Source organism: Melozone crissalis, unplaced genomic scaffold, assembly GCF_028551555.1.
Source record: "Melozone crissalis strain CALT ecotype California unplaced genomic scaffold, PUWL_Pcris_2 ptg000036l_1, whole genome shotgun sequence".
NCBI classification, from domain to species: Eukaryota; Metazoa; Chordata; class Aves; order Passeriformes; family Passerellidae; genus Melozone; species Melozone crissalis.
Genome location: NW_026535814.1, coordinates 9,242,584 through 9,314,672, shown reverse-complemented (window position 1 = coordinate 9,314,672; position 72,089 = coordinate 9,242,584). Strand labels below are relative to the sequence as shown.

The 72,089-nt window shown below is 39.4% G+C and overlaps 3 protein-coding genes across 3 annotated transcripts; 1 reads left to right on the top strand and 2 right to left on the bottom strand.

Moving 5' to 3' along the window:
- Window positions 1-908: 908 nt before the first annotated feature.
- On the bottom strand, window positions 909-20,604 carry PRKAA1 (protein kinase AMP-activated catalytic subunit alpha 1). The gene is given in 11 exon segments (XM_054283343.1): window positions 909-1,775; window positions 3,850-3,976; window positions 4,353-4,839; window positions 7,800-8,024; window positions 8,899-8,986; window positions 10,640-10,784; window positions 12,544-12,637; window positions 14,471-14,612; window positions 20,210-20,425; window positions 20,428-20,571; window positions 20,574-20,604. Coding segments are annotated over 11 exon segments (1,944 nt in total). The 3' UTR covers window positions 909-1,530.
- Window positions 20,605-28,476: 7,872 nt separating this feature from the next.
- On the bottom strand, window positions 28,477-31,085 carry RPL37 (ribosomal protein L37). The gene is made up of 4 exons (XM_054283345.1): window positions 31,026-31,085; window positions 30,230-30,365; window positions 29,826-29,910; window positions 28,477-28,588 (listed from the first exon to the last, which is right to left on the bottom strand). Exons 1-4 carry the CDS (start codon window positions 31,026-31,028, stop codon window positions 28,519-28,521), a joined length of 294 nt encoding a protein of 97 aa, XP_054139320.1. The 5' UTR covers window positions 31,029-31,085; the 3' UTR covers window positions 28,477-28,518.
- Window positions 31,086-45,620: 14,535 nt separating this feature from the next.
- On the top strand, window positions 45,621-68,718 carry C7 (complement C7). The gene is made up of 18 exons (XM_054283251.1): window positions 45,621-45,626; window positions 45,826-45,983; window positions 46,686-46,758; window positions 47,685-47,826; window positions 48,620-48,761; window positions 49,552-49,690; window positions 50,351-50,473; window positions 51,621-51,864; window positions 52,604-52,717; window positions 53,125-53,291; window positions 54,310-54,538; window positions 55,115-55,286; window positions 55,651-55,738; window positions 56,964-57,096; window positions 57,664-57,855; window positions 60,099-60,195; window positions 65,125-65,309; window positions 67,254-68,718. The coding sequence occupies exons 1-18, from the start codon at window positions 45,621-45,623 to the stop codon at window positions 67,439-67,441; spliced, it is 2,592 nt and encodes an 863-aa protein (XP_054139226.1). The 3' UTR covers window positions 67,442-68,718.
- Window positions 68,719-72,089: the final 3,371 nt, after the last annotated feature.

Genomic DNA, 72,089 nt, shown 5'->3' with positions numbered 1-72,089 from the left:
AGCTGGCCAGAATTTAACTGTTCCTACATCTGTAGCTAGCAGTTTCCCATGGATAAAATCTCTGCCATTGGCAAGAATTTCCACCCATGTGAAGAGTCCAGGTTTCACTGCTCAGTAATGCCTGGAAGTTCCAGCCTCTTCCTGGGGGAGCAACCTTTGAAACTATGTAGGTCATGAATATTATTTTGAAGCAAGCATTAAGTCTTGAATGCAAACCTAAGTATTTTATGACTGCTTATGTCTAAGTGTCAGATGAAAATGGAACCATGGCTAATTATATCCAATTTAAAGAGACTAAAGATATTCATGCAAGTGATTTTACCTGTGATTTTAACATACAAAGTTCAGTTTTTTTCCTGAACTGCTGCAAAAACCATAAATGCAGAATGACTTTTATTATGGATAATTGCAATCTACAATTAAAAACTCTAGCACTCAAGTTGTCATGATAAGTTTTCAATGTTCAACTGAAAAGTTAGACTGTTTGATTCAGTTAAATAGCTAAGTTTCCTACAGAGGTTGCCTGGGAAATATTAAAACTGTGTATGTGGTTTTCACTTCATACTGAATACTATATAATATAATATAAGTTAAGGTGATAACCAGCTGTATCAAACTATAAACATATATGTTAAAACCCTGTAAATTTCAGATTCTGGAATAGCATGAAACAGCCCCCAGGCTCTGCTCTTAACTCCAGGGACATGTTTCTAAGGAAAAGGATTCTCGGTCTGCAGTTACAGTGGGGAGCTGCTGTGCTGCTACCACACTAAGATAACGTGTACAGACAAGGAGGAGCTCCCTGACCGGTTCTCCACAAAGCAACATTTTGGTTTAGCCCATGGGATGCCACATCTTCTCAGCATTAAGTTTCCTGCCGCTGTTATGGACTCAATCATTCTACTCACTGTCCACAGAGTTTTCACCCTCAATTACAGAGCACCTACACATTTCCAACTGGCCAGATTTGCATACATTTAATAACACTTTTTGTTAGAAGTAGTACATTGTAACACATCATCTCATTCTTTATTATTTTTTGTCAAATAAGGGGGAAGAAACAGCAGTTTTAACACATTAACATCTGTCAGGAGATGCTGATACTTCTGTATCAGTCACAACTGTAGAGGGTGACCAACAAATCATACTAAGATCACTGAACTAGGACGTGTATGTTAACTTACAGTGCATCAGATATATGTATAACTAGATAAAAAAACAAGGAGGTCCATCTAGCTTAAATGTTATAGGCAGCCTATTTTGCACTCCAGGTAAAATGTTACAAACACTACCCAAAGGGCATCTTATTTCCTGTACCTGTGTTATGCTATTGGACAGCAGGCAATCAGAATTCACTCCAGCTTCAAAATAATACATGTTAACTGCCCATAATTTTTATCCCCATGCAAGTTGCATTCTGTGGCTAGCTTTTTCAGCGCCTTAGTTAATTTCACTTGATTATAATTGGAAGCATCTGACTATGATTTAGGCATGCTTATTGCTCTAAAAGAAATAAGCCCATCTTCAAAATTACTGTGCAAGTATTTTAATAAGATTTGCACACATCTCAAAAAACTCAATTGTATGACTGCCTGGTCTTGGAGTTACGTCAGCTGTAGAAGAGTCAAGCGAAGAGTTGACTGATGAGGTAAGGGATGTATCCGCAGATTTTCCTTGAGCATCAGCATCTGAATCTTTTTGACAAGATTTATAGTTGCTCACAGAACCTGATCTCTGTGGAGTTGCAGTCCCAGACTTCGCTTCAGCAATTTCATCTGGAAACAAGGGAAGAGAAGAGGAAAATTTGGTTAAAAAAAAAAAATTCAGTTCTAGGAAGAGCAAATGTCATCCCTTCTCACACTTCAAAATCTTGTCTTTTAAAATCTTGATTAATAACTGAACAGCTTTTGCAAACAGCATTTGATACAAAATAAAAGCTCATATACATAGTAGCACAACAGCAAATGTTCTTATGCTAATTCTTTCTGTGCTCTGAACTGTACTTCAGAACTATTTACACCTAGTTTAGACTAGAACTAGATACTAATTGTATTTTTCATGAACTGCTTTCAGCAGCCAACTGTTCAATTTAGGTTACTCAAAACAAAACCAGGTCAGCATCATAAGATTAAGTTCAATAGCAGTTTGTAGATGTTTTTTCTACAATCTACTTTATTTTTATTCTATTTTTGTTCTCTTTTGGGTATTTATATATTGTTATTATTTGTATTTTATGATAATTCATTACAACATTATACTTGTTAGCATCTGCACCCATTTATTCTTCTCTTTTGAAAGTTTTTTACCATAGAATGTATATTTAGGCTGCAGCAACTGATCTCTACCTTCAGTATGAAGAGAAAAAAGTTTCATTTTAATAGTAGTGTTCTGATGAAGCATCTCTATTTTTATTTTAAATACTGAACATTAACCTGGCTCTAAGCTGGCTCCTGAAACTTATTTCAGGAGAAATTGGTGAATAGGCAATAGCTCTTGTTTACACAAAGGTACTTAAATTCACAAATTGTTAAAAGAACAAAGAACCATTAACTATGGCAGAGAGAAGGAATGTCAGATCAGTTTAACTACTGGAAGAGATACAACCCAAGGGCACAGATTTGTTCTATTTCCTCAAAAGTGGAAACCAGAATTGTAGCAGGCTGCCCTCCCAGAGCTGCATGGCTCTAAGCAGTCAAAAAAAAAAATTCCTTTTTTCCATGCAATGTTTTCCTAGGCATGTCATCTACACCAGTGGCAGCAGGTAACTTTCCTTTAGTCTACTATGCCCATAAACAAGTGTTCGGTCTCTTTTAGCTCCTATGCTCACTTCATCTAACCAGGCTTTGTATACTGTTTTACTGTCACTCCATAAAATGTATTTTTGTACAGGTTAAACTATATGCTTTCAAGATTTTAGTTCCTTCGAGCACAAAATTCCTACCTCAAATTTTACCTATTAGTAGAACTGGTGGGTTAACTTTGCCTTGCAGTTGATATCTCAGAGCAAAGGGGAAGAAAATTGGAAGGGCAAAAGTGAGAAAACTCACAGGTAGAAATAAAGAGTTTTAAGTAAGGTGTTGGGGGGGAAAGTGATGCAAAGGCAACCTCTCACTATCTCCAAGCAGGCTGATGCCCAGCCAGTCTCACGGTTACCTTCCCCCAAAGCCCTTTCTTTGCTAGGCATAACATAATATGGCATTGAACATCCATTCGTTCAATATGGCTCAGCTCTGCAGAGCTGTTGCTCCCCTCCCAACACAGTAGTGTGGAAAAAGAAAGGCTGGATACTATGCCAGTGCTGCTGAGCAACACTCAGCAGCGGTGTGTTTTCAGTACTGTTTTAGTCACAGATCCAAAACAGCACCATGTAGGCTGCTAGGAAGAAAATTAACTCCATCTCAGTCAGACCCAGTACAATGAGGTACAGTCCAAGTCAAATTTAAATGCCTAGATGTCATCCTTATCTTCACTAGAAAACACTGTTCACATGCTTACTTCAGATCTAAATTAATGTTTAAATTTGGGGTAAGGCTCCAAAGGCAGCCTAAGTTGCCTCTCCTCCAACAATCCTGTCCCCTTTTGCACTACTGGTTTTAGTTCTGATGCAGACAAAAAATAGAGCTCCTCAGGAGCTGACATAGCAAAAAAGCAAATGAGATGCAGCAGCTAAGCACATATCACAGGGACACTAGTCCAGGAAGGAATAAGGAAACACTAATACATGTTAGATTGATTTAAAATAAAAAAAGGGCAACACTTACTTCACTTCTAAATAAGTAAATGATGACATGTTTGCAAGTAGAATGATTTCACCTAGAACTCAATTAACTTAAGTAACTCTTCACATACCATCAATACTACGGAAGTCCAGTAAGTATGTTCTGCTGTCCACCTGGTACAACTGGAGACTCATTTTGGAATATGCACTTGTTACTGGATTCTTCCTCCGAACACGCAGATAGTATGGATTTACAACCTAGTATGGAAGAGATTTGAGTCAGTTAACCAGAACTGCTTGAAAATCACTGCATACTGTTTTTGTCCTTTCAACTCACTAGTATTTATCAAGTGATTTCAGACTTCATTACCTGTTGGAATTGGGGGTTATTGGGATTTTTTTTAGCCAAGAGAAATATATTCCTGCATCCCCAAGAGAAAATTTTAGCTTTTTTTTCCCTGTCAGCATGTACATTCTCCCCCCAACATCCTTCTGGCACAGCAAACACCGACAGCGCAGGCACATGAGATTAATGCCAGAATATGAAAACAGTTTCAGATGTCTGGGCTATGTAACTACACAGCTCAAATCAAAATGCATTGTTGTTTGCTGTAAAGGTCATTTATTTTGTTACCTTCCATTCATAATCCAGTTGTTTAATTGCTCTACAAACTTCAGCCATTATATCATTTGGTCGACTCTGACTCCGTATCCCCAAGTGCCATTTAGCCCGCCTTACACCCTGGTGCTTTGACTTCTGTGGATTCAGCTCATCAAGGGTGTGGCGAGGGCGTGGTGCTTCAGCTACTAAAAATGGCACTCGTTCAGGGTGAGGGCGAGACAGGTGGTGATCATCCAGAAAAGAATCTGGTGGACTTGTGGCCAAGTAGAAGTCTTTGGCCTCATTCATTATTCTTCTGTTATCTATAATGAGGTGATAAGCAACAGCCAGAGGATCCTGATGATTTCGGCTGTACAGACAACTTAGCACTTCCTCTTCCGTGCACTCAAACTTCTCACACACTTCTTTTAAGGCTTCATCATCAATCATGGTAGAGCTATATGATGGATCTTCAGGAAACAAGTACTTTGGAAGATCCTGCTTAAACCATTCATGTTCCCTAGATTTAAAAATAAAAAAATCTGAGTATACATAAGTAAAGAAAACATCTTTAACAGGAAATTCCTTTAAAATATAAAATTAATTTTAGTCTGTGCTGGAAGAAAGAATAACGGTTGCCAGTCCAAGACCCTTGTAGCACAGACAATAAAACAGTACACAAAATAAGCACTGCCTGCACAAGATTTTACTGGACATTTTGCAGGAAACTGAGAAAAATGTTTTCGTTATCTCACAAATTGCTTAGTGATAGAAATCAGGTGGTTACTTCCTCATTTATAATTTCAGTACCTTCCTCCTCCTGTTCTTGTGACTGTTTTGCTGCACAAAGAGCTGATCCTTCTGATTCCCTCTCCTGTTCCCTTCTAGAAGCTTCTTCATTCCTGACCAAACAAGATTACTTTTTCTTTGGGTGTTTACTTTTAGTTATAGGAGCAAGTGATATAGTTGAAAGCTGGGTTTCTGTCCTAGCCAAAGTGTCTGTTGATATGTTTTAAGACTCAAAAATCCCATCTTCTCCTTGAGGGTGCTGATTAGTATTGAGCAGTGTTCAACAGGAACAGGCCATGTCCCAGCACAGTGTTAATTAGCTGGGCCTGTTTGCAACAGCATCATTCTTTCAAACATTCTATCACTTCATGATAAAATGCCATTTCTATCATGTCGTACCTGCACATCTAAATTATGCTCCTAAGAAATACCAGTACAAATATTTTGACTGCCCAAGGTTTTCAAGATACTGAAATTATGGCAATGAGGGAGAAAACATCACAGAAGAATGTAGCGAAGGCGCCATTCTGTATTTACTGCACAAAAAAAAATCTTGGACAAAGATATGTAATTGTTAATTGTCTCCCTGAGATGGTACTCAAAGGATAGTCACAGCTTCAGTACAGAGCCCAAATACCACATGAAGCTCAAGGCCAATGTTCTAATTAAAAAAAAAAAACCACACACACAAAAAACAAAACAAAACCACCTCCCCAAAAAGTCACAAAGCACTACATAGCACAGCAAATTGCAAAAAGTCTCCTAAATCTTCAACATGTACAGCAAAAAATGGAACATGGAAGAGATCCTATAAATCAATATTAAGAACAGAAAAATCAATAGTCTTACAAAGAACCATTATGCAGACAGAATTTATAATTATTTTATCTAATATGCTCTGTTCAAATCTGTTTTTAACTCAATACCTTCAAGCCCCATACTAGGTATCAAACAGGATGGTTTCAACTGGTTTAACCCCAGCCAGCAACTAAGCACCACACAGCCACTTGCTTGGTCCTCTCCAGTGAGATGAGGGGCACAACCAGAAGAGTAGAAGTGCAAATAATTTGAGGGTTGAGATAAAAACCAGTTTCATCATTACAATTAAAATAAAAATTCTAAGCAGAAAAAAAATCCAAAAACACAAGAGAAGTGAAAAGGAAACCCAAGAAAGACAAGTAATGTAGATAAAAACAACTCCTCATCACAAAATGTCTGACGACCAGCAGACCAGCCCCATCAGCCTTCCTCTTATTTTCACTGCAGACTATGACCCTATATGGTTTGGAAAATGCCTGTGCTCAGCTGGGGTCAGCTGCTCCAGCAGTGTCCCCTCACAATTCCTTGTGCGCCCCCAGCCTGCTCTGTTAGGACCGTGTAAGAAGCAGAAAAGACTTTGTCTCTGTTCAAGCCCTGCTCTGCAGTAACTACAACATCCATCTGTTACCAAGACTAAATTCAAAACACAGTTACTGTGAAAAAATTCAACTCTATTCCAGCCCAAACCAGCACAGTGAACTAAACTCCACTCAGTGTGATCCTGAGAACACTGTGCCTCAGCACGAACGTGCTGAGCAAAATATAGTTTAATCAGAAAAACAGTTCATTCGGAAGCAGAATAATATTTTTCCCATATCACAACAGCCATAGACTCAGCCATAGCTGGGATGACTGAACCCAGAGGAATACTGTTACTGTTCATGGCACCAGGCCTTTCCCCTGCATGAACATACATACAACCCCTAGAAGAATTAAGGTATTCAAACAAACTCAGTTTGTCCTTTAAACTGTGAGGTGACATGTCATATGGGTAACAGGACAGAGCTGTTCCAGATTCAAATTCCAGCCATGCTCTGTAACAAACATTTTTCAACATCTGTTTCACACCACTCCTTTACTACAAACGATTTATTTAATGCAACTGAGGTTGCTCATTTCCTGACTTCCAACCCTAAAAGGAACAGCTTTTTCACTATGGTAGTATAGCAACACTCTTTCCTTAGAGCTTCTTGCGAAGAAAATTAAGCTGCTGCATAAAGTACATTTGTGCCAGCTACCTTTTTTTAATTTGATCCAGTGCACATTTGTCAACACAATCAACTGCTCCAGAATTATCTCTTGGAATCTGGAGCCCATGATGCCTCTCTCTGACTACAAACTTAAACTTATCAGTATTTGGTGAAGTATTTACCATTCATACACAAATTCATGCCAGTGCTTTGAAGCTAGAAATTGTTGCCTTACATGTGGCATATTCACAGTTTTAACAAATAACTTTTCAGACCCTGAAGAAATATGAATAAAACCAGTAGTTATCAGATTAAAGAGACATTTACAGTAGAGAGCACTAGTTCCTAACAGCAAAGACAATTTTCTTTCCCCAGAGAAGTCTATATACCATAATTTTTGCAAACCGTTATGCAAGTAAACAGCTTTGCTACGGCAGTCTTAAACCTAAAGTATCTCAGAATTTCCATGTATAGTATAAATAATTTGTTTTACTATGATCTCCAATAGATACTTAATTGTCTACTGCAGATCAGCACTATCAGAGCTAAAACCAAGCCATCACAACCTGAATTTTTCATCTCAGTCTAGAAAATATGGACAAGCTCTATGAATAACTTCTTTGTTCTGCATATTTGTGCTACTGTAATTCCAGCATGTTGTGATCAGACATCAGCGTTTTACCTAATGTCTCTGATTGTTGCTCTTTTCATTGGATCCACTTGCAGCATGTGCTTCAAAAGACTAATTACAGATGGATTCAGGTACTGAGGGGTATAAAAGATACCATCGCATATCTTCTTAAAAAGGGTTGGCACATGATCATCATCAAATGGAAGTGTTCCGCATAACAAAGCATAGAGAATAACCCCACTGCTCCAAATATCTACTTCTGGACCGGCATATAACCTGTGAAAAAAATAATTATTAGTGATTTGTGTTTAATACATGTTTTCTGTCATTTTTCCATTGTCTCACAGTAATTAAAAGCATGTAAACTCAGGACAACCGATTTTGCAAGCACTATACCATTTTCGTTCTATTCTGTAGCTCCCTTGAACCTCAGTACTCTTCCCTTTCTAATATATAAGAGAGCACAAGTACAGTTTTCCTGTCTAATGTGTAACAATAATCCATAATGCAATTTTGCACAATGGCAAATTGAAAGAAACATGCATCTACTACTAAGAAAGCCCATGTTATATATTGCTATCAATGTTATAGAGGAATCTGTGCAAAGTCAGTTATCCCCCAAATCGTGGCTGAAAAGTTTAAGACAAGTCCATATAGCTGAACATGTCACATATTCTGTGCCCCTGCCACAGTAAAAGAGACATCTGGCCTCCAATCAACAAGAGGCAATATTAGAGTAGGTAGCTGAAAGCAGATTTGACAGTTATGGTTTACAAAAAGGGAAGTTACCTCCAAAATTAGTATCTACTCTGCAACATGCATTTCACTGATACTCAACTTCACAGCAGACTCTGCCTGAAACTCTGCACCTCAGCTTCCAAGATCTGAGCTCTACACGAGATTTTTACAGCAATTCAGGCAGAGTGTACACAACGCATTTGGGGCATTAGACATCTCACCTCTACCTTACAGGAACTATTCAAAGCTAGTTCACAGAAGCTTTAAACATTTTTAAAATTATCAATACCACTATCAGCCCTCAGTTTCTCAGCATAAAGCTTGTCAACTGAACTACTTTTGTACCCCTTAAAATCAAGCAGCAACATGACTGAAGTACATGCATACATGTATCCAATATAAAAGAAACTACCTTCCAGAAATTACTTCTGGTGCAGCATAGTTAGGGGAACCACAGCTTGTTCTTAAAAATTCTCCATCTGACATCATATTTGATAGACCTGAAAGTGTATAAGAGTAACTACTAAAAATTGAGGGAGCAAAATTATTTCACACTGCATATAGCACCTAGAACAAACCGCTAGTGATTCAAATTAGAAAACGAACAGATTTATTCCAGTTAAGAAATAGCGTTGTTTGGAATTATGAAATTTTTATATGAGCATGCCACAAAATCCTCCATTTTATCAGAAATCCGAGTAACATCAATCCATTACTGCCCACAGCCTAGAGATACTTGAGGACATATTTAGCCCTAGACTAGAACAGTTAAATTTGGATGACACAGGCATGACAGAGAAAAAAGTTGCTCAAAGGGAGATGAAGCAGTATAGCAAGACAGGATTTTGGTCATTAACAAGAAAGTAATAAAATTCCTATTTGCTTCTAAAATGCTACCAGAAAATTCCCTAAAATTCTGTTAGACGTTACACAGAAGAAAGGAGTAAACTTCACTGAGGAGTAAACATGAATTTACTACAATTTACACCCCTACATTAGGCACCTGGTTCATGCATCACGGCAGTTTAGTAGTTTGCTTTTCAGATACTCTGTAAGCAACGGAAATGTGCTTTAGAACCAGGCCACCTGCATTCACCAGCACTCAGTACAGTCTAACAGCTATAGAAAATATTTCCTAGTTGCCTCAGTGAGGCTGCATGATAAAGACTACCATAAACCAAAGAACTCAATCTCAAGAAGGAATTATGCCCTTTTATGGGTCAGCAGGGAATGTGGAGGGGAAAGAGTACAGCTTGGCTAGCTTTCATATTCTAACATACTAAAACTTTTATTAAGCACTTGTTTAATACACCGCTCATGAATAAATGAGTGCTACAGTTTTGCTGACACTAAGTTACAGGAAGATGTTTTTGTAAGTTACTGTACTTCATTTCTTTACCATGTGAACCATTTCACCCAAATAATTTCTTCACATGAGAAACCAGTATGATTTCCAGGGCCCACACAGTTGAACACCATACTTTTAAAACATACTTTGCATACTCAGCATTACCTAACACCTTTCACAGGAGACTTACAGGTATTATCCACAATGTCTACAGAGATCTGTCAGGACCCATCAATATGGATACCCCCCCTTACTACGCTTATATGTGATTAGTCAGGTGAGGTTTCCTGACTCAGATGGTTCCAAGACCCAGCTTCAAGGCTTCTCTGCAGCTGTGACATGGAAAGCTGGCATAAACAAATCAGGAAGACTAGTGTATTTTTCTATAACACTGTAGCTTCCTGAAGATGATGAACTGCCCCTGCACTGTTCTTCCAGGAGAACTAAGCATCTACATTTTACAGATGGTGAAACAGAAAAGGAGTGAGTTTTGAAGAAGGTCAGAAACTAAGTTCACTTAGCATTTCAGAGAAAATATTGTTAAGTGAAACCAAACTAATCAGTTCACAATTTCAGCCAGTCACAGAAAATACCTCAAGAGAAAGCAAGAAAGCGTGAAATGAAAACAAGTTCAATAAATGTGCAAGAACATTATTTTGCTTTACATCTATTTTCTTTATATTCCTCTGTTGTATCCCACCACACAGATATTAAACTATACATACTTTGTTTAACACTTCCTTTTGTTATTAACAAGATCTAACACCAGAAATGCAATCAGATAGAAAAATAAAGCAATACTTACCAAAGTCAGCTATCTTAGCATTCATGTGTGCATCAAGAAGCACATTTTCAGGCTTCAGATCTCTATGCACTACCATATGCCTGTGACAGTAATCCACACCAGAAAGGATTTGCTGAAACAGACGTCTACTCTCCTTCTCATCAAGCTACAACAGACAAAGATTTTAAATAATTAAGAGACAGTGGAAGTTAACTTGTTTTTCATTTTTACTAGCCAGAGGAAACTTTCCCATTACCTAAACTATGTATAACTATATATAACTCTAAATTATACTTATCATTTGATACTTTATATAGCTTTATAGATACTCTTATTATAGATTATCAGAACTAGTAGCAAGCAGTTTCATATCTCATATCATGTTTGTTTTTACCACAGCTCTAAATTGACTCAAACAAAACACACCCACTTACTCAGAAAGTCACTGGAAGTTCTTATTGACACTTTTGAAATTGGGTTTGGCAGATGTTACATGCTCACTAAATAGAAACATTAGCACTGAAACATTTAGCTTTGTATAACTGGAATCATCAGTTTGATATTTAAGCACAGTGCAAGACTTAAGCTGGCAAAAGCTGCTGAAATGCAAAATGCTACAGAAATTATTAACTTCAGATGCTATTTATGCTCTCAGCAGCTGGTCACAAACAGCAGACTTAGGAGGGTATTTCCTACAAAGACCCATAATCCATATCAGTTTGTCCCAGCAACTCCAGTATTCTATATATCTAGTCTGTAAAAAGGGACTTCAGATTATTCACGCAAGCTGTTCTAATAGTAGAAGACAGTAATAAGGGGACAATGGTCGCTTTCTAATAATGGGATATATAAAGAAACAATTTTCAGCTCCTCCAATTGGGTACATATTCATCTGGTTTATTCCCAGCCACTGTAAATTAACAGATTAGTAGAAAGGAACAATGCTATGACAAAGTCACGCATGAAGATTTTGAATATGTTAACATATAACCATTTCTACTTTCAAAAAAAAAAAAAACATAGTCATAAAATATATTTTAATTGATAGTAGCAAAATTGAAACTGAATACAAGAAAACACACCCACGTTTAACAAGGTGTAACCAATACCCCTTGCTCCCAGCCCACAACAATGTGGTTAGCTTAATTAATGCCACTTAGTGAGGAAAGCCACCATTCTGTGACCATGCAAGTCATGTGTTCATCCCCTCTGCCTCATTATCAGGTCCTGGAGGTCCTGTGAAGCAAATAAACCAATTTTCTTCTTCCCCTCCCTACCAGCCTCAAGATTCCCAGGTGCCAGGCTGATAATCTGCTGCATATAATCAGGATACTGAGGACCAGCATACTGAGGACCAGCCTGTAGTCCTCAGGCACAGAGCCATGGGTGACTGTCATGGCATACGGAACTGCAACAGCAGCCAGAGTTTGATGTCTTTAACACCAGCTATGAGTCCTAAATGGGAATGAAACCTGGGACTTCTCAGTGGCCACAGACAGGTCCAGCACCCTCCGCTTCCTCTGAACTTGAGTTCATCCCTAGGACTTTCTAGACTTTCAAGGCTAGACTGTGACTGTTATATGAATACAGCAAAATATGCATTAAGATTTGACCAGATGTACAGAGGGTCTAGGGGAATAGACACCCCAAATTAGGTTGTGTAAAACTTCTGTATTACACTACTTATAAATTATAGTATATTCATTCTGCTCATAGAAATCCTGTGCTACTCTAATTATAAATCTTGTGCTACACTAATCATAATATTCTTTTGAGAAAAGAAAACTTTTTATTGTATCATTCTGATAAAGATACCCAAAAAGATGCCCAAAAGTCTGTCCCCTCAGTGTAGAGTGACACAGGAACATTGCAAATGCAATAACAGAATGCAAGTCAGTGATTTGCAGAGCTGGACTACTTCTTACCCTTCCATTTTTACAGATATAATCAAACAGCTCTCCTCCTGAAACATATTCCATCACCATGAAAATGTCAGTGGGTGTACTGATGACCTGGTACCTGATAAGAGAAGGTATCTATTAGTCTACACACTCAGTAAAACACTACTTACATTTGGTTAAAACCGAAGTCATACAAATAATCAGATGAAAAATACACTTTAAAATAGTTACAATCAATCTACAGCTACTGGAATGACAATATTTCTCAGGAGCTTTTTAGCTTCCTTCCACTATGCGATACCATCTTTGCAAAGACTAGCAGAAAATCTGTAATCCATATTAGGAATATCAATCCTTGCTCTTTCAGAGGGACAAGTAATTTCTTTAAGACTATAAGACTGTGTAAGACAGTGCTGCCTCATCAACAGCTTGATGCAGTGAAAAGGGACTTCAAAAGGACTTTGCTAGTATTGCAAAAATACACACTTTTCAGCATTAACATGCAAAAAAATTTATTTGCCATAAATGAAAAAGTGTACTTCAAGACTAGGAAAAAATTCCTCTTAATAATTATGAATATTAAGAGTACTGATCTCTGGTTGTTATATTTTTATCATTCTACTTCAATTATATTCTAAAAACACAACTTTGAAGCTTTGAAATAACAAGTTTAAGGACAAAATAAAAATTTAAGAAATTTTTATTTTTTCTAATATCCTTACCTAAAAATTATTTCATTTATTCTCTTTACAGCATTCCACATGCAAAAGAAAAAATTTTCCCAGTGATTCCTTGAGAAAGAAACTGTCATGTCAAATCTGCTAAACTGTCTTCAGTTTACGTGTAGGAATGTGTAACAAGCACACATTCCTCTTTCACCTCGGTATGTCACTTGGTGCACTGACACTCCCTATTCTGTTCTGGCTATGGGTATGCCCTTTGGACCCATTCACAGATTAACTGAAAGCACTATCAATTCTGCTGACAAATCAGCTCAACAGCCTTCTGAAAACTAGCTCACTGAAGAAGTGGGTGAGTTGACCTTACACAGTGTAATTTAGCTTCAGTGTAACAGCTGTTGCTCAATTAAAGGGAGTGCAGAAACGTGGCATCTGCCAGCGACAGTGGGGTAGACAAAATTCTACCAACAAAACAACCACCCACATCATGACTAAGACAGCGGAAGTCACCCACACTCTGAAAGTGCAGAATATTTTAACAGGAAATTAGAGTCAAAGAAAATCAATGTTACTTATAATTTATTACCACAGACGAGACATGAGGGGTCAACTCTGGGACAGTTTTACTCTGAAATCCACTGATGAACTATTGATTAACTAACAGATGTAATCAGGCATATTTTAAATGCCACATTTAGACAAAGGGTAGCCACTACACTAAAGATTTCTGAAATAGCAATCATATTTATTAAACTTTACATCCTTAACTCAGAAATATCTTGCAGAGCATCACTGACACTGAAAAAAACATATCAATGACCAGCACATCACTAAAAACACTTTGAAAAGACACAATAAACTTGCTATAGAAATGACCTTTACACTCTTGCTCTTAGTAACTCATTTTCTAAGCATGGGGAAAACAATCAAACATAAACAGAAAAAAAAACTGAAGTAGCCACTAAATTCAGAGATGACTGCTACCAGAAATACCTGTCATGACATTACCTTTTATACACCTGTCCAAAGAATGTCTAAGCAAAGATCTAATGGAAATTCTCCAGCCTGCAGTAAAAACAGCTTTGTAAAAACACATTACAGAGGGCACAGTTGATACTTTGAAGCTGGTTACTTTTCTGACAAGATAAGTATCCTTATAATAATAAGTAATACTACTGTTTGTAGTATTGCCCTTTAAATGTGTTTCAGAGCAGTGACAGCAAAAAGAGATTACTGCCTAAGTAAGCTTGATTACAGTAAGCAAAACTTACAGCTTAATTATATGAGGATGCCTGAAGAGTTTGAGGTTCTGGATCTCCCTGCGGATTTTGCCTACAACATCAAGGCTGCGAATCTTCTGTCGATTCAGGATCTTCACAGCAACCTTATGCCCAGTTAGCTCATGCTTCCCAACTGCAAGAAACAAGGAAGTATTTAGTCAAGGTTTTCAATTGCTCAGCTAAGACATTGTTTCTCCTTTTTGAATGTAGCCAAGTTAAGACACTAGCATTCCACCTATCCCCATTATATCTTTGGGAAGGTTGCAAAGCAGATGATGTGGAATTTCTTCAGCCCTACTCCAATTTCTTCCACAATTCTATCATTAGAAGATGAATACATGTAAGAAATTCCTTAATCCTAACCAGCAGGAGTCTTGCAGCATAACATTTTTTGCAATAATGGTTTAAAAAAAAAAAAAGGCAAAGCATATCCCCAAACCCTGCCATCCTTGCTAATTAGAGAGCATTTCCACTCACTGTGTAAGTCACTCCAAGCTTTTGGCTTGCTTGGCAACCCACTCAAACATGTTTTCCTGTACCTCCTCTACTTCATCTGCAAGGATCACTCCTATCACTCCCTCAAGAAGCCTGCTTCAGCAATTGCTCTAAATTACCAGTGTAAGTACCTGATCAGTTTACTTATAAAAATCTATCTGTCCTTGGAGCAGTCTGACAGCTCCACATTCTGTGCAGTTAACACCAGAGCTTTATTCTATTTAAATGAGTGGCAAATGTGACGAGAAATGCACAAAAAATAGAACAGAAACAAGGAAAAACAATGAAAAAGATGCAACTAATGCATTCCTAGAAGTGGAAAAGAAACTAAGGATGGTTTCATTGTTCTTTAAACAGAGAAACTAAAAAGTCTAAACTATTTCACAGTTAGTTACCTCTCTTAAAGTCCTTAACTTTGCAAGTGCTATTGGGAGTAGACACAGCAAAATCCATGAGAATATTTTTCTTAAACCCAAAACACGATCACAGATGGAACACCAAGAAGCTAAGTATCTCTTTTACTAGAATGCTTCCCTGTCTGCATGGCTGCCACACACAGTGATTATAACATCACCATTTATTTGCCACTCTGACTTCTACCTTCCAAAGATAAGCCAGATTCTCCAGACACACACATGGCTCATCCTTGTCCACATGAATAAACATTTGTAACAGAACTTGCTGAACACAATACTCACTCATTTGGGTGCCTACCCTCACTTGGGAATTTAAATAAGCCCTGGGCTTCAAGATTTATTTTTATATAACCATGGGAAACTGTGATTAAACAGCAGTGATGCACAAAAATCTTTCTGTGTTCAACAGATAATTTGGATAGAATAAACAAACACCCATTGATCTGTAAGTCTCATTCCAGCACAATATACCTTCCTGCTGCTTTCTGCCTCTATATCAAGCTAAAAACCAATGCAAGTGAGAAGTTCTTAGCAGAGGCAGAAGACAATGACAAGCATCTGCATGCTTTTTCTTACAAGACAGCCACCTATAAAATTAAGCAGTCTGAATTCCTGTAGGGAACTAAACAGTGACCCAAGACCCAGAACCATCACAATGCTGCACTGAGATACATTTAGCATATGGAAAAACAAAAGAACTCTGATAAGGATGAAAAGACACCCCCTAAATTCAGAAGGGCCACAGTAAACAAAGTGCTGGCCAGGCGTGTTTGCACTACTGAGGAATGCAGGACAAAGCTGGAATCCATAGCAAGTTCTGGAAAGACCACAAAGCAGTGGCAGGTGAGTGCCTAGAAATGTATGAAAATTATTTGCTTTGAGCCAGACTTACAATCAAAGCACTTACATTCCCTTTATTTTCTTCAAATGTGATTGCAGTTTAAAGGAATTAAACAAATTATATCACCTACATTCAAACACTCAGGAGTAAAGAATCATCATAAAAAATGATAAAAATTAGACAAGCAACTACTCTAATTGTAAAGTCTTTGCCCATCTATAATGGGAACTGATGTACACCAAGATTATTTGAAAAAAAAAGAAACCCAAAAAACAAACAAAGCAAACAAACGAAACCACCAAAAAAAACCCCTACAACTTTAATCAGTAAGTTAAAATGTAACATTGGTTTTTGTTAGTAAGAAACAACTTCTTAGAAACCAAGCAAAAACCTTTCGGTCAAACACATGAATCTGCATCTTCTTTTGCTGTACAAAGTACATTTAAGATGGTGCTTATTATATTAAGTAGCATACATATTTGACCAAGTCTACAGCTTAGGACATAAATACACAGTTCTGATATGCACTGGGTTATAAAATCTTCTTTTTAAGAGATTTTATTTCTGATTTGTCAGTTTACCTTAGACTGGAATTCCATTAGCACTCAGAAAAACATTAGAAAGCAATTCATTAGCTACAATCTATGCTCAAGATGTAAGGCATATAAGAAAAGAGTATTTCAAAACAATTTTCTTTCAAAGTAATTAAACAGTAACATTTGCAATTGACTGAAACCAATTCTAGCTGTCACAGCCTTCAAAGCTATAGGCCTCAAGCCTTAATTTTATTCACTGACTGGGAGAAAACAAGATTTTCTGCTTCTTCAACTCCACCAGCTCTGAATAAATTATTGTAATGAAAACATACTGTGGTTCGGTGCCAGTGCAGAAAGATCCCAAAAAGCCTATTCTCTTGCTTCAGACATTTCAAATTCAATCTCTATTTTCTTCAGAAACTTTTGGCTTATTTTAATTCAATTTGAAATTATAACAAAACTAGCCTTTTAAGATACATGTAGCTTTTCCTGGATACAGTTCAAGGTATCTGTTACCAGTAAAAGAGCAGATACCAACTGGTAACAGACTGCGGACACTTTTGAATTCAACATTAGGATAGAAGTGAAAGCGTCACCCCAGATGATAACATCATGTAGAAACATAAGCAGACAGTGTTACCTTCCTGAAATCTACTTTGCATTACCACTTGATGGAAATTTTACCTATAAAAGGGAATGCACCCTAATCCTCAACTAGCTATCAGTCTTTCAAAATAATCTCTGGAAAAAAAAAATTAACAGATCTAGTATATGCCTGTATTTCTTTTTTTTCTGACAATACTAATTGCCTTCAAACTTCACCATGGCTTTGCATAGCATCAAGATTTTCACGACAGTGACAGAGTCTCAAAGCAGCAATGACTTATTATTAACTGTAGCAGCACAGGAGGAAGAGTCCCTATCTTGTTCAACAGTTCTTCAAACAGAAAAAAACTTATTTTGAGGCCATGCAGACAAATACCACATACTTATGAAATACAGGTATCAGTCATTAAGTTTTTAGAGAAAAAAAGTAATCTGAAAGCTATGTTGTATTTCATGAAACTATTTGCCGCAGGCCAAAAAGCCAATCCAAAGCTCGGAGGGAAGCAGTTTTAAAGAATATGAGCTATACAAATATTTTCACTAATGTGGGAAAAAACCCTAAACAACAACAATAGTTTATGCTGTGCAAAGCCATCTTGCTGCACAACATTAGATACCATACTGACCTGCACTGTTCATTTCCAGGTGTGTCATTGCTGCCTTGACCCAGACCACTTGGTTTGCAGTCTATACAGAACAGGGGTGATACTCTAGATATAGAGAGCTGGAACGACTATTGTGTACTTCGAGCCTTAAGTAACATCCCTTACAGCCTCAGTAAGGACCACTGGAAGCCCTAGTACCCTTCCTTTTATCAAAGATAACTTAAAAAAAAAAGTATCTGGAAATAAGTTTGCATCTAGTTTCAGCAGAAAACATTGGCAGTGCTAAAAAAATTGATGAAAATAGGAATAGATGAATTTACATTGAATCCTAGTGAAGTCTGAACATGAATGTGTCTCATACAATTGGTTTATATTCAGTATTCTGCCACCTCAGCTTTCCACTTTAGGGGCATTTTAGCTTTGTCTAGATGATGGCTAGGAACAGCATTTCTGCAACTGCCCATCTGAGGCACAATCAGGTAAACCAATTCATTCAGAGCGGCACAGCCAGGTGAAAATGATAAAGTGGACAGAATCACACCAGTGACATGAATTCCAGCAGCATGAATTCATCTGAAAGCGACAGCAGGAGACCTTTCACAATTACCAAATAAAGCACTGATCTTCCAGTTTAATTTTTTCAGGCTGCCACCACTGTTAGAATAAAACATTCACTTAGCCATTTGCCTGACCCCTGAAATTACATGAGCTCAAGGTATATCCTAATTGAATTTTAAGAAGTGAATGTTTTTCACTTTATGTCAATTGATTAAACCATATCACCAGAGAAGTAAATTATGAAAACGGAGAAACAATTGCAGATCTGGTATTAAATGAAGAAAATGTGTGGTCAAGAGGAAAATCAGTGCATCATAGATAAAATGTTCTTTATTAAGCACAGCTGAAGCAAGACAACAGTACATCATATGGAGACATGAAAAGCAGTACTGCAACAGTGCTCTCCTAAACTGAGGATCACACCACTAGAACATTGATGGTATGTCAATCCTAGTCTTCTGCAGTGTGCTGGATAAAAAAACCATGGAACAAACACAGCTTTGACCCCTCCCCTCAAGCAGCCATCCTTCCATGAGGAAATAGAACCTAATGCTCCTCTGCTGCATTACTTTTTTTTTTCCTCTACTCAAGGAAGTACTAATTTCAGTACAGAAAACAAATGGTACCCCAGCTGCCAGATGGGGCTGGGGGAATTTGTCTCTGCTCCCAAATGGCTGGGGCTGTCCATTTTATAAGCTTCTCTTGAAAAAGAGACTCGAAGGACTGTGCTTTCCAAGTATTTTTTACTGCTTTCCTAGAGCAAAATATAATCCTATTTACTATACATTATTAATTTTCTTCAGGACATGTCAATAGCTAAAAGAGGTTGTGCAGAGCACATACCATGGATTATCTACACTGAAGAAAAGCAGCTGAGTTTTTAATGCACCTATTAAGTTAACAAAAAAAAAAAAAAAAACTAAAACGCCAAAAAAACCTCTAAAAAAACCCAAGCCCCCCCCCCAAAAAAAAAATGCACAACTCTTATGAAGAATACAGCCTAAGCCTAGCTCTACTCATTTGAGAAAGGATGTTTTTGATTTGCTTGCCCCAATATTTGAAGTTTTCACAAAAAACGCAGCAGGCACAGTGTAAACTAATGCACAGTCCTGCCATCTGCGGTGCATGGCACTATGGGGAAGTTTAAATTCTACCTTATTTCTACTAGCCTTCAAATAAGCCGTATAGCATCCATAGCCCTACAGTGGAAAATGTTTAAATATGAGCTGAAAAAAACAAACTTTGCCAACCACTGGTCAAGCAGATTAAACATTAAGTTCTTCCGTATCTGCACATCAGCTGTGTTACCAACTAATCCAACTATCCCAGACCCATCTTTTTAAACTTATTTCTCTGTAGAGAGAGAAATCTTGCCTTCCTTACAACGGCATCGAGAGTTCGTACTGGAGCATCAAAATGCAATACACGAAGCTCCGAGGATTTAGACTCCCTGCTTCCGCTACATGCCCGGTGTTGTTCTGAACAGAGGCAGCCCTTGGCTCCCAGCGGTTGTTTCCGCAAGCACCGACGAGGAAGCTGTTTCTGCCCCAGCCGCTGCCTCCCGCAGCGGGACCGCCAGTCCCACCCCGGCGGCTCAGCCCGCGCAAGCCCCATTCCGAGCGGCGCTCCCGGCCGCGCTGACGGGACGCCAACGGCCCCGCGGCCCCGCTCACCCTTGACTTTGCCGAAGGTGCCGACACCCAGCGTGTCGCCCAGGATGTAGTGCCCGATCTTCACCCGCCCGTGCTCGTGCTTCTGTTTATCCGCCACCGCCGCCATCTTGAGGCAAGGGCCGAGCCTGCGCATAGCGCCCGCGCGCGCCGGGACAGAGCGCCAGCGGGGAGGAGCAACCATAGAGCGCCAGCCCGCACCCGAACCCGGAAGCGAACGGCGCGCCGCCCGCCCGCCCTGCCCTAGGAAGAACCATTGCGGCTCTCGGGGGAGGCCGGGCCGGCCCACTGGCCCTGCCCGGGGGAGAGCGGGCCCTGCCCGGCTGCGGAGCGCGGGGATGGCGGCGCGTACGGGCTGCTGGTCAGGAGTGGCAGCCTTGCAGCGACGCCGCCCGCATAAAAACGGACCTCCGAAATCTCCATTTGCAATAACCTTGTGTGAAAAGTACATATTATATGGCTTTGCGCAGATATTTACTATATGTATTATGTTGTATTGATTAGTAGTGCTGTATTAACATTTTAATAGTATGGTAAATGTAGTTTTGTAGTTAAAGTGTAACTTTTGTAGTTAAAATAGAAACTATGTATGTGGGATTTTTTTTTAAAATAAAGGAATGAGGTGTTCGCACCAGATAGCAGCCACAGGACACGTAAATCTTTCAGAGAAAGAGAATTTATTGCTCCATTATCAGAGAAACTAACTTCTTCCTGCCTCGCTCAGCTTTGAAGACGCCGTCAGGCTTAAGAGGAAGAAGTTGACGATGACCAGACAGAATCCTGTGTTTGAATGGAATTTATGCATCATGTATGAGGTGTATGAATATGCAACGAGCTATTGCTTTTAAGGGTTAATCCTTTGTTAACGGGTGTCCTTTTTTGGGCTTATTTTGCCCAGAAATAGTTACCCAGAAAGTTAATAACTTTGTTTTTTATTGTCTCGTATTGTCCTAATCTCAATTGTTCAAATGTTTATTACTCTAATTATATTACTATTTTTATAACCCTTTTATTACTATTAAACTTCTAAAATTTTAAAAACAAGTGACTGATGTTTTCACCATTTTACTTGTAAATTAAATCCATTTGTTCTCCTCAGTTCCTCTTCCCACATCCAGACTTTATTATAGGAATACAAAGTAGGAGTCTCAACCCCAACTACCTTGACCATATATCTTGCCCTCTGGCTTGCCTTGCCAACCACTCATGCTGCTCATTCACATTGCATTTAAACCACTAACTTGCCTTCCATTCCATGCATTGGGTATTTTCTCTACACCAAAGACCATACTTCTTTTTTTGTTCACTATAACTGCATTCATTTTTTTATTCACATTCCAACTCCGCATTGAAAGAAACACATAAACCTGGACAAGAAGTGACTATTGGATGGGTATTTCCAAACCAAGATATCATCAATTGAAGAGGAAAGTTATGGGCAACTCCCATGCCTTTACTTCCTTTCTGTCCTACTCCAGACTAAGACTAACTCCAGACTACTTCAGACTAACTGAATGATTAAATCTAAAATGGTTTCTCTTGCCTCCCCTACACACAGCCCCTGAACATGTTTGCAAATAGATAAATACATCAGACAGCAAGAATTTTTGGACAATTTTATTATAGTAATGGTCTTAAATCCAATTCAGAGAGCCTTCAATATCACTTATGTTATAGTCATTAATTTAACAGTTGGAAACCAGAAATTTTGGTCTATGCAAAAATTGTATGTTTAATTAAATTGTATATTAAATTAAATTAATGTTTAAATTAAATTAATAATTAAATTGCATATTTAATTAACTAAATTCCTCTATGGTAATGGCATAAAAAATTTTGTAGGCAAGTAACCCTGAAGGGTGTTCCTACTCAAAGGAGAAATCTTCATACCCTCACTTTGGAAAGGGAAGGGATGTGTCAGAAGTGTGCCCATTAAACAGTGGGACTGAGCTCTAATAATATATAAACCACACCTATAAAATGATTGTCAGTCAGAAGTTTCTAGGTCACCTGTGTCAGCTCATCAGCCTTTAGCTCAGCAGCTTTAATTCAGTTATCATGATTTGTGGGTTCCTTTCTCAGGAACTTGGCCACATCCTCATCAGTGCCAATTTCTGGCAGGAAATACTGTTTTTCACATCCTCAGGATGTTTAATTTTGAGCAGTTGAGTCAGGCTGGTCTCAGCATTCTTCAATGCCAAAAGCAGTGTGACACCCCTCCTCCATCCACCTCTGATAACTTTTGCTAACAAGAGAAAGTTTGAACAATTTCACCCGACTTAGAGCATCCTGCTATACTACAATAGTAACATTACACTAAACTACAATAAAATTGTACAAGCTTTGAATTGTAATTATAAAAATTATTTAGCCTGATGTTAGATCTTGGCCTCTAAAAATTTTGTATGTCAAAACTAATTAAACATGCACACAAATCAGAATGCACAAACCAGCATAGTTCATGATCAGAGACTTTGGGGAAAACGGCTATCAAATTTCAGGGTGGGATTGGATAGCAATCTAACATCAGGAAAAAAAATTTCCCTTTTGTGATGCGAAAAGTATTACTTTAACCTTTTGGAAACATTAATTGTAGTATGAGGAGAAAATCATGTGTTGAATATCACGCTGGGAAAAAAAGAATGGATTAAGCCATATCTAGATGAAGAGGGAAAAAATATTTGGGATGTCTGCCGATATCTTGCAAGACACTTCTTAGTGTCTTGATACCAAATGATTGCAAGCTATTTTTCGCTTCAACTCAAGCTGCTGTCCTGATCATGACAACACAATGAGAATTCGAAAAGTTCTACAGATCTATACTACAAAATGATATCATTTCCTGAATTACTAAGTAATCTCTTAATCACTTAGATACCAGAACATTTTAGAAAATTAAAATAAATGAGCTGTTAAAGTCAAGACAGGAACTAAACTGTAGAAGTCATTCACTACTTTTATATTTACAGACAAAAGTGAGTATTACCAAAATATTTTGTCCATTTGTACTGTGACTTTTATGCTTATGTCACTGCATTCAGTTTTACTCAAAGTTCTTTGTTACACCTTGAGCATTAACTTGCTTTTAAAGAAAGAATAAAAGCATAAAATCTACAATAGATAAAGTCTCCCAGGCTGAGTCAAATCAAGCATAATCTAGGCCAAGCCTTATAGTAAGATCACAATGGATTCATATTTTAATATTTGATATACTTATGTACAAGACATAAGTAATGTACATAATTAAACCTACACATCTTACTTGAGCTTTACTCAGTGTGAAGGTAGTGATAAACACTTTATAACACTAATCAGCAGCACTGCTTCCTCTCTCGCCTTTTGCATGTTAGACTCATATTATAAGACTGAGCTTTTTTGGCCAACAGCACAACTTTGAGTAATGTATTGTTAGGGTGTGGGGTGCAGATTGTCCTCTTAGAATAGCTGTAGGAACAAACTATACCAGAGGAATTCCTCCATGAGTCTTTGAGGCCAACTTGCTTTCTGATAACCTCTCCATTACACTATTTATCTTGAAAAGCCCGTACACTACTTTAAAAACACTTTTTGTATTTGTTTATTCACACTGGGCATGCCTCTACTTTTAAGACAGAATTTTAAAACAAAAAATGAACTCAAAGCTGACTTAATAACTTCTGTCAGTTATCTCCATAATCTTATTTTGAGACGGAAGATTGCTGCTAAGTTCCCCTAGTACAGTTTATTTCTTTTAAATGTAAATTGTTTCTATATTTTCAGTAATTTATTCCCACTTGTGGGAAGACTCAGGATACTCTAGTGTAAATAGAGTTACTACTCTGTGGAAACACCCCCAGCACTGTTACCCAGGGCGTTACAAGTGCCACCAGTGTGGAGACCCAGCACGTGTGCCCTTTGTGACACACAGGGAGCCAGTGCTTCTGTGGTTCAGGGACACAGCAAGGCTTTCCTGACACGAGTCTGCCCAGACACTGCAATGCCATCAGGGCGCTGGACAGCTCAGGGCCAGCAAGGAGACCAGGAGTGGTAGATGATGTAACAATTAGACAGTACAAGAAAACAAAGGATTGAAGACAAAAGGGGAAACATTCTCAGCTTTACTAACAATATGAAAGGGGGAATGCTAATGCAGGTTGTTTCTACTAGCTGACATTAAGACTTCCTTGGCATCATTGGTGCATTTTGCAAACAGGCACATGCTTCTTGCCCTTTTCTCTTTGACTTCTGACTCTACATTACCACTGAATGTACATTTCTTCCACAAGAACTCAACACTATTTCCACTTTCCCTCTCCTCCCCCTAAAAGAGTATGTTTCGCCCAGCTCTAGGCTTCTATCGCTTCTGCTGTTTCTAGCTTCTAAGTTGAAAACACTGCAGAAATCACACAATCACAGAATGGTTTGAGTTGGAAGGCTTCTGAAAAGATCCTCTAATCCAACCTGCCCTGCAGTCAGCCAGAACATCTTCAACTAGACCAAGCTGCTCAGAGCCCAGTCCAATCTCTCCTGAAACACTCCCAGGGATTGGGAGTATTATAGCTTCTCTGGGCAGCCTGTTCGAATGTCTCAACAGCCTCAAAGAAAAAGACTTCTTTCTTTTACATAGCCTGAATCTACTCTCCTTTAGTTTAAAACCATTACCCCTTGCCCTGTAACTGCCCTACTAATAGGTCTGTCCTCATCTTTCTTCCAGGTCTCCTGAAAGTTTTGAGTGGCTTCCTGGAGCCTTCTGTTCTCCAGGCTGGACAATCCCACCTCTCTGGGTTCATAGGAGATATGCTGCAGCCCCCTGCATCTTCTTTGTGGCCCTTCTCAGGGCATGGTCCAACAGAAACATGTCTTTCCTGTTCTGGAGACCCCAGAGCTGAATGCAGCGCTCAGGGGTGAAGTCTCTCTATAGATGGAAGGACAGAGGGGCAGAATCACTTTGCTTGACCTGCTGGCCACACTGCTCTGGATACAGCCCAGGATGTGGTTGGCTTCCTGGTTTCTGGGCTGCAAGTGCACATTGCTGTCTCATGTCCAGTTTTTCAAGCACCATTACCCTCAATCCTTCTTCATAGAGCATCTCTCAATCCCTTCATCTCTCAGCTGGCATTTGCCTTGAGTGCAGGACCTTACATTTCACCTTGCCGAGCATCTTTAAATTCACATGGGTCAGCTTGATCTTGTCCGTGTCCTGCATGGCGTCCTGTCCCTTGGACATGTCACAGCTGGACCACTCAGATAGTGCAAATTCTCAGAGGGTGCACTCAATCCTACTATGTCACTGATGCCATGTTCACTGTGGGGGAAGTTACACTTTGACCTTCTCTTATGGCTCACATGCCTACAGAAGCCCTTCCTCTTCCTCTTCCATCCCTTGCCAGGTTTGCTTTAGCCACACCTTGCCTTCCCAGCCCTATCTTGTCACAACTGAGCTATGTCCCCATGCTCTTTCCAGGATACCTCCTCCTGCTTCCCTGCCTTTTCATTTCCTTCTTGCCCTTCAGTTTGGCAAGCAGGTCTTGACTCAGCCATGCTGTTGGCTTTCCTTTCCTGGTTTCTTACAGATGGAGATTGAGAGCTCCTGCTCCCTGTGGAATGCACACTTCAAGATCTGCCAGCTCTGTTCCATTCCCACGCTGAGGGCAGCGGGTTCCATGGACTAGCTTCTAGAACCTAAGAATTGCTGAACTCTCCTGCAGGGAGATGCTCATGCAGCCTGCTGTTGTGCCAGGGAGCTCTAAGGGCCTCACTTAGGACCACTTCTTTCAGGGATGCAAGATGACTGACTTTAGTCCTCAGGCAGTTTCCATATTGGCTGCCATCCAAGGTGGTAATTACTGGAAATTTTCCCAAGTCTGTAACCATAATGTTGTTCCTCTCAGGCTATGTTTCAGGCAAGTAACATTCCTAGGCTATCAGGGGATGATTTACTGTCTCTTGTCACCTTCCTTGGTTAGGCAACAAAGGCCGTGCTATGGCCAGAGTTTCTGCTAAGTTCAAGGGCAGTTTTGGGGGGGAGAGGGGGTGGAGGTGGTGTTTGAGGACATAATACATCACCACACAAGGATTTTTAACCAAAGGCAATCCATCTTTCACCACTGTAGTCACTTGAACTCCTCTCCGCCTTTAAGAAACCTTCATCCAATACACTTTTTATTAAAAAGTAAGACTTGTACACTGAACAATAGGAAATGTAATTTCTGATGTAATTTGGACTACACCACCTATCAGCCTGAAGGATGCAAAAATCATACTTTACAGACTGGGTATGACAATATTACTGTATACATAAAGTATACAGTAAGCATTATGCAGAGGTTCAATAGCTAACACTCAAGTTAAAATGCTTAATGAGATTTCAACAAAAGATTATACACTGAGCAACCAGCAAAGCAGCCTTTCAATATTTAACAACACACTACAAAGAACAGAAAGGCATCAAAATCTACTTCCTGTACAATGCAAATATAACTAACACAAGTACACAATCCTTTCTGAACAGGACAAAAAAACGCACAAAAAACTGATTTCCTGCCCTTCACCAAGAATTTTAAAACAATTAAAAACAGCTGTCAAAATTCTTGTCCATAAAATTAATTCTTGATGAAAGTAAAATTCTTTCTGAAATAAAGGGTTTCAGATAGTTCAAGTCATTGGAAGTTTCAATCACTGCTACCATGATGTATTGCTTGTTATACTAATGGTCATTTTCCAGGAGCACAGTTCATGAGAAGCTAATAGGTAACAGCAAGCAGCTAAGCACTTGCCCTTACAGTGCTTTATCATGTCTGCAGGTCAAACTGGTTGTTGAGCACAACCCCACGCTACAGAAAGATCACCTAAGACCTGTCAAGCAAAGGCTTTCACTCCCACCCACAGTCGGAATACCTGCCATACCACCAATCCAACATCACTGAAAAGAGCCTTTCCTTAGAATCCTGCTGACCTGCTTTTATAATGGTCTTGAGTTTATTCTCAGAGAATGAGGACAATTATGATTACTTCCTCCCTACATGTGTTTCCCGAACATCACCAAAAATATTTCAGGGGCACTCCTTAGCCCTGGGAATAAATGGCCAGTACTGTGCACTGTGTATTTTAAGAGCATCACTACCACTTAACATTTCAACTTTCTCAAATGGACCAGTTGAATCTAGAGCAAGTAGAGTCTATTTGCTACATGCTACAGAAGAGCAGCAAATTACTTCTGGTTTAGAAACAGCCCAAGTTGATAAACTGGATTATCCAAAAATTCTAACTCCATTTTAAAACATAGGAAAATGCAGTCAGGCACTCCAACTTCACCTGGCTGAAATCTTCTGTGATTTTGAAGGTGATATATTAGCTGCTGACCATACAGAGACAAAGCAATATTCTGCTTCTGGAAGTTCATGACAAAACTAAGAGCAGTGAGAATAGCCTCAGAAGCTTAAAGCATCTCAAGCTTTTTAGTTTCTAGTATTGTCTCTGCGAGGCAATCTGAAAGTCCTGTAAACCCTCACAGTAACTACTGCAATTCCCCAAACTGGCACAGCAGCACCTTATAATCTCTTTCTCAGTGCAAGTCTGAATGCCAGTAACACACAATGCAGGGTACAAATTCATTTATCTATAATCTTTATGTAAGTCAAAGTGACTCACTGTCTGGTATTACTATTTACAAAACACCATTAACTCAGATCAGCGCATCAAGCTTTCCACACCAACCCCACCAAGCCATTCAGGCAGTTTTGTCCTACCCACAGCAGATCTCCAACCCCCTGTATCTGCAGTACACAAGCTCCACGCTTGGGAGTTTCTTTTTGCCCAAGAAGCAGCGATGCACACAGTAAGTAATACCTCTGTAGGCTTTCAAGTACCACAGAGCAGTGAAAAAAGAACAGCACTGAAAATCCCTCTTTCACTAACGCCTCCCAACACAGCACATAACTATATAGTTACACAGTAACTACTATTATAGTTACTATCTTCAAAACAAAATTCTGGCTCTCCGTGCTACGGTATACTGAGAGCAGAAGAACACAGGGCAAATCCACAGTACCAATATTCCACCTCTCTAGCTGCAGACCTCCTTTGAGCAATACATACAAGCCTCTTTTTCAGTTCAGTGCAGAGATTATGGTCCTTTTCAAGACAAAGATACTACCTAATGAAGACTCAATTAAAGGATTGTTTGAAATTAATCAGTTCAGAATTTGTGTTACAAATTTGTGTTAATTATGTATTTTCATGAATACTACATTTCAGTGAGTATGTAAAAGTATGCAAAAAAAGGTGACAGATTTTCTGGTTAAGACCATTTATTTTAACAAATAGATGAGTCTTTAAGATGAACTGGAGGCTGCAACAGCTGCTCTCTTGGGCTTCGGTGTGGTTCCCTCACGGAATCCATTCCTGCAAATAGAAATATGGTTACTACTTTTTAAAAAGTTGATTCCTTCTCCAGGTTATTTTCTGACACTCATGTTTTACATGAAGTTCACTAGCTTTTTTCAATTTATCTCAGTAATGCACTGAAATCACAACAGAGTTCACCCGTTCAGACCTTTTTTAAAAAAAACCCACATTATTAAAAATTGTCTTGAATAAGCTGTATGGTTTTCATTCTTGTCTGCTGAAGTAAGTTTGACCTCTTGAAACAGGAAGATTTCATTACCTCAGTGAACCCTGCAAATATAGCTCACCTACTGAAAGCACATCTTAGTACACACTCCTCCTAATGTGGCTAAAGAGGTCTCATTTCTGAAGTCTATTTCTTACAAAAATCCTCTATGCCTCCAACCACACAGCCCTGAGCTTGATTTTGGATGACATTTCTACCTGAGCAACACTCAGTGGAAAGCAAGCTACAGCTGCACACTGGAGGGTGGTTTATGGCTGCCACTGGAAAAGAATGAGCCAACCAAAACAAACTGATCCCTCAACCACACCCACAACTGAGACTTAAAAATCTCTTACCTTTTGCTAATAAAACCAATCTACATTTTTATGACCTCACTCCTGAATTACATGATACCTTTCATATAGCATTCTTGTGCCGTGGACCAGAAGCTACAGAATTCCATGGGATTCATAGAAAATGGGAATCATATAACACCCCTAATACCTCCCAAGTACAACTCAACTTGCAACTCAAGATCTGATGTAATAACTAACTAATGTTGACTGAACTCTAAATAAAGAGAGGGACGAGACGTTATTCCTGTCCTGAACTTTTTTCTGAGTGAGCAAATGGGGACTGGAGTGCATTTTGAGACTTATCTCAATAAACCTTTAGTGTAACCATCTATTTAAATGAATCACAAATGAACAAAATACCACACAAATAATTTTTAAAAGTGAGCTTCTTACTACAATAACATATACGTCCTACACTACCTTCATTCAGTATAAACACTGGAACTTTTTGCACACCTTTTGTCTTACCAGAAAGGTTTTTTTCTCCTCAAGGAAGGATAAAATGCAGACAACTATACAAAGCACATTATTTCATTACATATTTAAGAAGACTGTACTCCATTAAGTGGTACTAAAACAAAATTAAAATGTTAACTTCGAGGGGCAAATTTTGTCATTAAATAGTGTCTATGCAGGATTTCACAGCATGCTACCTGGCAATAAAGTGTTATACCTGAACCGACGGTAGACCTTTTTCAGGTGCCTCATGCGACCAGTACCAGTGGTGTTGCGTCTTTTGGCCTTTGCACTCCAGTTATCTAAAATATGTAAGTCACTGTTATTTAATTGCACCAAGTAATTTTGGTTGCATCTTACATTTGTATGGTACAATTATTCAAGCTGACAAAGAAAAAAAACCAAAACTATAATTTAAGTCATTTTCTATGGAGTAATACTGCAGATCAGCTGGCATATAGTTAAATCATCATTAACTTCAACAAAGCTCCAAAATGCAAAATGACAAAACTGCAAAACGACACTGCAAAAAGTTTTCCTCCTTGACTGGAAAACAAGTCAAACTACTGAAGAAGAAACACGATTTTTCAAACTAGAGCCAGTTAATAGTTTGTTACTTACACTTTCTCTTACGCTTAGCAGGGTAACCACATTTCCCACAGGTCGATTTTTGCAGATGGTACGCCTTGGACCCACATCGACGACACAGGGTGTGTGTCTTATTTCGTCGCTTACCAAACGACGAGGTACCCTTCGTCTAAAAAGCATTTCAAGACATGGAAATATCACTAACATGTCCAAGTCACAAAACTAATAGAACAAGCCTTAAAAAACCGAGCGCAAACCGAGGCATATAAACACGTCGGAGGGACATTCAACTCTAAGCCACAACTCAGTTTGAACTACGAGCAACCTCCATTTTCAGGACCCGTTGCCGCCATTCCTTATGCGCCCCCGCCCCTGTGCTGATTTAGAACGGAGCCACAGCGCGCTTACATGGGCTCCCCCCTCCCCACACCCATCACCCTAAAGCAACAAACTGCTCTCTCCCGACGAAAAGTGACTCTCTTCACACGTAGCAGCCGCACACTCACCCTTGGGGAGCGAAACCCCTCCTGCTACTTTACCGCCCGGCTGCTCGGCCACGGCGGCAGCAGGTACCAAGCCGGAGTGGCCGGAGCGTTCGCGGCCCCACACCGCACCACGGCCTCCCTGCCCTGCCCTGCCCTGCCCGGCCCGGCGCGGCAGCCGCGCCCGCCGCCAGCCCCCGGGCCCAGCCCCGCCGCCCGGCCCGGCCACGGCACAGCGCGGGGCCTCTCCTCGCGGCCCGGCCTGCCCCCGCGGCGCCCCCGGCCCGGCGCGGCGGCGGATGGCGGCGGATAGTGGCCGATGTCCCGAGAGCGAGCACAGCACTCACCATCTTCGCCGGCCGCCAGCACCAAAGAGGCCGCGCCCCGCCCCGCTTCCGCCACGGCCCCGCGACCGCTTCCGGGGGCGGCCGCTTGGGCGGGCCCGGGCCGGGCCTGGTGTGCGGGGCGCCTGGCGAGCAGAGACCGGGCCCGGTGTGCGGGGTGGCGGGCGAGCACGGACCGGGCCCGGTGTGAGGGGCGCCTGGCGGGCCCGGACTCGGCCCGGTGTGAGGGGCGCCTGGTGGGCCGGGCCGGGCCGGATCCAGCGTGAGGGGCGCCTGGCGGGCCCGGGCCGGATCCGGTGTGTGGGGGCGCCTGGCGGGCCCGGGCCGGATCCGGTTTGTGGGGGCGCTTGGCGGGCGCAGAGCCCGGCCTTGCACCGCCGGCACTGTGGGCACGGAGCGGGGCACCCCGGGGGTGCAGCTCTGCAGCAGCGGTCGCGGTGCCAGGCGAGTGGCTGAGCGCCAGGTCCTGACCCTGCTCACAGCAACAATCGGAGTTACTTTTACAGAATCACAGACTCTCCAATTTTGGAGATGTACAAGGCCATACAGTCCACTGGTCCGCCCAGCACTATCCCTGTAACCCTAAGCCCGTAAACCGCATCACCCAATGCCAAACAGACGCCTATTGAACACCTCTCCGGGGACAGCGATTCCACCACCTTCCGGGTAACCAATTTCTGGCCACCCGAGCAGTGATAAAATTTTTAACGTGAATCTCCCACCTCTCAGTTTCACACCATTTTTTGTTCTCCTCTGTGTAAGCAAAGTAGAAGAGACCGGCCCTCACCTCACTACACCTTCCTTTCAGTGGTTCTAGAGAGCAATAAGGTCCAATGGGTGAGTTTTTATGAGTGAAATTCAGGCACAGGGTACTGCTGTCTGTAATACACAACTTTCAAAGTAAGCTGCCGTGAAGAACGGGTCCTCCTGCACTCTCTGTTTGTCCATGTCCTCCCCCAGACCCCTCCACGGTGCTACACAGTCTACCTGAGATCAGAAGTGTTGCAATGGACATCGTGGGCACAGAAAAGGGACATGGTCACCGCACCCAGGCTGAGTCCAAGAAATATTTGGACATTGGCATCAGGATAATGCTCTAGACACATTGTGTGAGGTTGTCTTGTGCAGGGCCAAGAATTGTGTGATAATTCCTGTGGGTCCCTTCCAACTCAGCATGTTCTCTTATTCTCTGAAAATCTGCTATTTAAATTCTCACATGCCTGCCTACTATGCTTCTTCAGTAGACTTACAGTCTATACACAATTTTATCTTGGGAGAGTTAATTTCAGGGGAAATTGGAGAAATTTATGTATACCTTATTACCAGATAATTACCTTGTCATCCCAAACAGAGCCAGAAATTGATGCTATAGCCAGTTTATTTGTCTTTGATGGTAGAATTATGTAACTTGTCTTAGAGTACTTGATGAAAGAATGTCTTTTTCTGGTAGGCTAGATGTCAGTCCTTGTTTACTGACTAAAAATGCAGTTTTTCCCAATCACAGCTGTCTGGGCCCATCATAAGCCAACAAACTGTGAGCCACCCTCCTACTATGAATGAGTTGAGCTCATTGATCAGAAAAAGGGGTAGTCCCATAGCACAGTCCTCAAATTAGTAAAGCTGTGTCTGACCTGCTGCATTTTCACTCCTGGACAAATCATGTTCATATGGTTGTCTAAATAGTAATTTGTCCTCATTTCTTTTGGAGTGTAGCCCCTTGTTGAATTCTTTTGGTGCTAATTTATGTAGTGAGAGGCCTTTGACCTCTGGTATGGTTGAGGGATGGGGGAAAAAGCCATTTTGACTTCAGCTTCCAGACCCAAAAACATGTGGCTCAGACTATTCACTCAGTTCTCTCATTTTTGGGTGGCAATTTCTCTTTCTGAAATAACAGAAATCCTTGCCTGTGTTAATTTTACCTCACATGAAATGCAGACATTTACTCCATCCATGGTCCTGCAGTAGTTAAAAAGGAAGATTGGTTCCAAATGGTAAATCATCCTATATTAAATTAGGTGTCTGAAGTAGGGTGAAGAAACAATCCTTGGGAGGAACCCTTCTTCCATGAATTCTAAGAGAGAACTAGGCAGGCCCATTAGGTTGGGCACATAGGTAGCTGAATTTAGGTAAAATTAACTTTACCCTGACTTGACTCAATTAAAATATTTTATAGCAACTCTGTCCTCCTTACCAGAAATCAGAATAGAAATCACTGTGTTCTATGGATGAAATACCATTCAGGAAAAAAAAAAAAACCCAAACCAAACCACTTAAATAGTATGAATACATTGTACAGGCTTAACTGAAGTCATATTTCTCCCAGCAGCCTTGCTGTGTGCCATTTATCTAGTGCATCCTTTGCTCTTTCTTTCTCACTAAATCCCAGAAATCTGGAAGATGGCATGGACATTGGACAGGTGCCATGGCAACAGCCTCTAAAGGAAGTCTGTTGGTTTGGCTGCTTGCAAGAATGTGCAGGAATTATTCCTGTCCTTTGTGGGATAAAAATAATCTTCTTCATTTACATGCCTTCAAATCTATTCAGAAAGAAAGACTGTTGGTATTGTCATGCATTTCTCTTTAGTATCCAGGAATACTTTTAGGGTAGGAAATGGGCAGAGCTGTGGCTGACCCAGTACTGCTCCAGAAGGTCTTAAGGTCTTAGCCTGTGTGAAGTTCACAGGGGAGCACAGAGTTCATTGCTTATTGCTCAGAGCCCACAGGCTCATGCACTGGCAGCTGCTGAATGGCACCAGTCTAAATTCAGCACTGACTAATTCATGCTGTTTCTTTGTTGCATAGGAAGTAATCAAAAATTTAGAAGGTGACATGTCTGGATTTCAGAACTGTCTTTTTGATGTAGGAAACGGGAGTCTGTCGCTGCAGCTGATATCCCGTCACAGCTTCCGTACAGCAATTTTGGTCCAGACAGGTCTGTTGATGGAAAAAATCCTTTGTTGTGCTAGCAAACAGTGATCCTATTAATCTTCGAGGCTAAGGTTTATTGAATACCATATTCTGCACCATGTTCCACAGCCTGGCTGATCTGGTTGGAGTTAAAACACTGAAGTAAAAAAATAGATATGCTTTTAGAAATAAGCCTTAGAGTTAAGTCTAGTTCAAGGACAGGGAGACCAGAACCAGGACTGGCTAGGTATTAGAGAGGAAGGGGTGTGTGAGCCACAACTAACCTCAGTGGCATTTGTTTTGCTCAGGTTTGGTGTCATGCTACTACATCACACCATCACTGGGGTGCAGTACAGCCACACACACCCTGTGATGTGACACAAAACAGAGGAGTTGAACTGGTTTTACTGAACTTGAACTGCTGAAAGGACTAGTGTGTAACAAATGAGCAACTTATATCCAAGCAAGTTCTGTCTAATGTCATCATGTGGTACCACTCGTTTGTGCACATGCAGCACCCTTTGCTCAAGCAGGGACAAGTTAAAGGGATGGGAAGAGTGACAATGCAACCTTCAAATATAGATGTTTGAAGCTAGTCAGCACTAAATATTATCTTCAATTATCTTCTGTGGTGCAGACAAACTGAAGTCTTTTTCTTAGTGTGGTCTCATAGATCAAAGGCATGCCTTTTGGTATCCTCCTGAATATCAAACACTTTAATATAGGCAACAGTATCTCAGGAATGGCACAGGAAGACTGAGGAATTCAAGGGAAACATTTTCATGAGGGTTGGTTTGGTTGCCTTTGTGTCTGGTTATCATTCTAATTTGCAGAGGTAAATGTCTTGGTTGGAATTATTTGTTTCCTAGCAGGCAGAAGCAGCATAACTTCATCTGTATAATATCTAGATTCTTCAGTTTGAAAACTTTTGTTTTGTGAGTTTGAACCAGAAACATTGGTCACCACAAGATGACAGTAGAGTTCAAGTTAAACCTTTCTACTAAAAAACTCTCAAACAGTAACAGTATATTAGGTTAATAAATTGAAATATTAATGAATATTATCTGTACAGTTCTTACATCTTTATGACAATAACAAAAAATTTTAGCAAACAGTGCTTATGAAGTCTGTTGTATCCTGCTAAGAAACTAATAAGCATAATAGAAAAGTCTTTCTATTTTTTTAGGATGAAAATGAATACAAGAAAATTAAACAGCTGACATTGACTTCTGAAATTGCTTGTTAAAATACTGGAAATGATAAAAAAATTTTAACTCATTATTTTTTAATTACAATTCTATGGCTGTCCCTAAAGGGTATTTACAAGTAGGATGAAAGGAGACTTTTTACAAGGGCATGTAGTGGTGGGACAAGGAGGGATAGCCTTAAGCTGAAGAAAGGCAGGTTAAGATTAGGTATTAGTAAGATATTATTTACTGTCAGAGCAGAGACATGCTGGGACAGGTACCTTGCCCAGAGAAGCTGTGTGTGCCCCATCCATGTAAGTGTTCAATACTATGGGGCTGATCTAGTGGAACGTGTCCATGCCCATAGCAGGGGGGTGGAACAAGATGAACTTAAAGGTCCCTTCCAACCCAAACCATTCTGTTATTCTATTGCCACTCCTCAGCCTCAGAGAGAGAGAGAGACTAGGAAATAGCCTTCAGACCACCTTGGGAGTAGCACTAATACTTGTAGATCGTGGCAAAAGCCATTTGTGATGGCAACTACCATCACAAACACAGCAGGAGGAGCTCCCTGCTCATTTCCTCAGCTGCCTTTAACCTTTATCTTAGAGTCGCTGCAGGGGGAGATCCTGTTTTCTTCCCCACTAGAAACCACACTAGAATCTTTCCTGTTCCATCTGTCTAGGGGAACAGGGAGAGCATATCTCTTCTCAGCAGAGGTAGGAACAAGCCTGGGACATGCTTGCTACACAGTGCAACAGAATTCAGAAAATCCAGAATTTTAAAATGACCCTGTTTTTTGTTTGTTTGGTTGGTTGTTTTGGTTCTGTTTTTGTTTAGTTTTGATTCTTTTTTGTTTTCTGTTTAATCTTATGCTTACATACACTACAAGGTTGTGGGGCTTTGTTGCACCAAATTCTCAGAGGGAGTTTCCCTGTTTATAGAGGTGGTTGGATGGCAGTTCAGGCTGAGCACCAAACAGGGTGCATGGGAGAAAGCCAGAAGTTCGTTTTCAAGGTGACAGCCATTTACTTGTCAGTTCTATAGCAACAAAATGTTCTTATTGGTACTATTTTGATTAAAAACAACCTTTCTTGATCTTGTTTTGTTTGACACTGTTGTCTTAAAACTTTGTTGCATTATTCATGCAAAAATGTATGCACACACAAGCCTGGAGCAAAATTTTTATTGAGAAGGTACAAAAAGCATTTGAGCTACCACCATCTGGTATTGTAGTCTGAATCACATTCCAGGTGGAAATGCCTAGCTTCTAACCACATGCCTTTTGCATTGCAGCAGAAAGTATTTCAGTGAGTTGTGAGGAAAATGTTTGTACCAGTACAGACTGCAAAGTACGGGACTTAATTTTCCTTCAGATGGTTCTGGAATTTTTCAGAAAAGGCTGGTCAAATGGTTGTCTGAAATGGCATCAATTTGGTGGATCTTTTAGTGGGAAGGCAAATAAGCTGGATGACCTTCTGAGGTTTCTTCCAGCTGTACTTCTGTCATGCTGTGATTTCACAAAAGGCCTCTAACGATAGAGACATAACTGTATATCTAACCTCTAAGGCTGTCATTTTCTCAGAAAAATGCATTTGACCAATTTTATACTTGGGGAAAAAAGGTCAGATCTTCATTAATTCTACTTTCAAATTTTGTCTACTTTTCTCGTAGTGGTAGTTTTTTTCTTGTGGTGGCTGGCCAAATAAGTGCTATGTCCCCTTTCTTACATGTCCAGTGACAGACCTTCATTTTAAACATCCATCCTTTTCCTGCGTTATGTAAGTCTCTGAATTGCATTTTTGGAGTTATTCTATTAAACCTAAAAGATTTATTATTGAAAATTAATAATAATTATATAACTGAGAAGCAAATGTTACCTAGTCATGATCCTGAGATTAGCTCAGTAGGTCAGAGCATTGTGCTAATAACGCCACAGTTGTGGTTTTGATCCCTGTATGGGATAAGAGCTGGGCTCAATCATCGTTGTGGGTCCTTTCCAACTCAGAATAATCTGTGGTACTTGTGTATGTCTTTCTGTGCAGACACATACACAGATGGTACACACTTAGCTGTTCTAAAAATGTTTTCTTTCCTTTCTTTTCCTACTAAAAAATATCAAAACTTGTCTCACTTATAGCTAGACACAGCCTATACCTAAGCCCAGGCATTATGGTTGAAATTTGCTAACTTGGAAGCCAAATGTCTAAACATAACTTACAATGTCAATTCTTTTATATTTTCAAATGTTCTGTATGAATGACACACGGGCATAATCTTTGGAAAAATACAGTCTCAACTGGTTGGGAAAAAACTTCTCTTTCCTGCAGAAGTGTTGGGAGTAAAAGTCTTCAGCTATTTTACTCTCCCAATTTTCTCACTTTTTACATGGAATTAAATGCTTGGCTAGGTATGTCTTTGATATTACATTCCCTCCTTGTGTTTCTCAGCTATGCTGTAAGTGCATATGTGAATGACTATCTTTCATAATAGTCTCGATTTTACTAAATGTGAATGAATTTACTTCTCATCACCCATTCCTTAGAACATGACTTGATATTCTCTTCCTGGAAATGCTGAAGAAATACAGAGACATGCCTTTTTACAATGCTTTCTGTCTCCCAAGGTAAATAGATAATTTAGTTTTACAGGACTCATCCCGGTTTGGCACGTATTAGTGTTAAAAGAACTGCTACAGCAACCACATGGTAAATTTTCAAATTTTCCATGTATATTGCAGTTAGAAGTGTCCACCTATGTGAGTAAATGCAAAGCTGTCCACAAAATATAAGGTATCTGATTGTCTTTTGGAAAAAATCCATTTCTCACAAATATTTATTGTTTATAAGTTTCAAGTTTTACTTTAGATCTAATACTCAAGAATAAGCTCACTTTAAAGTATAAAAACCTGTCACTTTTTTAACACTCTTTACATTGTATGAATTTGTGGGGGTTGCTTTTCATTTCTGGATTTCAGACAAGCTGTAAAAAAAAAAAGGCTTTGCAGTGGAACAAACAAATTTGAGTTTTATGTTTACTGAAGATAAAGGCTTATTCCTAAGTTCACTTTCGTTTTTCAAAATCACTGTTGCATTTTATTATTTTCACTGGCTGAGAACCTTCCCTAAGTACAAATGAATTGCAGCTCAACTTTGCAGTTACAAATACTATCTTCTGTTTATTCTGGAATATTTTCCCTGGATCAGGCATTTTCAGCTTTGCATTTACTGGAACTGAGGCATACTGGCTCCACCAGGGAATTCCCCTAACACCCGTGAACAATTTCCCTCTTACACTAATTCACTTTACCAAAAATAGAAGACAAAATAGTGCCTAACCTTATTAGTGTGTGTAAAGAGAACTCAGAAAAGAAATGGAGCTTTTTGAACTTTTTCCTTTTTGATCACAAAATAGAACTTTCAATCCTGTGGCCACAAGACCTAGATTAGACTAACAAACACATATACAGTCTTCCAGATGACGCAAGGCAAACTCAACTTCTTTGGCAGATGGTGGAGAATACACCAATATGTACAGTTTCAGATTTGGGTTATCCATTTAGTTAGTCCTTGTTAACTAATTGCACAGTTTTGAGCAGAGCTTGAATATACATTAGGAAGATATGTGGCCAAAAAAGTGTCTGCTCAAATAGGGAAAAATGTCTGAATGTTGCACTGTGTAAAGGTCACAAAACTGTGACAAGTCTAAGCCTACTTATTATATTTTAACAGCAGAATAAATATGGTAGCTCTCCCAGCAACAATGTCAGTAATTTACTTTTTCTGCTCCATGTCTCGACCATTTTATAAGTTTGTAATTGACCTCAGTGCAAAACTGACCACCAACCTTTCTCAGGGTACCTTTCTCATGGATGATGCATGCTTTTACATGGAAGTATTTCCCTGTCCTGCTGTCCCAGCTTAAAGGCCAGCTGGCAACTAAGCCCCATGCAGCTGCTTTCTCACCCTACAGCAGTGGGACTGAAGAGAGAATTTGAAGGGTGAAAGCCTGCAGTCTCATGGGCTGAGATAAAGAGGGTTTAACAGGGGAAATGCTGTGCAAACAAGCAAAGCTAAATAAGGAATCCTTTCACAGTTACTCATGATCAGGCCGGTGTTCAGCCATCTCCAAGAGAGAAGAGCCCCCTCACACATAATGGCTATGTCTTGTGAAGACAAACATCATCACTCCAAATGTTCCCCAGTACCACCTCCTTCTCCCCTCTTTATGTACTGAGCATGTTGTCATATGGTCTGGAATATTCCTTGGCTCAGCTGTTCCAGCTGTGCCTCTTCCCAACCTCCCACAAGCCCCAGCTACCTTGCCAGCGTGTCAGTAGGAAAAGCAGAAAGGGCCTTGGCTGTATGCAGTCCCTGCTCAGCAGTAACAAACAAACATCTTTGTATTGTCAACCCTGTGTTCAGCACAAATCCAAAACAGCCCTGTGAAAAGATTAACTCTACCCCAGCAAAAAACAGAGCACCTGCTTTCACTACTGTCTCAGAAGACCAAGTATCTATTCAGCAATAAATGAGCAGAATTGTGTACCTCTCTGGCCATGAGGCCCTACAAAGGATGAATTAGGAGGCTTCCTTGTCTGTTGCTATCAGAAAACTTATATTTCACATTCTCTCATTGAAATTATTAATATTTATCTCTTTTTAAAAAATAATTTATAAAAATCTCAAAATTTATTTGCTAGCTCTGAAAAGTTTGGAGATTGCTGTTTGCTGAATACTTTTTTATAGCTATTAGAAGTTCTACAGAGCCTCCACCTATATTAAAAACACCATATTTTTTATTACTTTCATGATGGTCTTTCAGCCAAATAAGCACAGAATGGGATGTCTTCTCAGGCTAAGTAGGGACAAGTCTAATCCCCAGAAATGAAGTTTCTTTGAGAGATGTTTACTGACATGGTCTCCACTCTCAGATAAAGCATTTCCTATTTTATATAACTCCAACTAATCAAAACTGTTACATAAAAAATTACTTTAAAAAAAATTACGAATGGCTGGATGGAAAGAAGTTTTCTGAGAATTTCATATCTGGAAATAAAAAAGTACATCATTAATATGGTCACAGTGACCCTGTGCTTCAGTCTTGCTCCTTTTAACTGAACTGCCAGTACAGAGAGAAACCAGAATAACTCACTACACTTATAAGCTTGTTCTCAAAAAATAGCAAATGTTGAGCACATCTAAACTTCGCTGGGCTCAGGTGAATCTCTGCAACAGCATTATCCCTTTCTTATTACTGGTACATGTTTTCAATTATCACAGTCTGATGGTGGTTGTATGCACAGCCAGTCCAGAATGAGGGAGAGCTGGAGTCAAGGCTGTGTCGCTTCTGTTTCTACACAAAGCGCTGCATCTCTGTTGCCTCTATGAAAGTTTGCAAAACCTTACTTTATCTGTTGAACTTTGTTTCCAGGTGGAAGATACCCACAAAAGCTTATTCCAGGAAGTTTCACAGTAGCATTTAGGGTTAATTAGTGACTTCTCAAGTAAGCTGAGAAAATGAAAATGAATTTCAGCTGGTCCTAAAAATGCTGTAGTTCAAAAAGATATCCTAATAAGATCTGTTTCTTTGAAGTCCTGCCTTCCTTTTGTTCCCCAACTCTCCTTTATAGGAAAGGAGACTTTGTTCTGCTTATTGGAAAACATTTTTAAGATTTTAATTTCAAGATACTTGGAAATTTTCAGAGGGAGACTAATGGACTTTGATGAAAGATTTTGTTCAAGGTTTGGTGCTTGAGGGATTTTAGCTTTTCAACTAGTTACAATAATAAGTCTAGAATATATTCACTGATTCAGAAAGAACTAGAAATATAAAAGCATGGGCAAGGTTGCTAATGGTTGATATTTGACATTCTATTCACTCTACAGAGAAATCAGAAAGAGATGATATTTTAAAAAGCACAAAGACCTCAGGCCAGAAGAGATCTGGATTATCAGTGTGAGATACTGCTCTCTCAGGCAGTCATATAAAGCACCTCATGAATTTATTAAACTGTAGGAATTAAACTTAGGGTAAACAATGTAGAAAAATGCAAGAAAAAAATCAGTAAAAATTGAAATCATTGGATTCTTTTGAAAAATTTGCTTTGTTTGGGCCTGAGGAGTAATTGCTTAGAACAGTGTCTGCAGTCCTCCCGGTAGTTTAACCTCTAATGCATACTTTTATAGGCTGTGTGTGGTTCTGTGTCACTATTAGCACAAATGGAATAATACTTTCGCTCTAGTCTGTTTCATGTTACTCTTTCTGTGTTAGCATATTTTAAGTACTAAAATCATGATATCAGCCCTCTGGTTCAATAAATTCACCTGTTTTATGTAGGTGTGGTGTTGCTGGACACACAAGAGCATACAGCTCTGCTGCAGACACAGCACTGCTGCTTCTGCACACAGCTGGCAGGTGAGTTCTCAGAAAAGCTTGTGCAGAAGCCCTTGACCCCTGTGAGCTCTGTGGACAAGATTTTCAGGCTGAGAAGAACTCAGAGCGCATCCAGTCTTTCTCCCAACCCTTGGTGATGAAGACCATTGAAAAATCCCTCTCATGTTTATTAGCTATACTTTGTTTGCTGTCATCTCCCCAGATAGATGATCTGAATCTAAGCAGTTTTTGTCAGCCTGAAGGTAGAATGTCTCAGGAGGGAGTATCAGTAACAGTAGCAATGAAAGATAAATATTCACCTTCAATGAACAGCTAAATCAGGCCTGTCTAGGCAACTGATTGCTAAGATAATATGGTGCATTTGAATGCCACAGTCCTGTCCAGGGGAGCCCTTTGAAGCAGTGAGCACTATCTGCTAGTCTAGGATGAAGAGAAACCGGAAGAGTCTGTGCAAGGGGGTGGTTCACTGGCTCTTGAGCAGATGCAATGGCTAGCTGCATCTGCAAACAGAAAGTTCTCCTCTTGCCCTCCTTATTTTCCCACTTTCCACCTCTTTTGCCCCATCTCTCTTTTCTGTGACTGTGTATGTTTTACCCTCTCAGTGGATCTGTTGCTCACCAGACCTTTCTGGGAGAAGACCTGACTCATAAAAACAGTCAAACCCACACAGACTTTTTCCCCCCCCCGGATTTATTTTCTGCTCTTATGATAAATTAAACTGGCTCAGAGAGGACTGAAGTGTGCCAAAGCCAGCACCAGACATGCAGAAGAAGCAAGCACATGCTGGTTATTGGGCATAAAAGCAGGCAAAGATGTGGAAAAAACAGAACAGTAACTCAACTTTGGGCAGTTTCAAGCTGCAGAATTTATTCACCATGCCTTTTGTTTTAAGATCAGAACATAACTTTAAAGAATAGTAATTATTTGTTTGCCCAGGCATGACCTTTGTGTATATACAGCCTGAAATGTCTGTGCTCTGGACAAGTCTCATGTATTGCCAGTATACCACTAAAGCTCTCTGCGTTTTGAATCCTAATAACTTGGGCTCTTTTGTTCTAACCCAGCTTTTTCAAACCAGAACCCTGACAGCCCTTATTTGTTTGGTATAGTTTCTGCAGCATACAAATTCCAGTATCTAAGGCAATATCCTTCTACAAGGTCCCCTGAGAGAGAATCATTTGCATTAAAGTTAGCACAGCAGTAATGCTATTTGACATATTTCATGGAGATACATCCTAAGGCATTGTCATTAATCCCTGAAACACGGCAAATACATTAAAAGCAAAATAGGCAATTAAAAAGCTTTAAAAAAAGTGAGATTGCCTTAGCATACAGAAACAAATACAAAAACTCTCCCAAGTCAATTTCACAATTCAAAACCATAATAACAGGATGTTCTTTCTCCACTCAGTTATCATTGGAACCTTGGCATTTGCAGTAGTCACAGAGCACAGACTGTCTTTAAGGCTGTAATACATAATGAACTTGGACAATGAAGACATGAGACTATTTAAAGCTTGGTAAACTATTGAGTAACCTTGGCATCAATCCCATAAAAGGCCAGAAGTCTACAGGGAAATATCATTGATATAATTATATTCTGGTTGACCTTAGTGTGAAGTAGAATATAGACAATACCATTTCAGACTGTCTGTAGACCAGGCAGGATATCATTAACCCAGCAAATGAAGCATTGCATTAATCACTCCTGTGCTAGGACCATCATTTGATGCAAGACAAAAAGTGCCCTGGCTTATGGCTAACCCTTTGTGTCTCTCAAACTACTCCACTTTTAATCCCCTAAAACATCATTTTTGATTCTAAAGAATTTATTTATTTTATTAATTCTAAAGGTTTATTTATTAATAACATAGTACAAATGTTTAGCAAGAATAAAAGTTGCTGATGAGACAGTAAAATGGTTACTAGATTGTTGCCATTTTCACAAACAGTAAGGGAAAAATCAGATTCCAGTTCTCTGGAAGTTGCACTCTGACCTTTGCTACTCTGCCATCAGGGGAAGTCATTAGGGAGCTCCCCAGTCAAGGCTTTTATTATAATTGATGTTATTGTAGAATCACATGTCAGTCAACCTGAGACTGTACTAGGTGTTGCACAGTCACAAAATTCAAGTGTAAGTAGATGTTTATGCTACTGCATATTGCCTTAAGTGTCAATAACACACACAAAAATGTAGGAAACTATATAAATGGTTCAGAGCTTAAATGCTAAGTAGAAAAAAGCTGCTGTAAGTACCCTATGAAATGAAATAAGAATCAGCCATTCCCAGTCCCACTGCTCTAGAGACACTAAACACCCATCCACTGCAAAGAAGTGAAGTGCCATTTTTGCAGTCCTAGGAACAGCAAAAATCCAGCTCTCCCTCGCTCTGGTTTGCACCATATTGGTTCAGTTTCTTTGCCTTTGTTACTCTGAAGACAGGGTCAGGAAAAATCAGGGTCCTGTTCCCAAAGAAAAGAAGATAAAATCCTTAGGTTGAAGTACCTGAATATACAGCATCTGCCAGAGTAACATTTTTGTCTTGCAAAAAATACTTTTTGTAGGAAGACAGCCTACAATATAAACTCATTTGAATAGGATAGCAGTATAGTAATGATTTGACTACCTATTAATTGAGACCAGATCCCTGCCAACACACACACTTTCTTTGCTAGCTCTACTTGTCCTTTTTTATATTTACTTGCATGTTTTGTTTGGGAACCAAATTACAGTATATCTTGGTCTTGAGGGTCATTATAGCTAATGATATACTTACAAAAAATTAAATTGCTATCTAAGCCATTAAAACAGCTGACTGAAATATTAAGACATATGTCTGGATGGATAAAATATTTTTTGCATTTCCTGTATTCTGGGCCAGCTATTATTAAAGGTCTTAACTCAGTTTTAATAATTTCATTCATAGGCAAATGATCACAGTCAGTGTTGCACAAATTGGTCATAAACTAAATAAGAGCATGAGGATTTTGATGAAAAACAATAAAATATGTACAGAAGTGTCAAAAGTCTCATTATCAAAGAGATTCATAGTTGCTAAACCTAAAAAGTCCCAAAGACAGGTTCTGGCTCGTCAAAATTGGCTCTGAAGCATGGACATAGTGTGATCCAAGATCGAGGCATCTTCTTAAGTAAAGAAGAGCATGCCAACAGAGTGCAGGGCTTAGAGCTCACCATATTGTGATGCTATGACACGAAGCATTTAGTTTTCTGAGGACTGTGTAGACAGTTCAAAATTGGTGTAGTAGCTGAGATCTAGTATATAAGACATAGTCACATAGGGGTGCTACTTTTCTGTGAGGGCTTTATCTGGGGTCCACTAGGATAAATTAAGGTAAATTTCTCCAGCATTTTCTTTGGCCTTTTCATGCCATTACTGCAGTGGATCAGCTCTGAAAAGTGGGGAAAAAAAAAATCAAAACTAAAAATAAGAGGACATGGCAGGATAAGGAAAGGGAAAATTAAAGTGTTCTTATTTCTTTATGAGTCTCATATCTCCACAAAAAGCATGCAGAACCAGGCTAGAATTGACCAAAACTTGCATTCAGATCCATAAGCTGATTTTCACTGTGAAATTTGATACACAAAAATCAGCATGACTTTGGAAGTGGAGAATGAATATTTGTGCTTAAAATAAAACCTTAGCAACATCAGCTTCATCCTACAGCAGTTCTTCCTGCTGCAGCCATGAATTCAGCTGTGATGTAGTGCATGCAGCCTGGGATCTCTCAAAGGTCTTCTTCAGAGGAAAGAAACTATGAGGAGATAAAGAAAAGATGATTCTTCTTTCAGTAAGTGCTCATAATTTTCTTCCAGCCCCTGTTAATATATCCAAGCCTTGATTTATACGTCTTAAAAATACTGAGCAACTCCCAAAGCAGGCTGTGTCCCTGGAGAGAACTAGATAGGTTAAGGTTAAAATTCCTTGGCAATATTCAACCCTTTTAGGGAAAGAAAAGCAGGGTAGCAAGGCAGAATGAGGAGATGAGCAGCAACAGACAGACTGACTGACTCCTTTGGTTTCCAAATTGAAAATGCTAGAAGTGCATTTTCCCTGGTAATTGCTGTATATCTGAGTATTTTATCTAACATGAAGGTAAGAAAATTGCTTACTTAATTTGTACTGATGAAGTGAATATGAAAAGTGCAATGAAATATTAATTTATATGGAGAAACAGTTAGCTGAAAAAGTAATTGGACAGCATTGCAAGAAGGAAGAAAATTTAAAATCGAGCTTGCACAACAAAGCTGAAAAATCTGTGTGATATTTTCCTTTTATTTCTAAAGCTGACTAGTGTATAGATTGCAGAAACCTTGAACAACTGCATGACCTAAAAAAGGAAAGAAAAAGTAGAAAAGCAAAGCGAATTTGCTTTTACTTCCTTATTTTTTTTCAGGTGCTGAGGATTTTTCTGTTGCTGGAAGTTTCAGGCTTCTTTCCTATTCTTTCCAGGTGAATATTTGTTTAATAAAATACATGCTGAAAGTTAAGCATATATAATTGTGGTGTGTGATGTGAGGCAGGGTTTCAAGGGGTCATCAGCTATATTTCCTGGGAGAAATTCAGACTGTTTGGTGTCAGCTCTGGTGCTGCCACCAGTGACAACAACAGTGAGGCATTATGGTGTCCTTTAGCTTCCACCCAGAGGAGTCAGCCATCCTTGGGGAGAAGGGTACGCGGTGGTGGTGTGAGGGACAGCAACCCATGCCTGTGGAACACAGCACAGCTCAGCCCAGGCCAGCCCCAGTCCCGGGGACAGGTTGCTCCCCCAAAACCTCCCACGGGAACTGGCAGTTTGTTTTGTTTCTGATCTTTAGGCTAGGTGAATGTGTCTAGTTTCTTCTTTCCAATAGCCAGAAAGGCCAGGCTGGGATTGATTTAATTCTTACACATGAAAAGCAAAGCCAAGGGGTTTTATACATAGCCCTAATTATTATTGAAGGTTTGTTTTGCCTTTTAGGAAAGTTTTGCACTCATGCCTATGGATGGAAATCCCTGATGATTTTCCTCTCTTTTCTTTTGTTTGTTGGTTTGTTTTTTGTTGGTTTTTTTTTTGGGGGGGGGGGGGGTTGTTGTTGTTTGGTTTTTCTTTTGTTGTGTTTTATTTGGTTTTTGTTTGTTTGTTTTTTAATGCAAAAACCGATACCGGAACAGCCCTTCTCCCGTCCATTGCCGCTGGAATTCTTTTGGCCCTTGGTCCGAGTGCAATGGCTGTACTCAAAAACAGGTATAGATGGACACATTTTTTCTGTATTCAGAACCTCATTAGCATATACTTTTCCCCCCAGTAATTAAGAAGCCACTCTAACATTAAACTCCCAAATCAGATTCTCAGACAAAATCCCCAGCACAACAAGAAGCTGAAGAGCAAAGAACTAAGAAGATAAATCTTCCAGTCTGTCCCAATATGTTTTCTATCAAAGCTATGATGTTCATGTTGTAAAATAATTTGTGCTCTTTTTATTTTGGTGATAGTTTCAAAAAGTTCAGCTGAGCTGTCAGGTAAACACAGATATTCCTCCACTGAGGGTTTGTACCAATTCCACTGATTTTTCTTTAGTGGCATCATGCCAAGGGAAGAAAACTTGGTTGCAAAGTGTTACTACCTTCAATGAAAATAAGTTGATGATTTTTCTACTGCAACTCTATAGATGTACAAGACACTTGCCTTTGATTTTCCTTCTCATTTACTTTGATGTTGTACCAATTAAGGGAGGATTAGTCAAAATTAAAGATGTGCGATGAGACAGTGCTTACTTTTTTTAGAAACAAAAACTATCCCACTGGATGTAATATTTTATCATCTTGCTTAATGATGTTGTTTACCTTGGAAAACATTAAGAAATTCATATCAGGCATGGTTATTCCTATTAAAAATTTTTTAAAAACCCACCTAAATTTCTTAGCAGCTTTCTCATGAGTTCAGTTACATATTAGATTTTTGACTAAACCCTGCACCAGGCTAAAGACATTAGAGACAAAAGTGTTGTCTTTCTATTAACTTGAGAGTTTGCTACCATATGGTGGTAATACCAGGTGTGTCTGTTCTCAGAAAAAATAGTGAATATCTAGAGTAGTGGCAGTGTCTTCACAGTAGCAAACTATTCTGGCTTTGCATTTGTATTTCTAAGATATCCTTTGATTTGCATTCAGATTAGGAGACGGACAGTGGCAGTTTATGGGCAGTATGGGGGAAACCCCTGCTCTGGGCATACCTTTGAAACAAGACCATGCACCCCCACAAGGGGATGCCCAGCAGAAGATGGCTGTGGTGATCGGTTCAGGTGTTTCTCAGGTACCATCCAAGATAATTTTTAATATTTTCTACTTATGAAGTTAAGAAAATAACCTTGCTATCTTTCAAGTTCAGTAAATGGGTAATGTATTTGCAGTGTTCTTGATCTACAGATGAATTTGACTTAGGTGAATGTTTCCTTTGTTTCCAGCCTCAACTATGCATGCTTTTACTTTAATCTGGAGTATTGCAGAGCATCGAAGATAGTATGCTGTAGCCCTGGTACCCTCTCTAACTCATTCTGCCTTACTTGTTTGCCCCAGAGAACAGGTTTTTTTCATTATAAAGAGGTAGTTAAGGAATGCAACCTTACATTGATGTCTTGCTGCTGTTCTAGGCTATTTCCAAATATGAAATTACCTGGATCATGAAAACTAATGCTCCATAAAATGTATCCTAGCATCTCCCACTACCTTCACAGAGGAGCATAGGTAGATATTTATCAGAGAGGACTGTGATAAACAGGTTTTTGTGCTACTAGAGAGACAATCACAGTTAATCACCAAAGGAATTTGGGTCAAAGGGTGAGAGCTAGGAAGCAGATCTAGAAGTCAACTGTTTCACTGATATATCATCAGCCTTGAATAGCTATGGCTCTCTCGAGTGTGCTATGCACTATTTCTTTATGTCTACATTTAATGTTCATAAGCCCTCATGGGCACGGTCTGTTCATCATGGGAGTGAATATGCTAATTAATGCAGTAGATTAATTGGACTTCTGCTTTGATTTTAGGTGATCTATTTTTAAACTAACAAATACTTCTTTTTTCTGTGCACGTTTGTCCTGATTTAGGTCAGTGCATTAGCAGATCCCTAGTGTGCAATGGTGATCAGGACTGTGAGGATGATGGTGCAGATGAAGATAGATGTGAAGAGAGGAAAACTGTATGTGATATTGACAAAACACCTCTGAATTCAGAACTTACAGGAGCAGGGTAATGTTCTGTGCCAGACTCAGTAGTACTGGTTCCAAATGCACTTACATTTTGATGTATTTGCAAGCTCTGGGTGTACAGATAGATTTTCTGGGCTTATGGTAAAACATCTTATATGCAAAAGTGTTCAGTACAACTGCTTCCACTGTGCCAGCGGTTCAGTGCAGGATGTACAAGTCCTTTGATGTGAAGCACTGAATAAAGCTTTTAGTGTTTTGTTCCTGCCATTGAAAGACAGCTACTAAGATATTAAATCAAATTTCAACTAATAGCACATGATCTTCAGCATGGAAAAACTGAGCCAGCAATGTTTATTCTTTTTGTTCATTGCTGTTGAATTTAGCACTCTATATTCAAATGGATTTCTAAACTGCAACCTGTCAAAACAATTGTTTTAAGTTTCTTTGGTGTTGATTTATTACTTGTTATGCAACACCTCAGGTATAATAACCCTCCCTCTCTCCAGCTCCCTTTTGGAATGGATGCCCTGTATTCCTGTGTTGCAGTAATTGTTCAAACAATAAAACTTAAAATCAGTTGAGATAGATATAGCTGTCTTAATCTATAGAGATAATAATGTGTTAATTTTTGCTGACAAATCAAGACCAACATTTCCCTTTCAATGCTGTAACATGCTATGCATACTGCAGTTCTGCATGTATAAAAGTCTATCAGGTGATAACCCCGTGGTTAAATCAGCCTGTGATCATGACTTGCAGATACAGCACTCAGTTATAATGGCTCTGTAATTTTTGTCTCTGTCTTAATGATGTATTTTTTCTTCTTATAGCTTTGATATTATTACTGGTGAGACTAAGGGAAGAGTCATTCATACAAGAAGCTTTGGAGGGCAATGCAGAAAGGTCTTCAGTGGTGACAGAAGAGAATACTACAGGCTGAGTGAAAGTGTTCTTGCTTATAATTTTCAGGTATGTTTCTATTAAGAATAACTTTGTTTTTACCATCAGGATTAAAACTGGGAGAATGATGCAAATCTTGCAGGGCCCTTTGGCGGGTACACTTCCCTAAACACAGCTCACGAACACCTGTATCCTCTCTGCAGTTGCTTATTATTTTGAAATATAAATTGGTGTGTATCTTGCTAAAAGAAAAGGAGAAAAAAAGAGATTAATTTCTTAGATGTGGTTTCTAAATCTTTCACAGTTTGAATGCAAAGCTAATCTCCTTAGCATAAGCCATGACCTGAATCACCCTAAGAAATGCATTTTTGAGGTGAAATACAGGGCTTTGGCATGCTTTGTGTAGATCTTCCAGAAATGTTTTGGTTTTTGTTTGAAGTCAGTCTCAGTGATTTTGTTTGCCTCACATTTATCAGAAGCATGCCAAACAATCCATACTGCATTTACTGCATAGCATAAATACTTGCGATTATATATATATATATATATATGAATGGATTTCCATGCTTTTCCAGTAGTGTGCAGTACTTTTTATGAAATCTAAAATGGATTCAGTCTGAAAAACACATCAGCTTATTTTGCATCAGAAAGGCCTTGCTCTATTCTATATGTTATAGTTTTTAAATCCTACATTAAGTTCTTCATGCAGATGTCTATGTCACCTTCTAGGTTAAAGTTCAAAATGATTTTAGGTATGAGTTTTTCAACAGCACCTGGTCTTATATGAAGCACATAGAGAAGTATGAAAATTCAAACAAATACAAGCAGACAGAGAATAAAAATCTGCAAAAGGTATGTTTAACTTGTCACTGTAGGTTAGTACTTTGCATAAATATTTTCATTATTTTGCGCATGTGTTTTTGTAGTGAGATGAAAATGCTTGTTTTATAAAGACATTTTATCACAAAGTGCATGACAGTAAATATCCCATAAAACCTTTAAAAAGAGATCACTGGTTTGCTTATCAATCCAGAGGAAGCTGGCTGCTGTTTCTACTTCCTCCCTATTACCTATTTAGTAGTAATTTATTTATTTATTTACTATCTGTTTTTCTTCCTATTTAAGGAAGAAATCATTGGCTTCTTCTCATAATTGATTTATCTTTTTGGTTTTTTCAAGTGGTTCATTGCCCCCTTTTTTCTGCTACATCTTGGTCAGTATAGTGGAGCAAAAAGATTGAAATACTTCTGGGGTTAAAATTAACTTATAATGCATTTTCCATTAGCAGAACTCCATTAAGAGAGAAATCTGGTGTCTTTAACAGCCAGAAGGTCACAGTGCTTATGCCTTTAACTTATTTTAAAAGAAGCATTAGATAAATAATTTGAGAGTAATTTTCAGTTATGAAGTACAACCTCTGTCTTAGAGAAAATAAAATCAAGTAACAAATGTGTGCATTTTAGGGCCCCCAAGCAGACACTAACAATGACATATTTTGAGACTCAGCATAACCCAGTTCAAAAGCAACTTTGAGAGTCTAAAGTTAACAGTATTGTACAGGCATATTGGATTTTATAATTAAGCAGCATCCTCTAAATGGCCAGAGCATCTTACAACAAACGCCTTACCTAGTCAAAACAGTGTGCAAAGAACAACTGCACTGCCTGTGGTTTGCTTTCAGACAAAGCTTGTTAACCTTCTTCTGCCAGGCTTCTGAAAGCCTTCTGGAAGCCACCATTATCTTTGAAGAGTGAGATCTCACGTGTCCTTATGCTAGTTTTCAAGTACACAGGAGGAAAAGAAAGATGTTGCAGCAATTATAAATAAAGGTGCAACCATATTTCAAGACTTCAGGGTGTTCTTTTTGCATTTACTGTGTTGCTTAGGCATATCTATAAAGCTGTTGGTTAGTTGCCAATAGAAAGTGTGTGCCATCTGGCTATTAGGAGCCACTCTGATAGTCACATGGAGCCTGACTGATGGCTTTTCCTTCCCCCAGAGTAAGCAGCTGATGGTTGTTGAGAACAGTGTGGAAGTTGCTCAGTTTATTAACAACCGCCCAGACTTTCTCACTCTTGCGGAGCCCTTCTGGAAGGAACTGTTCAACCTTCCAGTCGTCTACGAGTACAGCGTCTACCAAAGACTTATTGAACATTTTGGGACACACTTCTTACACTCTGGGTCTCTAGGAGGACACTACAAAGTTATTTTTTATATGGATACTGACAAAATGAAATCAGAAGGTAGAGTACTAGAGTGTTTGTTGCAGAAAGCAAAGTCAATAATCAAGAATAAAAATTTATATGTATGTTTTTCCAGTTAATGTCTAAAATCACGTAACAGACTTCTACTACATTCTACAGAAAGTTACTACATTCTCTTCATTGTCAAAAGAAAGAAGACTAAAAATCTGCTCAAATCATAGCATTTAATTCTAGATCCATGTTTGTGACCTGCAGTGCTCTGGGTATATGTATAAAAAATCATAGTCAGTTTAAGACCTCCTCAGGCTGAACTTGAATATAAATCTCAAACAATGTTGAAGTTTAAAGGTTACATGGAGATCAAGGTGGAGTACTACAGTTTTGTGTAGAGCAGAAAAAATTACAGAGTAAACACCAAAATGGCACCTATAATGGTAATCAGTTGGAGCTGAGGTGAGAAAATAAATGAGACTGTAAACTATTCCCATATACACCTCACACCTCTGAACATTCATCCCTAAGCTTTAGCAGCGTATGGATCTTCCTACAGCACACAAATACTAATTAGTTACCTGCTAGTTTAAGTGTAGTAAACTAGGAGGTAACTAACTAGCATTTGTATTAGTGGGAAGATCCACACAGTGCTACAGCTTATGGATGATAAGCTTTATGATCTCTCATAAAGAGAGATCATGACCTCTCTAGCCAGTGGAAAACTCGGAAATGAATCCAACACATTTTCTGTCTACAGTATTGTTAATGGATGGATTATCTGCAGGTGTCAGCATAACAGACTTGTACAAGTGTACCTCATCAGGCTGGAATGCACTCATTGTGAAAAAGAAGAAGACAGAATGCACCAAACTGGATGAACTGCTACGGACTTCTTCAGGTAAATGTTCAGTGGTGACTCACACAGTTGTCATGTATCCATCTCTCATCTCATCCTAAATTGCTGTCAAAATGAGGAGCAGGTGTTGATAACTTTGATGAATTCTGTCCTAATGTGCTAAACCCAGACATCAAGTGTCTGGTTTAAAAGGCTCTCTGGCACTTGTCAATTATTGCTAATGCTTTCCCAGAAAATAGCACTTTTCTGAATACCCAAAGTTAGAGCTGCCAAGACACCTGGAAAAACAGATACCACCTATATATGATCATTGTAGGCACAGGTGGTTGAATTGCACCAGTGAGTCCTTTCACTACTTGCTAGCAGAGTTTTTGTGTGCATTGTTTCTATTTCCATTTGTAAACATAGCAACGCCTACATTTTATCTATTTCCCATCCTGAATCTGCAGGAAGCACTGGCAATAAAATTAAAGGAGACCCTTACATAGAAGGAGGAAGCCCAGGTGCTGTTGCTGGCCTGAGTTATCTAGACCTGGGTAATCCTGCTGGGAACAGTCGGATGTACACCTTGTGGGCTGCATCAGTGACAGACTATCCCAGAGTAATTAAAAAAAAGGTAAGGCTATTTTCCTGAAGCAGAGGTGAGTAGATGGGATCGCCTCAAGGGGAGAAATTAGTAAGCTACAGTTGGTGATTAATCATGCCATGATCTACACTCATTTTGTTTTCAGAACACTTTGTAAAACAAGGAAAGTGCTCAGGAAGAAAATGCTGTGAAGCTAATATGATCAGGTGCATGACAAATCTAAGTCCTTTGGCAGGTCAATACCTGTCATCAGTGACTTAAATGGAGTTCTAGTTAGGAATAGAGGGTCATGTTTGCGTTGAAGAAAGACCCAATTTGAGATAGCCCCTTTCCCAAAATGCATATGGGCATGTCTGTGTTGCTTCCACTTCACTTGCCGACTTCTGCATATTTCTTTTACTTCTCCTCCTTCACTTTGAATCCAGAAGTTTAGCATAACTGGAGATTCTCCAAGTCAGACACTTCAGAGCTGGGCATGGCCCGATTCACTGCTACCTTGTCTATGTCCCTTTTGGGAAACACCTACATATTCAAGAATGGTATGAGCCCCAAATATTTCTATTGGGAAGTTTTAGCTAAATGTAAAAGCATATAATATAATAAAGTAATCAATTCAAAGGCAAAATAGTTTCAATTTCTGTTACCTTTGATCACTGGCCAATGGAATGCCATAGTGGGCTCATAAAAAATAAATGTGTTTATTTTTTATGCTGGGAACATCTGGAAGAATTCAAGAATTCAAGTTCATTGGTGGTCTGTGTTGTACTTTTATGCCAGCTGCATTCCTCATAGCTCAGATATGTTTAAACATAACTGACATACCAGTAGCTTTAAAGGATGCTTTTAAGCAGGACTGGCTTTTCCTAAAAAGGCTAATATTAAATACTGAGATAAGATTTTAGCTAATTAGCAAATTAGAGCATCTAATGTACTAACTCCCATGTGCAGAAGCAAATGTCACAAATTATTTTGCGTGATGAAATGTGCTTATAAACTCTTATATTACAGTAATAACGATTTAATATGAATGTTTTCCTACTGTGTGTAGCTAACACCATTACATGAGCTGGTAAAGGAAGTGCCCTGCTCCTCAGTCAAAAAGCACTACTTAAAACAAGCCATTGAAGAATATATGGCTGAAAATGATCCCTGCAAATGTCAGCCTTGTCAGAATGGTGGTGAGGCGGCTGTGGAAGGAACACAGTGTGTGTGTTACTGCAAGCCTTACACCTTTGGAGTGGCTTGTGAGCTGGGAACCCTCGTGCAAGATCAGCCAGGTCAGCACTCTTTAAACCCATGAGAATTCAGAAGCGGCACAATATGTTCTCCTGCTCCCAGAGTCTGTCTGTCACGCCGCACACCCACGCAGTGGCTGCTGGGGTGAGACATCACTGCAAACAAACAGCATGGGGAGGGTCGTGCCAAGCCTGAGTCTTTGTTTAGCACATCTAAACCGTCCTCAGCCAAGTGCTGGTTTTGTTATTAGTGTTAAATACAGTGGACAGTACTAACTGCTCAATGCAACCACCTATAAGTAAGTACATGTCCTAAATTAATTATCAATGACTTAAAAAAAAATTCCTTTTTAATTTTATACTTAGTAGTAGCTGGTAGCTATTTTTATTTTCTGTCAGGCACTGATAACACGTAGCCTCTGTGGAATAATACCTATGTCAAAGCTGAGTAAAGATGGAAGATTGGATTATTACAATCTGGAATTTTCTGCCAGGGCACAGTTGGAGCCATCACTAGCTTTGAGCAGCGTGTGCCTTTAAAACCTCTCAGAAAGAATGCTTTAATGAGAGAGTGGTTTAAAGAGAGTGGTTTTCACATTAAACCAAACATTGCCACAGGCATTGTTGATGGACACTGGAGCTGCTGGTCGTCCTGGAGTCCTTGTTCAGGGGGAAGGAAATCACGGAGTAGAACCTGCAACAACCCCTCCCCACGTGGTGGTGGGAAGGCCTGCCTGGGAGAGCAGCATGAAAGCAAAGTGTGTGAAGATGAAGAGTTGCAGCATCTTCGGTAAGTTATAAAAAATACTTGGAGATAACTGCTGAAAGATTTAAAAATTTGTTTCAGAGGGGTGCATAAACTATTGAATTCAAGGAGATCATGTACTGCTTTAACATTTAAGTTGAAAGAAAATGAAATTCAGAAGCTGTGAATGTCATAGAAGATAAGGCTAGAAAATGGGGTAAGAGCCAGTAAACTTGACAGCATTCTATTTACCACTCTCTTGGGTAGCCTGGCAGCACCTGATTTCAATATAATCATGATGTAAATGTACGCATAATAGTCTTGAAAATGGGCTTCACTGAGGAGTGTAGCATTTTGAAAGGAAAGAAAACTAAATTCAAACTAAACTGTACTTTTGTTTGCTTCACAGCTTGATTGAACCACACTGTTTTGATTTATCCATAAATCCTACAGAATTTTGTTCACCTCCTCCTCTCTTAGAAAATGGATTTGTTCAAGTGAGTTATTTCTATTGCTCTGTTATCTGTTCTACCCCTATCTGCAATGTCTTTTCTACAGTTAATATAGATGTTCACTTCCAAATTTGTATTTCTCTTGGCAAGCTTAGTATCTGAAAGAGTGAATAGCCACTCTTACAGCATTTTTCACTGTCTGATGTTTACATGACAGTATCCAAAACTATTCAAACTAAAAGTTAGATAAAACCAAAAAAGCCCCACCCTCAAAACCAGAACAAGATCTTTGCTTCTCTGGACCATGGTACCTATACAGAAAAGTCATCTACTTGTCCTTTATTCGATATATGTATTAAAAATTACTGAGCCATGTGGATTACACTTAAAATCACAACAAACTAGAGAGAAACATGCTCAGAGAGAAAAATGCTCAGTCATTCATGAAGTCCGTAACAAAATCATAAACAGATTTTAGGAATCTTCCCTCTGTAACTCGCTATTCTGCTTTTTCTGATGAAATGAAGACCTGGCAAGGTACTTGGTTCACCATAGCTTAGGCCTATTTTGAAAAGGGGGACTAATTCTTCCCTTGGAGGAATGGATTATGCCTTCTTCATGTTATCAGGCTGTCATAAGTCTCTTTGCTCAATAAATAGATAAAAGGATTAGTTCAAAATTCATTAGTTGTCTCTGCACAATTGCAACATACAGCAAGATCCAAAATCTTGCCCTCCTTCTTTTGCTAGCGATTTTTTTTTTGCAATGAATAGTTGTCTCCTACATTGATATTTTTGGTTCACAAACTAAAGCTAAAACCCTGCAATAGCCTCAGTTTTTCATAAGATCTCTCCTTAGAGGACAGTGTAATATAAAATGAGAAAAAACCTGTATCTTCAAGTCCATGTTAACCTTTAGAAAGCTGATAACATGCCATCCTAAAAATTTGCAAAACCAGCGCAGTCACTATGATCTCCCCCCAGGCCAAGGCTGTTCAAGAACTTGTCCTGCCCTGCTAACGTTTGATAACAGCCATTATTGGAGTTTGTTTATACATCATCAGGAGAGCACTGTTCCATACCCCTTTTGATCACATTTGGTGACTTGATAGCCAGGATTGCCCCCAATATTCCAGACTCTCTCATCACTGCATTGTAGAGTAGCAATACTACTTCTCACTGTCCTCAGCTACTGCATTCCAGAATCAAAGAGTGCTGCTGGTAGTTCTTATATTTTATATCCAAAATTTCACCTGTTCATTTTCTTTCAGAATGCTGAAAACTCATACCCAGTTGGGAAAAACATTGTTTATGCTTGCAAACATGGATATTCTCTTGTTGGTGATCCTGTTGCTAAGTGTAGCAGTAATTTACAGTGGCAAGTTGGAGAGAGATATTGCCAGGGTATGTCTAACTGATTCTTGTTTTGAACTACAACTCCATTTCTGAATTCCAATGGAACATCTCAAAGCATCTGCTTTCCAGCTACAATGAGGAGAAAAGACACACCTGTATTTCCCATTTCCCTAGATGTAATCAGGTCTAAATTGACTTCTAGTGTGAATCCAGGTTTTGTAATGCTGGATTACAAACACACCCATAAAATCTAGTTTTAAGGCTATCTAGGTGTGTACCAGGACATGTTCTTCCAGGATCCCATATGTGTGATATCTCTCTACTAGAAAATTGCTGCCTAGTGGGAACTGTCAACAGAAACATGGGTCCTAAGGAAAGGGAAGCCCTCATAAAGCTAGGCTGCACCTGCAGGCAGTAGGAGAATATATTTTCTGTGTGTTCCTAGTTTTGCCTGTTTGACTGGTGTCATGAGTTAATATCCTGACAGGTTTCTACAGGAAAGTCAGCTAACCTCACCATTCAATTTTTAATGGAATTTTTGAGAAAATAAAGTATGTGACTGCTTTATGCAATCCACTGATTTTCTGTGGCTGTCTCAAATGCCTCCATCCACAGAAACCGCTTGTCTCCTGCCTGAGCTGGAGGGGGGTTTGCAAGGAGACCCATGGAAACCTGTGTACGAGATTGGTGAGAGAATAACTCTGTCATGTCCACATGACATGCACTTGGAAGGGGCACGCTCCATTTTGTGTGAGCCCAGTCTCAAGTGGTCTCCTGATGTGAAGACTATCCAGTGCAAGAGACCAGGTAAGCCACTGCAGTCCTCAAGTACAATGCAGGAGTTTCTTTCCTAAGCTTAGTGCAGGTTAGACATATAAAGAGCTATTGCCGAGATAGTGATAGAGAAGCCATACTTACATTACCAGCAAGAAGCACAGAAAGCATGGGGGTGTGTTTTCTGTGGTCTGTCCAAACAAGATGCCTGAAGGCATTTCATTGAAGTTTCATTAAGGCTTTTTGCTTCCCACTCCCCTATTGCTATCTAGTGTTATCACTAACTGTTTTAAGAGATTGCCTGGGATTTATGCTGTCTATTCTGCCACCCAAATATATTTCACTTTTCACACATTGTGTAACACTCCCACCATATGAACTACATCTTAGAGTTTTTCTATCTGTAAGCTGTTCAGTGCACCAGAGCCTCTTGTGAAAGAGGATGACAGGGCTGGGTGACTGCTTTTGCTGATCTGGCACTCAGACAGCTGATACAAAGGAACTGGAAGCAATGGGAAGATGCTGCTTTAAGTTCATGCTGTTTAAGCTCTAGTTTGATATGGGCAGGTAGTGGCAGAAAAGGAAATAGCCTATAGCTTCAAGCAGCTCTAAGATATCTTTTCCAGCTGTGGAAGACAGACAAAAATTTCTCTTGAGCACTGTTGTGGTGCTGATCAGTGACACAGAGGCACCCAAGCAGCTTGTGCTTCCAGCATACCACATCTTCACCTGAAGCCCTACATATTCACCTGGGGAGACCCTTGACTGGGGACTACAGGCACTGCTGCAGCAGACTAGGTGCATCTCCTACATTTTTTTCTGTCCTCTCCTTATCGGCCAATGCTGCTGACATTGCCTCAGCTGCAAAAAAAGGAAGGTGACAGTCAGGCTTTGACTTCAAAAGGCAGCAGTCCTGTGAGATTCCTGGTGTAAGTCATTTGCTGTCATAAACACATCAACAGAAGGGTAGTGATTTCTGAAGGAATGGCATAGCTGTACATAAATGACTTGCTGCTGCTAAACTACCAGAGCAGCAGTGCTGTTACCAGTTACTTAGGCTTAGCCTCAGTGACTGATTTTCATTTGGCTTTTGGTTTTTTGCTAACATCAGGTTCTCAAATTCCAGCAATAATTGGAAAGTTTCAAATGCTTCCATCAGAAAGAAAAACAGCTTCTGCTTGGCTGTACGGAAGCATTGTATTAGTTAAATAAATAAATAAATAAATAAAGAATAAATAAAATAAATAAAGAACAACAATTGGATTAATAACAGTTAAAAACTCAAGGAGTATGAGATAAGAAGGGTAAAAATTATGAAGATAAGTACCCATAGACACAATGGCATACATATGTTTGGATGGGAGTGCTTAGTCACTATGCAACCAACTGCCCAGGGGATAAAGAAAATGCAGTGATTTTGGTGAAAATTTCCCCTCTGCAGGAAGACAGGGTTATGCTTGCTGTCTGTATCATAATGCACTGAAATTCTTACTTTTTCTTTTTTTTTTTTTTCTCTGATAATTTTTCTGTTTTGCTTAGCAAGTCTTAATCTCTAAGGGAGCTATTTTTTTAGGAAAGGAAATCTGTAGTACTAAATTTTCATGTTAGCAGACACACAATCTGAAAAAAAATCAGGATAAAACCTCCTTGGAAGCTGTGTGGATATGGATTTAGCAAAGTCTTGCTGTTAACATGCTACAGAAACCTACAAAGAAATGTTTAGCAAAATTTGGAGTACAACTCTCTACTTAAAGAATGGTACACCTGTGATCATGAAAATTTCCCAGTAATCTCTATTATTTTTATTTTAAAAACAAACTGAGGACTGATGATGGAATTTGTAATTTTCATTACCATCAGTGTATAAAGGTATTTGGGCTCACATAGGGTTTTGGACCCTTAGCTTTTCTAGTGAAGTCAATAATTCTGAAACCCAATGACAAAACTGTTCCCAGCTATGATTCAGCAGTGCTAAATTTAGCAGAAACAAATAACTGCTGCAGAAATGAGATTAATGTATAAGTTTTAGTATAATACCTGTCTCTTTCCATCTGGCTGGTGACCCATGGATAAATTACTGAATAGTAAATTTGCAAAGTGTATCATATCTTTTTAATATTGTTGATTACTTCCCTGTAGTAGAAACTTTTAATGACCATGTAGGATGTGACTTTATGTCATGACTATATAATTCAGTGCCTTTTAAACTCAGCTAATAATTTCACAGCTGATCTTATTTTTCTGACCCTTTATATCTGTGTGTTCTTCTACTTCAGTGACCAGTGTGAAAACAGAGGTGACAGAGCCTAAATGTCAGCCATGGGAGAAAGTACATCAGTCACAATGTGTGTGCAAAATGCCCTATGAGTGTGGGTAAGTTCAGGCTCCATTTGGCTATTAGATTCTCACTTCATTCAAGACCAATTATATTTCTTAAGTTTTCAGTCTATGATAGAGGAGAAAACTTTACTTACATGAGGAAGAGACATACTCGGTTTGCTTTACACCTCAATCAATATCCTCTTCATCACTTACCTGCCTTGTCAGAACTCTCAGTGGGTTTTAGCAGGACTAAAATTTGGTTGGATGACAGAAAGTGAAGTCATAATTTTGCTTGATCTGTGAATCAGATGAAAAAAGATAAAATTATATTTTCAAGATTTAGAGGATTAAGGAAAAGTTACAACAGAGGCCCTTAGGACACAAACCATTAAAGCAATAAACTAGTGAAATAAAGCATATTTATTTTCACTGCTGAGAGACTAGGGGGTTATGAAAGACACAATAATCTAATTCATCTCACATTTACACAGCAGTTTTCACAGACCAGTCATGTCACTTTTCCTGACTTTATAACTTGCAGATTAGAGTTTGCTGTTTCCTGTTTAATCTAAGCCTATATTCTGCAATAAGCAATGCAAAAGAAATAATGTAAGGGAATGAGTAAGTCTCTCAATTCTTTGAGAGACACAAAAGGAAGAGAACAAAAATGGAGGAATAACAAGAAGACACCTGAGACCAAATAGTGCTTATGAACAGATGTGCCAGTGAGTTCAGCACTCCAGCATCTGGGCTGGTTTGCATAACTGGATGATGTTTCCTATCAAGTCACTCCTATAAAGTGGGTGTGGGCTCTAGATATGAAATCTGGCCAGATTTATGTGACTGAGTTGAGTAGTTTGGAAGCTTCAGGATAACAGACCAAATATGTGTTACCCATATGTAATAAGAGGAAGAAATTGTGAAAATATTTCAAGTGATTTCAAGGTAGAGCTTTCAGTGGAGCATGGGTACTTCCCATCAGGCACATAGACCAAGAGTGCTCTCCATGATGATTCTGATTTTAAGAGAAGATTAGCACTCTGAACATCTCAAAATTAAAATCGGTGAGCTTAATTCAGATGCAGATGCACTGCATAGTTCCCTAGGGTCAGAGGCCACTGACCTGTGTGCAAAGGTAAGTGCCGGGTTTGTAATAACTCTGCAATCTAATGCTATTCCTCTGCTTAAACACCTAAATGCTTCAAGTAATCTGGTCCTGCTCTTTTCTCTCAACAGTTATTTAAAAGAATCAGCAACTCCTTTTCTGGTTTATGTATGTGTTGAGGTCAGTTACACAGAATACAGGGGAGTCAGAGCTAGGGAAGGCCCTGGGCAGAGTCACAATAACCTTGGTGGTTTAAATGAATTACATTTAGCTACACATTGAAGCTTCATTTGTAATTAATCTACTACTTGCTTATTTCTATTTTTATAATTGTGTTTAAAATTGCAAGAATATAGATAACAGTCATTTTTGTTACCTCATGCCCTCTTTTCATAGTCTTGAAATAATGCATCTGATGATGGAGGGATAAATCATCAGCTGTCAAAGCAGACTAATCTTCCAGCCTGTTATAAGGCTGTAGGAGTAAAGCATGTAAGCAGATCTTGGTCCAATCTTTCCTCAGAGAGCAGAATTAACTTGCTTTGTTTTGGCAGTGACTTTCAGCAGTAGCCTCTTCTCTGAAGAGTGTTTGGAGCAAGAAGAGTTCATGTGGTAATTCAGGAACTCCACAGTTTCAGACCTCTCCTCCATCCTTCTTTCCAAGAGACTAGCTACAGAGACTGCCCATAACAGCACAAAACCCCTAGAACAGGCTGGTGATTTGTCCCTCTTGGTGGAGTGCCTTAGGCTACATCTGTCCTCATCAGTGAGAGCAAGGCAATGATCCCTAGGCACCAGAGCAGCTAAATTGGTATAGCAATTCTTGGTAGACCTTTGACAAGAGCTAGTTCCTGTATAATTCCCAGGAACAGCTCAGGAGTGACCAGGATGAGAGACCATTCCAGTTCTGATGTAGTCCCCATCCTCTGGGGCAAAGAGGGACACCAGCTACTCTTTGTAAATTGTCCCTAACACATGGAAGGAACCAGACCATGGTGTGTTAATACAGGCAGAACCTCAGTCTCCAGTAGCTGAGACCTATCTGCACAGTGAAACATGAGATTTGGTAATTTTGAAGTACTATCCTCTCTTTTTTTCTTCAAATTTGTTTGTAAAACATCTATGTCTCTCCTGTGTTACATTAAAACTTCTCATCTCAAATGTAATTCCAGGAAGTTAAAATCATTCCCAGCATGATGAATTTTTCACCAAAAGTTTCCTACCTCTTATTGCAGGTGAAAGGTAGTAAAGGTAATTAGGGACTTAACAGATATTATTTAATTTCTCACAATATGTGTTTTAGGAAAATATTGTTCTTATCCTTAACCTTATTTTTTCAGGTAAAAAGTATTGAATTTCTCACATTCACTTTACACAAGGATTATTCCTAGCCTCTAAAAAAATTTTATTGCAATGATGTGATATTCTCAGCCTTGGGAAATATCCTTTCTCAGCAATGAGTGCAAATTATTAATTTCTCTTATGAGTGAAGATTCTCCATCCTTTTTTGTATGCATCTTAACATGTTGATTTCCACTGTCTTTCTTCTGCCTACCCAGCTGTAGTAAATATGTAAATCACTCTCAAGACAGTATGAGGCATTGAACTCTTGTGATAGTTTGGCAACATGGTCCCTGAACTCCTGGATTCAAACTTTGGCAGCTGGTTAAATCATCTCTGGTTCCTCTTTTGGGTGTTTCTAAAGTGGTGCAAAGCAGACAGATTAGTGCAGAAGTCTGATATTAATTAAACTGCCTTCTCTGCAAGATTTTGATCTTAAGACTCAGATATTAAGATTTATCACTTAGGCAAGTAAAAAAGACATCTGAACAATTTTAAATATAATAAAAAATTTAATTACAGATTAAATACAATTGCTTCCCCTGGAACTCACTTTTTTCTTTAAGATGATATATAAGCAGCGATTTTTACTTCTGTCTGTAAAGAAAACTCTCACATAAAAATCAGGGGCCCACTGTCTTAGAGACTGTGCTGCCAGATGACCAAAGAGTACAATGCATACAAGTGCACCTGTTTCCTTTATCAGGTGCCTCCTGCTATATATCCCTTGGTCTGTTCTCTTGTGCCTCAGAATAAGAGAGTTAACCTCATTCTTTCTATTAAAAAAAGAGGATTAAGGAAAATTCATGCAACAAACTTCACTAGGGATTTAGTAGCTGTCATTTTGACCCAGCGCAGCAGTTAAGGGACCTCAACCTGTGTTTGAGGATGCTAACCTAAGTGGAAGATATAATACAGTTCATAAAAATATTTGGTCACAGGTAGATGCACCAAACTTTTCAGACTCAGCTAATGTACTCCATGCTGTATTTTAAATACCTTAAAGATGCACTATGCTACAGGTATTTTAATTTTTTTGTAAAGCTAGCTCTTCTACAAGGCTTCAAAGTCATCTTTTTGAGAACAATTCCCAAAGCTTGGAGAAGGCTCTTTTCCTTAGTACCTTACTTATAGATTGAAACCCACTTCCTAATTCACAGAAAAAAAAAAAAAAGAAAAAGAAAAAAGGAAAAGAAAAAGAAAAGTTATCTTAATGCCTGACCATTAAGTCAGCAAGGTTTGAGTTCTGGGATTCTTACTAGGCTTTTCTCTTCCCTCCTCCTACAGGCATTCCCCTTCCCTTCAGTGAGCCCCATGAAGCTCATTAGGGCCATTTGCTTGAACCTTATCAGCCTCTTCTCCCCACCAAGCCCCTGTTTAACTGAGGTTTATGTTCTGAACTGGCCTATTAGACACCAAAGGTTTCAGTGGAAGTGTTTGTGAGCTTAAAATGAGGAGCTGTGCTGAAGATTGGGCTTTGGGTCTGAATTTCAAAGCTCTCCATCCCCTGGGAGCCTATCTCTGCTCTCTGGTACCCTGTGAAGTCCCTTCCCCTTGGCTGTAAAGTGCATGCAGGAGAGCACAGGCATGCCCTGCTCCAGATGGTCACTCTTTTGTTCATTCCACACAAATACTGCTGATTGCGTTGAGAACAAGTGGAGAAGCTAGGAGTTCGAGATTAAAACTCAGAAGTAATGGAAAGGGGTTTTTTCCTCCTCTCCTACACTTGGAACATGAAACACAAATAATGACAGCTTCTTGGAATTGAAGTAATGAAAGGGTTTTTTTACTCTCCTCCTACACTTGGAGCATGAAACACAAATGGTGGCAACTTCCTGGAACTGTCCCCAAAGCAAACACCATTTAAGATTGCCCAAGAATTGTTATTACCATTTTTAAAAGCTTATTTATGTGGGTGTTAAAACTCTACCTGCATTTCAAGAAATAAGCAATTTTTTGGGTAATTTTTTTTTCTTAAGATTTCTGTGGAGATGTATGTGTATTTCCAGAAATATCTTTGGTTTCTGATGGTCGATTACAAGGTATTATTTAGTAAAAGCTGAGCATTTTAAAAGATGACAGAATAAAAATCTTAAAGTATATTTGAACACCTTAAAATTAAGAAATATTTACAAAATATTGTATGTGCATGTTTGTATATGTCATATATGTATAAGAAATGCTTTCTCTGTGTGTACTTATGTTCATGCATGTGTCATAAATTAGAGAATAATTGAGGTCTGAAATACTTTTAACTGAAGTCTCTCTCTCTGCTGCTGAGGTCAATGGCAAAAAGATGGTAATATCCCTGTCCTTCAGATGGGACAGATCTTGACTCTGCTGAGCATACTGTAGAAAAGGAAAAAGTCTGGATTGTCTGTCTATGTTTTGAGTTCTTTGCTGCACTCTTAGGAGATACTTAAGTGAACAAAGAAGTTACTACTAGACTCTGAATGTTTTCCAGTCTCTCAGCTGTTTTTAAGTTACCAAGATAAAGCACATTTAAATAGTGCAATTCCTGCCTTTGTTTTCAGTCCTTCTCTGGACGCTTGTGCTACTGATCAAAGAACCAAGAGAAACACACCTTTAACTGTTTGCAAGATGCATGCCTTGGAATGCATGGGCAGAAAATACTCTCTGACTAATGCAGAAAACTGCAAAGTACCCCAGGCAGGTGAAATACCATGTGGATCGTGCCGCTCATGGGAAAAATGTAATGGTAAGAGAACTTAAAAACTGTAAGCAAAATTGTTCAGATACCCAAAAGGATATCTTTATCCCTACTTACTCATTAGTAGTTGGGCAGTTGGTCTGTCCTGGTCTGGCATCTGCAGTCCCTCCCAGAAGCTAAGCTGGCTCAAATCATTAGCCAAGTCTTTGGTATCCAAACATGGCAGGAGTCTCCACCAGGGAAAGAGAACCCTGCAGGATATTGTAAAAAAATGTACTATGTACAGGAAAAGCTTATTCCTAGTCCCTGTTAAGTGAATCATCATTTTGGTCCACTTTGTCCTCTGGGTGAAACCCCTGCCATACTCTTTTTCACTGTATCTACCTGTTCAGATTCCTTAAAACAGCAATTGCAGGAACCCTTACTGCCCACGGGAGTAACTAATCCTCTCCTGAAATTTGCCAAGCAGTCTCCCCAGCAGGATCCTGTGGTTAGGAATTAAAAGTCTTATTGTATGGTAGCTGGGAAAGCCAGTTACTGTTGTAGGTTTGTACAATTTTGTTTACTGTCTATCCCCAGTTTCTCGTATGATGATTAAAGGTGAGGTCTCTTCCCTCAGAGGAAATAGTTCTTGTTTTTTGTAATCAGTCTGCAGTAGAAGTTTCCAAATCCCTGATTTATTTTCCTTGAGTGTTCTACGCTGCATTGCATTTAATGAAGGTTGCCAGGAATGGAAATGTGAACTAATAAATTAGGGTTTTAGAAGTGCCCAAGCTAGAGGCATGGTTATTGTCATAATTTGAAAAGAAAAAGGATTACTAGATAGGAGTTAATCTGTTTTGTCTAGCAGGGTTGAACAGACAAAAATAATAACAACAACAAAGTCAAAACTCTCTGTAGCTTCAGCAAAGACAAACACAGGCAAAAAATTGCGTACAACAACAAAAAAAGGGCACATTTATTAAAAATAAATATCAGGTGGAATCTTCTTACCTGAATGTCACTGATATAGCTACACACATTTATTTATAGGAGTAGATCCTTTGATCTTCATGAAACTGTCTGTATGAAAATATAGATAGCAGTTGTGAGGGTTTGCATGATCAGTTTGTTAATGTCCAAAGACAGATCTCTCATCTTACAAGTTATCTGAGCTCTAGAGTAGTAGATCCATGGACCAGTTCAAGAAGTAACATCAGAGGCGGCTTTGAGTACAGCATCTGAGATAGCTTGAGTAAGCTTTTCCCACAAGCATGATCAGACTCTCCAAGCACAGGAAGCCCCAGCAGTGCACAATGTGTTTCCACTTCTAGTTTTTTTCACTGAACCTGAATATCAGCTAATGTTACTGAAAGAATTAGGGAATTAGGTTAAGGAAAAAATGTCAAGAAGCTTTGGGTTGGAAGGGACCAGTAAAGATCCTCTAGTCCAACCCCCTTGCAGTCACCCAGGATGTCTTCAACGGGACCAGGTTGCTTAGAGCCCTATACAACATGGTCTTGAATGTTTCTGGGGTGGGCCTTAGCCATCTCTCTGGCCACATTGATCCTGTGTTTCACTACCTTCATCCTAAAAAATTTCTTCTTCATATCTAGTCTGAATAATGCTCCCTTTTAGATTAAACCCATTATCCCTTGTCCTAGCATTGCAGTCCCTATTAAAATGTCTGTCCCTATCTTTCTTATAAGCCTCCTTTAGGTACTGGAAGGTTTCATAAGGTCTCCCCAAAGCCCTCTCTTCTCCAGGCTGAACAATGGCAAGTCTCTCATCCAGTCTGTGTAGGAGAGGTGGTCCAGCCCTCTGATGATCTTTGTGGTTGCCTCTGATCCTGTTCCAATAGGTCCATGTCTTTCCTGTGAAAGCTGACCACCCTCCAGAAAATTGCTTTCGGTCTTACAGATTTCCTAGAAACGTTTTAGTCTGGGTTTTTTTGGGTTTTTTTTGATAACTTGGTTGCTATCCTGAGTGTTTTTCCTCTGTGCTTTTGCTTAGTGCCATCCAACACCTGTGTTTGTGATGAAGATGGGCTGTGTGAGGAGGGAGGTGCCCAGGTCTGTGCTGAAGTGAGTGGCTCTGCTGCCCGTCAGACCATGACCGAGTGCGAGGTTGGGCTGCTCAGGTGCCGGGGGGAGACTGTCACCCTTGTCAGCATAAGGCCCTGTGACACGCAGAGTAAATAAGATATGTTACGCTTTATTTTGCTTATTGCTGGAGGATATGTCAAAATGTGTCAGCTCTTGGTCAGGACATACTTTGAACCTTGCTCTGCCAAATGTAAGCTCTGCTGTGAAATCCATCACAGCTGATGAGACTGTGCATCTGCTCAGCCCTGAATCAAGGCCTGAGGCTCTTTGTTAGGCCGAGATGCACTTGCCACGACTGCTCACAGCAGAGCTCTTGCTTAGGCACCAGCCTTTCCACTGGCAGATTTACTTTGTATTTCCATCAGAATTAAAAAGTATTGCTGAAGTGTGATTGCCAAAGTAGCTGTTTTAGTGATGGATTGCTATGTCTGACACTGTCAATATGTTTTTCTTAAAGCCACACAAGCATATGGTTGCGATGAGTAGATTTAGATTAGCAAAACATACAGACTAAGCTTTACAGAGTAAGTGGTATGATCCTTCTCTTTTAATAAAGCAGCTTCTTTCCACCATACGCTACTCAGCTGAGCAAACAGTCTGCACAGAACTGAACATGCTGTTGAGCCTGATGCACTCAAACACCAAAACAATATGTATTAATAGTAAAGCCATGTTAAAGTAATGAGAATACATCTATGCTTGAAGATTCTTATACACAGAACCACTTCATGAAAAATCACCATTTCATGTTGTCATTATTAATATTATTATTGCAATGAGCTACATCTGTAAGCACAGGTAACTCAGTTACATTTGTCACATGCATTTTTGTTCGTGCCAAGGCTAGTTTCTTTACAGACACTTGCACAAAGAGGCCTTCTGCCTTAGCAAAACTTTCTCAAAGGCAACTATTAGAGAATCTTTACAGTAATGAAGATGTTCTGCATGCAGTCCCCTCGGAGATACCACTGGATAATCTTCAAAGACTATTCCTGAATAAAAGAAGTCTCCTACATTCTTTTCTTACAGAGCTAAGCATTCTCTCTGGCATAGTTGGACCATGACAATTTTGCTTACATATTTCAAGTCCATTCAGGTATCCATGCTAGCAGTCCTATCCCTTCTGACTATTCTTGGATGCAAACAAGGATAAAGGGCTGGATAGCAAGTGGATGTTCAACCAAGGGCAGTACAATCAGCATGTATGATATGTATGTACGCTTTCAAAGCAACAGATTTTATTTCTTACTATCAGTAATATAGAAAGATTAAACATCTCTCTTTTTATCATGTTTCTACCAGTAGTTTCCTTGCATAAACCTTACCATCAGCTGGATAAAGCTTTGCTTTCTTTAATGCTGTCAATAAAGAGTGAGCCAGAACAGGAGTGGCTTTCCTTGGAGACTCTCTCTTGTGGAACCATCCATGTTGGAGGGGAAGGTTGCCACACACTAACTGAAAGGACCTCCTGGCCTTTATAACCTTTTCCAGCTGTCTGGAAAATAATACCAGGTTGTGGGTTTTGGTTATTTTTTCTTCTTGAGCAAATAATAAATTTTTGTGAATAGCATACAGATGAAAATTAGTAGAATAAAATCCAAATACATGTAGTCATCTATTTTGTCTTTATAATTCGCTCTGGAGTAGTTAGTAATGGTTTGTAGAGCACCCAAATGTTTGCTTACTTGATTACTCTCAAGTCTCTTGTCCACAATTTCTAACCTTTTTCTTGTGGCATTTAGCACAACATGTGATTGGACCATGAGTCTACTGGGTAGCAATAGCTTCTATATCTGCTCAAGGCGAGAAAAAAATCACCTGGAAATTTCCTGATAGATAGCACAGAGATATAGTGACTTGGTGATTCATGTCTTCAAACATAGGGGAAGGGGGAAAATCAGCACAGCACAAGAAACATTGAGAATTCCTCTTTCAAAAAACAATAAAGTTGCCAGATAATCATCTCAATACATCAGCAAGAACAGCTCTCCATGTCCATAAAATAAATTAGTCTGAGATAAGGCAGCCAAAATATTAATGAAGCCTGCATTTCAGATGCGGTCCCTGACATCTCGCTGTTTATCTGACCCATCTGAATACTTTTTCTCTCTCCTTTTTCTTTCTAATTACCCACTTCATCTTTCCCCCTCCTACCTCTAAGCCCAGTCAGCTCCTTCTCTGTGGGCTCCTCACAGACACATTTCCTCCTCCTGCTAGACTGAAGGTGTCCAGCAAGGATCTGCTCTCCTTCCTACTGTGGTACCACGTTCCTTTCCCTGCCTGACTTGTGATTTCCCTGACACATCAGGGGCATTTCAGTTCCATCACCCCTCCTGAAAACCTGAATACATCCTACAGCATTTTAGAATAGATATTATGGGCTTTTATTTGTTTGTTTTTCACCAACTAGCTAGCTGCCTAGTGTTGCATGAGAGGAAAAGTAAGATGAATTGGTAGAAGTTTTCTTCAAAGGAATATAACTTTTCATTGAAAGAAAAACAAGTTCATGTTTTGTTTTGGACACTGCCCAGTCACACAGTCTGTCCAGTGACACAGTCATTCCTATGGTATGTGTGTCTGCTGGCCACACTTTGTCCCTTTCCGTACAGAAGCATCTCCAGTCACTGTGGTCCACCATACTGATATTAAACTGACAAATAAATGCAGGACATTTTTTCTCGGTAAGAAACCAAAATTGGATGAATGAGTGTCAGATGAGGGGAACAACAGGGGTTGTTCCATGGTACCATGGAATCCATAAGCTTAGGAAAATTACCTGGCAGAGAGTGGTAAACCTCTTTGTTTTACCTGAATTAAATGACCATGCATTTTCCCTATGACCATGTATCAGGATACTTGGGAGGAGGAGTTTGATGTTAGATGACCTGAGCTTTGAACAGCTGTGACTGATTAAATTTAACTCAGATCAAGGTAAGCTAAACAGACCTAGGTAGGAAGGGTAAGCTTGTTATTCACACTGCTAAGATAATCTGAGACCAGTGATTTGGAAGATATCACAAACTGCTCAGTAAAAAGACTTACCTGTTACAGAGCAGTAGGTACAAGAACAGAATGGGGGGATCTCTATAAAACAGGAATGCTGAAAAAATTCCTCCTAGTTATCACTATTTGGTAAACATTATCAGAATGTGGGATGAAATTCAGCCTTTGTTGCTTTCTCACAAAAAGGTGATCTGCTAAACAGCAGCACTATTAAACCTTGGTTTCTAGGAATTTATTTTTGGTGCAGATAATCAGAGTAATAGGAAATAAGTCTGCGTTATGTATGTCCCCTTGGGGCAGATATAGGAGACATCTTCCTCTCCCCACCTGCCTATTTTCATGAAAGATAATGAAGCATTCATACCTTTCAGATCTAATAATGCTTTACCTGTTTTTAAAAGATGAACTACAGGTTCATATACTGTTGAAGGGGCCACAAAACTAGACTTCTGCTCAAATAACCGTGTGACAGGCTCCCTTTGTGAAAAATGACTTCTGCAAAAAGAAGGGGGTGTCCTAGAAGTGAAGGTGGGAAGGATACATCAGGACTATCACACAGCAGTAGTGTCTGCAGGTTAAGCATAAGATGTGGTATATTTCCAGGCAGAACAGCCAAAAAGCTAATAGAAACCTAAGAAGGAATAAAACTCTTCTGATATATTTTTTTCCTAACCTGGGAGCAGAAAATAAACATCTGCAGAGTTATAGGAAATTTGTCTGCCTTTACATGGGAGACATGGGAGAATCTTCCCAAATTCCTGCCAGATGGGAGTTCACCTGCATAGACAAGATTTGGGACCACTGTATATCTGGAGGCTAACTAAAGGATAGCATTTTGTGTGTACCAATGTGCTGTTGTTAAAGTAGTAACAGCAGCACCAGTAGAGTGAGGTATCCTTTCCAAATCTCTTTTTCACTGGAGACTATATTTCCTCAGTGTGCATCTTGTGGCTCCTTGGGCTCATCCCCTGAGAGCCATAGGCATCCTTTACCTTACAGAATGAGAGATGCATGAAGCAGGATGCTGTGATTCCCAAAGCACTCTCTGATTTGCAGCCTTGGGCAAGACCCTCCCAGGTGAAAACAGATCAGCAGTTTAGTGCCCTGCCAAAAGCAAAACACCATTAGCTGAAAGAAAAATGTTTTGAGGTAGAACATAACTTGGAAACATGAAAAAGCTGTCAAAAATAACATTTACAAGATATATTTTCCCCCACCATTGAGAAGTCCCCTTTCTCCCTGTTCTCTTAATATTTTCTTTAGACAGCTTTTGCCAGTGCACTTTTACTCTTCCGTCTCTTCTTGCAGGGCTTAACTTGCTGTTTCCCCTTGCTTGCCAGTCATAACCTGACAAAACACCATGGCAATTTCTTTACACCTGACAATTTTGCCAATTGCTTTCAGTCTGAGAGCTGTTGTATCACTTCTTCGTTCATTCTCTCTCCAGCCCAAATTGAATCTTATTCAATAACCTCCTGCCCTGGTCTTGCTACCACCTAAAGCCATTGCATCACCACGTTCATAACGCTGTTACAGATCACCTCCTTTTCCAGCACACTCTGGCTCTGCTGCATTGCTCACTATGATGAGCTGCCACTGTAAGTAACAGTAGAGACATTACTGTGTTTGACAGGGGGCACAGGAACATAAACTGCTATTGATTTCTTTCTCTCTCTACTGCAAATCACAAAGGAGTTCTTTCTGACCAGCAGAAGGATGCTGTTGGCACACTGGATCTTCT

Bases quoted from the DNA above. Each gene is read 5' to 3' on its own strand.
- RPL37 (XM_054283345.1), bottom strand. The intron at 29,911-30,229 runs GTAAGTAACAAA...TACATATTTTAG, and splicing joins TGCTAAGCGTAAGAGAAAGT to ATAACTGGAGTGCAAAGGCC. The intron at 28,589-29,825 runs GTATAACACTTT...TTCTATTTGCAG, and splicing joins AAGGTCTACCGTCGGTTCAG to GAATGGATTCCGTGAGGGAA.
- C7 (XM_054283251.1), top strand. The intron at 45,984-46,685 runs GTGAATATTTGT...ATACCGGAACAG, and splicing joins TTCTTTCCTATTCTTTCCAG to CCCTTCTCCCGTCCATTGCC. The intron at 60,196-65,124 runs GTAAGTTCAGGC...CTTTGTTTTCAG, and splicing joins AAAATGCCCTATGAGTGTGG to TCCTTCTCTGGACGCTTGTG.